Source organism: Lemur catta, chromosome 20 (genome assembly GCF_020740605.2).
Source record: "Lemur catta isolate mLemCat1 chromosome 20, mLemCat1.pri, whole genome shotgun sequence".
Lineage (NCBI taxonomy): Eukaryota > Metazoa > Chordata > Mammalia > Primates > Lemuridae > Lemur > Lemur catta.
Window position 1 is genome coordinate 24,596,364 of NC_059147.1, and position 72,089 is coordinate 24,668,452.

Below are 72,089 nucleotides of genomic sequence, written 5' to 3' on the forward strand. Positions count from 1 at the left end.
ACGACGAGGCAAGGTGGGCCGCCAATCTTCCCTGGGGCCCCCAAACCAAGAACTTCACGGTCTTGACTCTGCCCTTCTGGGTGGGTTTTTCTGGTCATGTTGAGATAACATTGATGCCAGTCTCTGTCACCTGTCATTATTTGTGCAATCTAAAGATCTTATAGAGGCTTGTCTCCCAATCCATTCAAGCCCAGTATCTTGAGTGATTGATTTATTTTCATTATAATTAAAAAAAAATTATGTGATGGCTGTCATACTCCACCCCCAAGGCCCCTCCCGCAGGTGCCGGTATCCCAGCCATGCCTACCACCGAGGGTCACCAAGATATGTTAAGCTGTGTCTCACCTCCATGCTTTTACATTCACTATTCTCTCAGCCTAGGATTTGCTTCTTCCTACTTTGTCTTTCTAGCAATTTGCTAATTCCTCTCCAGATTCCATGCCTCCATCTGCAAGTACAGCAGATTGTGCTGAGCCGGCTCCTATGCCACAGCCAACACTGGACAGGACAGCGCTGGGCATCCTTCTCCCTCACTGCTCAACAGCCACTGGACAGCAGGGGACAGGAACCCCTCACAGTTTTATCCTCAGAGCCTGGTACACAGTAGGTCATCAGCAAATGTGCATTATGGACTGAGAACACACACCTCCCACAAATGAGTCAATAATGCCGTGCTCTGCAAAGGTCCTCTGCCTCCTGGGGCTGGGGCGCCCTGCTGGGGAGGCCCTTCCGGGCTGGGGTTGGGGCGAGAGGATGTTCTGCCGTGGGGCCTCTTCCATCCACCAGACCTGCCGGTGCTGTTGAGGGCAGGACCATCTGCATCCACGGGGTCTTGCAGCACAGGACCTCCTCCCCCAACTGCAGCAGTTAAATTAGGAGGGGTAATGATTTCGCCATGTTTTAGGGGGTGGAGGAGGCAGTTTTTCATCAGTCTCCAGTTCACATCGCTAAGTTTCTTTTGTTATTTTCTTCTCTTTATTTTTATTGTTATTATTTTCGTTCTGAGCTCCCCAAAGGAATCAAAGTGAGCAGTAAGTAGGAAGAGAGGAGCTTTGTTAAACACTGAAATTCTGGGACATTAGAGCGAAGGAGGGGCTAACCCAGAGGGAAGGCAGCCCCACCTCTGGCGTCCGGAGCAACGCTGCCAAGGATCCCAGGAAGGCCTGGATGCAGGGTTGCCATGGTAACGGGGCTGTCACAGGCCCAGGGTCTTGCTGGGTAAGCACAAATGGATGGCATGCAGGATCCCTCCTTTCATTTGAAAATTGCCACTAATTTGTAATTAGTTGGAAGAAAATTGGAGATGGAGGAAAGGGAATTGCTCTTTTCAGCAAACCGCCACGACCACTGAAAATTGACTTTTCTCCTGAGTCATAGCAGAGAAGAAAGAAAACTTGCCTGGAAAGGACACAGGCTTGGAGCTAGATCCACGGACTGAATCCCGCGGTTCGATCGTGTCCTGGCTGTGTGACCTTGGAGTAGTCTCTTATCCTCCCTGGCTGGCTTTACTTTCTTTTCCTATAAAACATGTATAAAAATACCCACCTGCATGGTTGATGGGAAGGTTAAAGGAAATAACAGAAGTAAGTCTTGGGGACACATTAAGTGCCCAGCTAATGGTGACGATTTTATCACTATTTGAAGTTTTCATTCATTCACAAACTCTTCCCTCCTTCCCTTGCCATTCTCTTTATTCATCCCATTAATTCATTCCACTAATATTTATTAAGCACTTCTCTGCCCAGGTGTCTTCTAAAAACCATAGCTCATCACACCAGAGGGCCATGAACAGTCATCCATCACAGCTGCGCCTTGCTCACAGGCCCACAGGGCCCTGGCAGTCACCACCTTCCCCAGGACACCTCCAGGTCCCAGCAGCATCTCCTCCTCTGCATTCCTGCCAGCTGGCCCCAAGATTGTCTCTCGGTCCTTGCAGGAGCTGGAAAGATTTGAGCAGCTGAGGTTCACCAGGTCATTAGCATAAGGCAACACCAAGGGCAGGATCTGCGGGGCACAGTAGGGTCAGGGCTGGGCTAGCCCAAGAGCCCCTGGGCTCTGAGACCTTCTGCACAAGGACTGGGCCCTGCTTGTGTCCGAGGTCCCAGTCCCAGGACCATCATGCAGAGTGGGCATCACCAAGTGTCTGGGGAGAACACGTTGGAACAACATGCCACGAGTGCCTTTGGCTGTCCCAGTGAGCTATTCACTCTGCCAGGAGGGCTCTTGTCCCCTTGCCTTGGAGAACACACATTCTTCAGCCTCAGGTCTGAGTCCCCAAAGTACATGGGAAAGAGTCTCTCTCTTGCTTTCTCTTTCTGTGTGCCCAACCCCACCCCAAAGCAATAGTGGAGAGCCGAGAGCGAGTCCTGAGGACAAGGGTGATGGAGGTTTGTCAAAGAGCCCATTCTCCCTCTTCCCGGAGGCCATGTAGCGCTGCGGCCAGGAGCATGGGCTGCATCCAAGTCCTGCCTCCCACTCACCGTGTGACCTTGAACAAGTTGCTTTTTGAAGCTGCAGTTTATTCATTTGCAAAAATGAGTAATGATGATTTGATATTTCCAGGGTACATCCCTGCTGTCCAAGTCTGAATTACAGGGCCCGGAGTAAAATCCATTCTCTTTCAAGCACCAGGACACAAACTGCTGATTGCAGCAGGACACTGACAATGACGGGAGTGGACAACTGAAGCCCCCTGGCCTGCACGTGGTGGACAATAAACCAGAAAGAAAACAAGACCATCGTGCCATACACAAAGAAGCTGGCATCCCGAACAGTGCTGGCTTGTGGCATTTCCAGCTCACCTTCTTCCCATTAGAATGGATGATGTTGGCTAATGAAGAATTATCCACCCACATTGTAAGCTGCAGGCAATTATGAATTCCATCATCCAGCAACTTGGCCAAGATTCCTCCTGGCTCACCCACAGACAAGACAAGTTCCATCCAGAGAACAGAGGCTCCTGGGAAAGAGGCAGGTGATTGGAATGGAAGACTGTCTAATTAAGTCCTTGGCCAGGACTGGGCTGTGCTAGTACACGATGCCTCAGTCCTTCTCTGTGATGTAAGGGTGGCAGGGTGAGAAGAGTGCGGGAGGTCAGAGTGACCATGTTCAAATAACTGTTCCACTGTGAGTGTGCAGAGCACACCCCCTGCATCCCAGCATCCTCAGGGACGGACACTGACCATCCTCAGCGACAGTGACCTGGGTGAGGCTTCACCATCACGTCCATAACAACAGCTCACATTTTTCAAACACTGGTTTTCCTAAGGACCCACTATGTGTCATTTCATTTAATCCTCTAGATAACTGACGAAGATATTCTTATCATCCCTCACTTGACAGCCAGGGTAATGGAAGCTCAGGATTAAATGACTTACCAATGGTCACACCACTCGCTTCTGAAATGCTCAAGCCAAAATGTGCATCAAGCCCTTCTGATTCCAGAGCTGTTGTTCCTAATCCCCATCTCACGCTATCTCCACTAATCTAGACCACAGCCACCTCTGAGGAACTCTGAAGGCCTTTGGAGCCGCATTTTGTGGTGCAGTCATGAGCTACACAATGACATTTTGGTCAACAATGAACTGCATATAAGATAGTGGTCCCATAGCATCATAACGGAGCTGAAAATTTTCTATCACCTGGTGATGTCGTAAGGATCCTGGCCCTGCACAGGTCTAGGCTAATATGCGTCTTAGTGTTTAACAAAGACATTTAGAAGGTAAAGAAAGAAAGAAAAAAAAATTATAATTTAAAAATAGAAAAAAACTTACAAAATAAGGATACAAAGAAAATGTTTCGTACAGCTGTACAATGTGTTTGTGTTTTAAACTAATTGTCATTACAAAAGAGTCAAAAAGTTTTTAAAAAAGGAAAGTTTATAAAGTAAAGTAACGGTAAGCTAGGGTTAATTTATTATTGAAGAAAAATATATTTTTATAAATGTCATGTAGCCTAAGTGTACAGTGTTTATAAAGTATGCAGTAGAGCACACTAATGTCCTAGGCCTTCGCATTCACTCACTGACTCACCCAGAGCAACTTCCAGGTTTTCAAGTTTGATTCGTGGTGAATGCTTTATACAGGTGTACCATTTTTTATCTTTTATACTGTATTTTTACTGTGCCTTTTCTATGTTTAGATACACAAATACTTACCGCTGTATTCCAATTGCCTACAGTACCTATACATGCTATATAGGTTTGCAGCTTAGGAGCAATAGGCTATACCATATAGCCTGGGTGTGGAGTAGGCTGTACCATCCAAGTTTGTGTAAGTACACTCTGTGATCTTGGCACAATGACAAAATTGCCTAACGACTCATTTCTCCCCGCATATCCCCATCATCAAGCAATGCATGTGTGTGGCAATTTAATAGCGTCACAGGTATTAGAATAGTTTAGACTTGGTTTTCTTTTAATAAGGATCGCAGGGTACAGGGCACACGAAGGAGTATTTTGTGTCTGTCACACCAAAGTGTGACCAATCTCTGATTAATACTGATGTTCAGTTAATGTTGACTCTTGTAACTAGTTCAACTGCCACTGGAACACTTTGATCACTGCCTCTCACTGCTGAACACCAACTAATTCTGGAACTTCTGTCAAATGACCCTTGATCCAAAGGTTGGGTCTAGAAATGGTCTCCTTCCTCATGGCTCATAAACAAACACTCTCCACTGTCACACATCAGCTCAGTATGCCAATGAAGACTCAGGCTTTCTTGGCCAACATGACTCCTGATCAAGGCATGGTCTTAAAGACTCACCACGAGTCCCGGTAGAATTTCAACTGTGCACTTGTCCCCCCTTTAATTCAACACACACACGACTCTTAAATGCCTTCCACAACCCAGGTCTCCCATCCTGGCTGAGCTGCAGAATCAATCACCCAGCAAGCAGATATAAGTGGATTCCTGAATGCCAACCCTGCTTTATTGAGTCACAGCTCAGAGATGAAGCCTGCACATGATTTTACAGATTAGGTATGCAATACATCTTTGTTGAATCGAAACCAATTGACCATAAATGTGACAGTATATTTTGGACTTTCAATTCTATTCCATTGATCTATATCTCTATCAATATGCCAGTTCCATACTCTCTTTATTACCATAGCTTTGTATAATACTAAGATTTGAAAATGGAAAGTGTCAGTCCTCCAACTTTGTTGTTTTTCAAGGTTCTTCTGGTGATTCTGGATCCCTTAGAATTCCGTATGAATTTTAGGATAGTTTGTCAATTTCTGCAGAGAACGCAGCTGGGATTTTGATATAGATTTCACTGAATCTGTAGATTACTTTGGGTAGTATTGTCATATTAACAATATTAAGTCTTTTAATCCTTGCAGACAAGCTATCTCTCCATTTGTTCAACAATATTTTGTTTTTCAGAGTATACATTTTGAACTTAATTTGTTAAATGTTTTTCAGGATTTTATTCTTTTTGATGCTATTTTAAATGGAATTGGTTGCTTAAGTACAGTGTTGTATGAGAGTGGTAGGAGCAGACATTTTTGTCTTGTCCCAGCCTTTAGGAGAAAATATTCAGTCTTTCACTGTTAAGTATGATGTTAGATGTGGGTTTCATACAGATGTCCTTTATTGGGTTGAGAAAGTTATCTTCTATTCCTAGTTTGTTGAGTGTTCTTATCATTCAGTGTTGTTGAATTTTTTTTTTGTTTTTTCTGCATCTTTTGAGATGATTATGTGGTTTCTTTCCTTTATTCAATTGAATTGGCATATAATATTATTTTCTTTAATGTTAAACCAACCTTGCATTCCCATTTGGTCATGGTGTATAATCCTTTTTAAATATTGTTGGATTTGATTTGATAATATTTTGTTGAGGATTTTTGCATCTACATCATAAGAGATGTTGGTCTGTAGTGTTACTGTCTGGCAATATCTCTATCTGGTTTTGGTATCAGAATAATGCTGACCTCATAGAATGAGTTGGGAAGTGTGCCATCCTCTTCTATCTTTTGGAAAAAATTATGGATAATTGGTATTAATTCTTCATTAAATGTCTGGTAGAATTGACCAGTGAAGCCATCTGATCATGGGCATTTCTTTGTGGGAAATCTTTTCATTACTAATTTAATCTCTTTACTTGTTAAAGATCTATTCAGATCTTTCTCTTTCTTCTTGAGTCAGTTTAAGTAGTCTGTATCTTTATAGAAATTTCTCTATTTCATCTAAGCTTTCTAATTTGTTGGCACACAGCTGTTCATAGTATTCTCTTATACTTTATTTTTTTTTTATTTCTGTAAGGTTAGTGGTGATGTTTCCTCTTACATTACTAATTTTAGTAATTACAGTTATCTTTATTTTTTTCTTAGTTATCCTAGTAAAGGTTTGTCAATTTTGTTAGTATTTTGAAAAAACAACAGTTGGTTTCATTGATTTTTCTCTACTGTTTTGCTATTTTCTATTTTATTAATTTCCACTCTAGTAATTTCCTCCCTTTGCTTGCTATGCATTTAGTTTACTCTTCTATTTTTAGTGTCTTATGTATAGATTTGAAATCTTTCTTCTTTTTTAATATAGGCATTTACAGCTATAAATTTTCCTCTAAGCACTGATGTAGCTGCATCCTACAAGTTTTGGTATGTTGTATCTTCATTTTCATTTATTTCAAAGTATTTTCTAATTTTCTTTGTGAGTTTTTCTTTGACCCATGGTTATTTAGCAGTGTGTTGTTTAACTTCCATGTTTGTAAATGTCCAAAATTGCTTTCTGTTATTAATTTCCAACTTCACTCAATTGTGACCAAAGAAAATACTGTGTACAATTTCAATCTTTTTTACATTACTCAAAGCTTGATTTATGGCCTAGAATATATTATATTCTGGGGATTCATGTGTATGTCAGAAGAATGTATATTCTACTATTGTTGGGTGGAGTGATCTATAAATGTCAATGAGGTCTAATTTGTGTTTAATATTGCTCAAATATGTTATTTCTTGTTTTATTGTCATACAGTTTTTCATAGTATCCTCTTATTTTTTTTATTTCTGTAAGACCAGTAGTGATGTCCCCTCTTTCATTTCTGATTTTAGTAATTTGAGTCATTTATTTATTTGTAGTGGGATATTGACATCTACAAATTTTATTTTTCAATTGTCTATTTCTCCCCTCAATTCTGACGGCCTCTGATTCATGTATTTTGGGGCTCTGTTGTTAGGTGCATACATGCTTACATTCATACTTGTAACTTTCTGATGAATTGATATTTACATCATTACAAAAAGTTTCTCTTTAACTCTAGTAACACTTTTTGTTACTAGAATCTTTTTGTTACTAGTGTCTAATTTGTCTGGTATTAGTATAGCCATTCCATTCCAGTCACTGGAGTTTTACAAGAGGTTAAACGAACTAATCCATATGAATCACACTGAAAAGTATGTAGCAAAGGCACATGTTTGATAAATACTAGCTAATACTGTTACCTATGGGACACTGTTGGAGTGGCTTTACAAGCCTGATCTCAGTTAATCCTCACCATGTCCAGCCCTGAAGTCCATATAGATCTCCATACCTTATAGAAGAAAAATGGAGGAACAAAGAGCTCAAGTAGATTGACCAAAATCCCCAAAGCCCATTCTCTCTTCTATATGATCTGAGATACCAAATCAGTTATCTATGAGATATCAACTCTGTAGTTCAACCAAAGACAAATTGCAGTGGTCAAGAACATGGACTTGGAAGTCATGAGAGTTTAGGATAAACCCTGGAGCCACTACTCATTAGCTGAAGAAACTTCACCAAGTACCTTAACTGCAGGTTACAATTTCCTCATCTGCATCATGCTGATTCTGATAGTGGCTGTTCCAAAGTCATCCTGCATCCACCATTATGAGGATTACCTGTGAAGATACCAACAAGTTTCCTGGAACCTAAAAATCAGTCAACAAAGGTTAGCTGTTATTAATATTATAATTATTACTATAGTTAGCTGAAGGGGGAGATGTGCACTAATACATCTACTAGGGAATGTAAGCACTGCCACAAGGTAGACAAGAGGAAGATATGTGGATGTTTGGAGAAAATAGCAGTCTCCCCTCACTTGGTGACCATCGGCACCTTCCTGAAAAGTGTGATGTTTTCATAGCACCTTAGATAAGATAGAACGAGGCCAGATGTGCAGGACACGACTAGCCTGGTGAACAGCAGAGCCAAGAACCCAAAACAGGCAAGTGCTTAAAAGGCAAGGAATGGGAAATGTACTTGGCATCGTCCCTTGGTGCAGCTCTGGCCTCCTTTGAGAATGCTCTCCTAAATTCAAGGTGCCATAAAAGTGAAAGTACCTCAATAAAGGAAGAACAGATGGCCCAAGGTACACAGGAAAGGAGCTACATCCCAAGGCAAGAATCTATATTACCCTCCCCCACCTCCACCACTTCTTCTCACCTGTCCTACTTGCCTTTACCTCTGATGAGTTTATTCAGAGCCCATCTGCTTGGTGCTAAAAGCTCCATGGGGTGCAGAGGATTGGTTTAGGGAAGTAACATCCTGGGAAACTAAAAGCTTCCCACAGATTCGTGCTCAGCCGAGAACTTGAATTTCCTCAGCCCAGAAGTGTTATGGCCTCGCTCAAGTCTGCATCAGCACAAAGGAGCACATGATCCAGCCGAGACCCGGGGAACGAGTGCGAGGAGGTGCTGGGACCTCACACCCTTCAGCACTGCCCTGGCGAGAGGTGGGCTCTGGGCCCCGTCCCCCAACTCTGCCTTATCAATTCTGCCCCTGCAATCAATCAGTCGTCACAGAGCACTGTGACCCCTAGGGTGGGGAAACTGAGGGGTGTCCTCATAAGGGACATGAGCAGCTTCTGCCACTTGCTGAGACAAAACCTTTCCCTGGAGCCTGCTCTGAGCTGGGCTCTGTGCTTGGCTATTTCACAACCATGACTTTATTTTCTCCTCCTGCTGGCCTATGTGTTGAATATTTTTTCTACAGGGTCTCTACAACCCAAGTGAGACTCAAAGAAATAAGGTCGATTGCCTAAGGTGACAAGGTCATAAATGAAGGAACCAAAGGTATCCCTCAAATGCTGTCAGTGATTTTTGTTTAAGAGCATGGGGCACCAGGCAGCTCAGTGGGACTCCTGGAACATACCAGCTGTGGCAAAGCTGAGTCTGTCGGGCTCAGATCGTAGGCCCGTCTCAGGACAATGGGATAAAGGGAGGGAGGAAGGGCCAGGGGCAGGTTAGAGTCTCACCAACAGCCCCCCTGAGCTGGGTAAGGTCAGGTCACCATCAATGCCAGATCGGAATGTGGAAGGTGCCTTGTCCATGTCCCCACGAAAGGACAGAGAGACTCATACTTGGGTTCAAGGCTCCAGTCCATGGGAGGAAGCACTAGCAAAGGTAAGGGGGTAGGATTAACATTTATTTAGCACCTACTATTTGTCAGAAGTTCTCATCTATTCCATTTCTTTACAGTCCCTGCCATGGCCCAGTGAGGGGGTTGTTTGTACCCCTAATCTCACTGATGAGGATGCTGCAGCAGTGATAGGCTAGTTGCTCATGAATTCCGTGTCCTCTGTCTCTGTGGCACGCTGGTAGATGACACTTTCCAAAAGCTGGCTTTTAGTGGGGGCCACATGACTGAGTTCTGTTCGGTGGAATTGGGCAAAAGCTATCTAGGTCTCATATATACTTCCTCGCCTTCATATTTTCCCACAGATATTCCACACTCCCTGTTCCTTTGCCGGCTGGATGCAGATGAAAAGGTGGGTCTCTGAAGCCCCAGCGATGGCACAGCCATCCCACCTGAGGAGCCTGGGTCCCTGAATGACAGCATGGAGCATGTTAGGTAGACAGAGCCCCTGGCAGAAGCCCATGAGACCCAGCCCTGCAGATCACCTGCAGTGAGACCCACTGCTCAGTCGCTTCCCAGCCGTGGGCCTCCATGTCGCCTTCTGCACAAGATGGGGTGGCACCAGATGGTGACCAAGGCACCTGCAAGGCTGCCAATCAGAGAGGCGTGTGCTCCTTTAAGCAGGGGAGGACAAAGAAAGATGTGAAGACCCCTCCTCAACCTGCCAGGCTCCTGATGGCTTCCTTGAAGCTGTCTGCTGGACCACGTGTGGCACCTCCATTAGAACCCTCCAGAACACGCCAGCGAGGGTCTAGGACACACGCAGGAATAGCGGCCGGCACCCTGTCCAGGCTTTCCCAGCACTGTCGCTGATGAGTTAGTCATCTTCACCTCCAGCAGGTATGGCCCTCTGGCCTCCACCTTCCCGGGGAAGAGCTCACCCCGGGGCTCTCCTGCCTCCCGGGGCCCAGGGCTTGTCTTCCTTCCTTCTCATCCGGACACTGGCTCCAGGGCAGTGACATTTCATTTTCCACCCAGGCTCACAGCCAGCTCCACGTCACTCCGTCCCAGGAGACCTGCAGCAACGACATGAAGCACCAGCCGCCGGCTGCGCCACGAAGGCCATTTCTGCAGCGCCAGTCCTACACAAGGGACACGCCTGGCTTCCTACAGCCCTCCTTAGGTTATTTGTCGGCGGCGTGTCTCTCTCCCGCGTCTCGCTTCCCTGTCTCCCTCCCGTGAGTATCTGTCTTCACCACTCACCCTCCGGAGGCATTTGTCTGCTGGGAAAATAGCGGCTGACAGCAAAGGTCGCTGCGACCGGCTCTGAGTCGCCGCATACAAATGTGCCTTTTAGCGGTGGGCGCTGCAGAGAGAGCCCCGCTCCTATTATTGATAAATCCTTGAAAAGCCTCTAATGTATCTTCATTTCAGGGAAAACAACTGCCTCCAAGGTTGCACCGAGAAAATAAAGCAGGCGGCCTGGTGAGGGATTCGAGAAGTTGGCATTTTCCCGAAGATTAAAAGATAATAACACTTCTATTAGGATCCCTCCGCCACGCTGTATTGATCTCATCAGGGAAGCCGCTGCAGGTCTGATATGAACAGAGCGCGTTCTGGAATTAATCACGGGGGGTTTTATTACGGTTCATAGGGCGTTTCGTTCAAGCTGCATCGTTTGCAATATTTATGGCCCCACTCCCTGGCCGTTATTAAGTGCGAGTGGGCCGCGTGGAGCCGGGCCTGCTGGGTTAGAACACAAAGTCATTCTTCAAAAGTAAATCTTATCTAAACTGTGCACACAAAGCCAATTATGTTTTGATTTACATTTTAATTCTGCTGCAGACGCGCCCCGTGCTGGAGTGGCAGGAGCCAGGGTTGAAGATCCGGTCCAGAAAAACCCGGTTCATATCTGACCCCGTGTTGGGCTGGAGATGTGATCTCGGACGAGCTCCTTCTTTTTTTGCTCAGCCTCAGCTTTCAGATCTGTAAAATGGGGGTGACAGCATCTGCCATCCGCCAGGGCAGCAAGATTAAAAGAGACAGCATCCGCAGAGCATAGGACATAACACCTGGCTCAGGTGAGTGTTCAAAGCCAAGCCTTGCTCTTCTTAGTGATTTCTTCTCCTGTTGGAGAATTCAGGAGAAACCGATCTAAGCAAAATATCCACTGAAAATAGGCTGATTTATTTTTAATCCTAAACTTGATAAGCACATGAATATGTTTTATGATGCATGGAAAGTAGCTTCTAGTTCACTGGTTTCCACCCCATACACTTTTCTTTACAGATCATGGATGCCTGTATTTGCCCCACAGTGTGGGGCTGACCGTCAGCTGTTGGATAAAGAGTGTATCATAATCTCGCAGAGTTTTTGTAAAAATTAAATAAGATAGAGCTGGAAAGGGCCTCGTCCAGACCTCACACGGAGTACACATTCACTAACTCGGGGCTTTGTGTCATCGGTAGGAGGAGGAGGAAGAACAAATAGTGGTTGTAGTATTACTAATCATAGTAGTAGGACCAATAGCCACAGGAGTGAAACTAGTAATTACATTAGGGGTGACAATTGCATAAGCACGAAGCATTAGTAGCAGCAATGGTGGCAATAGCAGGAATACTGGTGCTGGCGGCAGCAGAAAGAGAAACAGTGGTAATGGTAACAGGAATATTCCCGGCTTCACTTCTCATTACCTGTGTGATGCTAACCAAGTTATTTAACCTCTCTGAGCCCAAGCTCATCACTTGTCAAATGGCTATAAAAATATCTAATTCTCATGGATCTTATCCATATAAAACAAGATGTTGTAGGTGAAGCTCTGCCTGGCCCACAGCAGGCTCGGGAAGCATTAATTTCCTTCCCTGTCACCCTGCACCTCTGTAAAATCTCTGGGTCGCTGCCTGTCCTGTGAATCTGAGGCTCCAGCGCTTTGTGACCAGGTGTCTAGAATTTGCCTTTGTGAATTGTAATATTGGGAGAGCACTACCATGGGAGTCTGGTGAGTGGGGCTTGATGCTGGGTCAAAATCCCGATACTCCTGTCTTCATCCCAGGGCAGTTGTGAAGACTCAGTGAGAAAATACAAGGAAGCCCCTCACATGGGACCTGGCACCCCACAGTCACTCTGTGCCAGACGCTACTAAACAAAGACTCTTTGCTTTTCTGACCTCAATTTCCCCATCTACACAATGGGATGCATGTGTACATGTTCTATTTTACCAACAAATTAAGGAACCTGCTGGGGCACTTCTTGAGGACAAAGGGCTTCATTGTCTTTCCTTTCCAGAGCTGACATACTCCCTTGCAGACAACAGGCACCCTGGTAAAAATTATTGCATCTTTCACGCCATGTAGGAATTCCCTTCCACAGCATCAAAATTAGGAGGCCCCCGTGTTCTCTTCCACTTGGATATTTCTAGCATTGAGCAGCTCATCAGCCAAGATTCAGCCTATTTGCTTGTTAAACAACTATATGTTCCAGATGTGAAGTTGAAATCTGTCTCCAGAACTGCCACCCTTTAATCCTAGTCCAGGCCTTGGGCATCAGAGGCCACACTTTGATGTGGCCGTGCTACAAATGTCCTATTAGATTCCCCCCAGTCTTCCTCTTTGACTGGCTAGACACCACCGGTCCTTCAACTGTGATGCTCATGACATGGTCCATTCACTCACCAATTCAGCAAGCTCTGATCATGCAGGCAACTGGAACAGGCCCGCGCTGGATGCCAGAAGCACAGTGACGGAAAATGACAGGTCCTGGGGCTACAGAGCTAATGACCCTGCTTACAAGTGTCTTCAGTGACTCTCCATCCTCTCTGCTGCTCCATTCTGGGTTCCCCTCCACCAGTGCTGGCCCTGGAGCTGAGCCCCAACTCCAGGCACAGTCTGACCAGTTCAGAGAGATACTCCAGCCTCTAGCCCAGCACCAATGTGCAGTAAATATCCAGGAAGGTATGGCTAAGTGAATGTTTCCTAAATGGATAGTACCTTCCTCCTTCTAAAGGTTATATGTTTACTAATGTCCTTGTCTTGCAGGGAAAGCCAAAGGAAAAGCCATCCTGGAATGGGTCCCATGGGACAGAAACCAACTGTTTGAGCATCTCTCACCTGGACCAGTGAATGAGTTGAAAGTAGGAGTGTGCAAAGCCAGGGTGCAAGAGCAAGGTCAGCTACGCAGAGAGGAGATGGGCAGGTGTCTGACCCCAGAAGGATGGCTTGGGGCAGAGGTCCTTAGCAGGAAGGCTGATGTCAGAACCCTTGGGTGGAGGATGGGTGGGAGGCTCAAGAGGTGAATTGTGGACAGGGTCAAAGAGCTAGGATGGAGAGAGCAGGGGTACAAGTCAAGTGTGCAAGTTGGACGGAAAAACTAAATCAATAATTCGGACAAGGACAGCACTTCTGATGGATTGTGTGTATTCCCTGAGGCCAGTTGTGGGTGCAATGGCCAGAGGCACATGAGCTTGGTCTGGAACAGCCACCCACCTATGTTTCCTGGAACAAATAAGAGGATAAGAGAGAGAGAACAAGTGAGGAAAAGGGGAGGAGGAAGAGAAAGAGAGAAAGCACGTGCACACACACGAAGGTGAGCATAGGAAAGAATAAGGCAGCAGATAGGGTGGGCTAGAGGAAGATCTATGGCCTATTCCAACATGGAACATCAACCTTGTGAGCACTTTAATAAACTGGGTTTATTGAATAAGTCATCTTTACCGTAAAATAGCTTTGCATTTCCCTCCACCCCCAGTACCCTGGCTCTGTGGCCTGATGAACGCAGCAGTGTTGCCACCACAGTGTGCACCTTGTAAACCTGCAGATTTCGGTGTCTTCCTGAGAAGCCCAGGCGGCTCTTTCAAGAGACCTGTGTCAGGAAGCCCTGGCTGCTTCCCGAGGACTCCCCTCCCTGCCCGGAACAAGCCCTCTGTGCAAACCCCAGAAATAGACGCAAACTTCTGTGGAAGAAAAGAGCATGCATCACATGCTCGTTTTTTTAGCTGAGAAAACCCCCCACTTCAGGAAGGGGCACCGATACAGCATCATGGGTTTTGAAGGAACATGCAGGAGCACATCACTTAGACACCAGAAACGACTGGCTTCCACCCTTACATCCGACAGCAGAAGTGGCTGGCCGAGGGCAAGGAGACAAGAGGCACACCAGGGCCTGCCATTAAAGGCCACTCCATTTTCTGTCATGCCGAATCCAGAGACTAATTTTCTGGGGTATGTAAAGCAACTGCAAAAATATATTTTGATTCACGGGCTTTCATTTTGGCTCAACTTGAGAAAACTCTTCCTAAAGCTATAGCTCCCAACCTTCGCCATTAAAGCCTGACACACACTATAAATTGAATATACAGTTGACCCCTGAACAACACGGGTTTGAACAGCATGAGTTCACTTACACATTGATTTCTTCCACCGCCGCCACCTCTGAGACAGCAAGATCAACTCCCCTCCTTCCTCCTCCTCCTCAGCCTGCTCAATGTGGAGACAAGAATGAAGACCTCTATGATGATCCACTTCTACTTAATGAGTAGCAAATATAGTCCTCTTCCTTATGATTTTCTTAATAATATTTTTTTCCTCTAGCTTACTTTATTGTAATAATAACGATATATTGTACATATAACACAATGTTTTGATCAACTGTTATCAGTAAGGCTTCCAGTCAACAGTAGGCTATTAGTAGTTAAGTTTTGGGGGAGTCAAAAGTTATGCATGAATTTTTGACTGCATGGGGGATTGGTGCCCCTAACTCCTCATTGTTCAAGGGCCAACTGTATACACATGTTGAATATATAGATATGTATAGTGTATGTATATATATAAAAACACATATAATTGACTATGTGTGCATAGTATGTATATATACTTGTATGTATATAAACACATGTATATATATGAATGAAATAATAGCAGGTATTCCATTTGCAAACTCCTGTTGAGTTTCAAGGCCATGTTGAATTCTGCGCAAGGTGAAAAGGTGAACAAAAAGAGAATGATTTTCGGTTGCAACGCAGCACAGATATACTAGTGCTGGTCTGATTGGTGTCCATTTTGATTTTTGGATTCACTCAGGGACAACCAAAAATTAGATTTGCATTTCTAAGGGTGAAAGGAAATGCAAAAACATTAATTCATAGAGGTTAAAGATAAATCCCAAAAGAAGAAATGCAAATGACCAATCAACATAGGAAAAATTGCTCAATCTCTTGGACAATTGAAGAAATAAAACTGAACTGGTAATGAAATTCCATCATGATTGGTCTTTTAATTCTGCAAAGACTAATAAAAAAATAATAATACTTGAAGCTGGTAAGGCCGTGGTGAGACAGCTATTCTCCTTCATGGGTGAGTCAAAAATAGATGGGTATATGCTGCAATTTGGGGTGAAATTATTTATTTGATCCACTGAGTGATGCCTTCAGTAAAGAGAGAGTTTTGTTTTTTTGTGTAATTGTAGACAGAAAGTCAGAGGATCACCCGAGACAAGAAAGTGATATTCCAACTGAGGCCCAGGGACGAAGAGACTCGGGAAATGAGAAGAGGCTTGAACAATGAAAGAAGAGGACCTGACCAATCCAGGAAGTGACATTTCTCAGAGCCACACCTGCCCGGTGAGAACTGAAGTGAAGATCAGAGGTACTGCACAGAGAAAGAAACTGAGGATCCAAGAGTCTAATAAATCTCCCCATGATCATAGGGCTCCCCTATAATTTACAGGTTAAAAGCTTTGCTCCTGTGTGACATGCACAGGATGTCAGGATGTGGCCCCCGCCTACACGTCTACCCCACACAACTAGGATTAAACTGAAGGCCGCCTCTCTCCAAATCCATGTTCCAGTTTTTTCTGAAGGATCTGATAAATAGCTTCCAAATAAACAAGTGGATAAAGATATTTTTCGCATACCACATTACCTTTGAATAGTGAGATAAATAAAGAACAAGGATTTAGGTTAGATGAAGAGAAAAAAAGCAATTGAGATAATTGTACAAAGTTGACAAACAATCAGTGTATTCATGATATCACTTGCCTGGATCCAGATCGTCCCGGGAGAATTATTCCGAGGAAAGCAACCACACAATTTGAAATGTGTCTGGGGGACTGACACCTCTTGGAAAATATGGCCCCAGGGAGACTGTACGTCTTAGCCTGACGAGGGAGTGTGCTGAAGAACACAGAAGCCACCACTCTCCCAGGTCACCGCGCAGCCCAGCTTGACAGCACGGTCACCGTGGGAGATGTTTTCCTCCCTTGACAAGGAGCTGCCACATTTCAAGGCTCATCCCTCCTGTGCCCTGCACCGCTGACGCCTGTGACTTGACTCCTGTGCCAAGGCCCAGCTCCAGTCCTCAGACGCACAGCCACTGCCTCAGGAAGCCGAGCACCCACATGAGGGTGAGGAACATGCCCAGCAGGGGACTTGCCAGCTCTTTGAAATCCAGAGTTGAACGGCCATTGTGGTTGCCTATGAGGAGTGGGACCACCGTGGGCACATGGATGCTTAGCTACATTGTAGTGCAGGCCAACATTTCGTGGAAGACTCAGTGCCTGTTTCTCCCCCTTCCTCTCCAGCCCACCTACTGCCACCATCCTGAGGGATACGCACAACGCTGACCCAGCCAACTGAAAGTAGCAATGGAGAGCGAAAGAAACAACCCAGCTTCACATCCCAGCTGTTGACAATGACTAATCATGGTGCCCCGATTAGCAAGTTGCTTCATCCCTCTATGCCTCAGGTGCTCATCTCATAAATCTCATAGCAGGGATTGTTATGCGATTTAAGGAGAGAATCCATACAATGCCTTTAGCATTATGCTTAGCATCATGTTAGTGACTATTGTCACTTCCACTCCACTATCAACTACCACCCAGAAAGTTTCTGGCTCTGAAATCCTAAAATCCTACATCTGACTCCAGCCTGTGTCTTCTCAGCTCCCTTAATCAGGCAGCGTCTTTCGCCCGACTCAAGGCATCCAGTCCCTCGAGTTGTTCCTCTACATGCGTCAGCCCCCAGCCTAATCAGCCTTCATTCTACAACTGTCATCCATCACTGTAATCATTCTCTGGGTTCTTGCTCTGTAGTCCCCCGCCATATTTCCAGGCAGAACCCAAACATCTGCCCCTGTTGCTGCCCCACTGGCCTCTTCCTCTTGTTGGAGCAAATAACCCAGCCCTGTCCCGGCTGTGACATTGGCATACCTTGGTCTCCATGCAGGTCCTACTCCATCCACTGTCCTCCAGCTCCCAGCCCCACCCTAACCCCTGGCCTCACAGTGGAGGACCTGGCTCTCTACTCCAAAGTGATAATGGAGGGCGTGGGTGTAAACGCCTCCAACATTTTGCTTCACAGACTGCACCTGTGGAAGCCTCCAAGTCTTTCCTTACCAGGTGCTACTGCTCAGAGGAAGATGCATCTGCTTCCCCCTGCTCTGTATGTATCTGCACCACCCCAGGACTCCTGCCTCCCAGCGAGCACTTCTGTATCCTGTGCTGCTGGCCCTTCCGCTCCGCATGTAAATATGCCCAGGGTTCCCACACCTCAAAAAGAAAAGAAAAATCTCCCTCGACCCCCCCTCTCCCTCCAGCCCCATCACACACACAAGCTTCTTCAAAGAGTTGTCTACAATTCCCTCTCTGCTCCTGCACCCTCTGCTGGCTCTGAAGTCTGTCTATAAAATTGCTCTAAGAAGGTCAACAACAAATGGGGAGTTGCACTTGACTCCCTTCTCTTCCTCATTTCTCCCATCCAAAAATTCAAAGTTCCATCCATTCTGACTCTACCTGCTTAATAGCGTTTAAATCCTTTTCATCTTCCCTTCCATTGGTGACATGTTTTGACCTTCCAAGCTTGTCCAAATACATCTAATGAATACCCCTAATCCTGTGCTCACTCCATGCCAAAGAAGGAAAATAGAAATGTTACTCTTCTTGCTCAGGATTCTAAAAGGATTCTCCCCATTGCAGGACAAGAATCTACGCTCCCCTGCACAGCAGACAGGGACTGCCCGTGGTGCCCTAGAGTGGAGTCAACACACCACCATAAGGGATGATCGAAGCATGGTGACAGAATCCAATTGGACTTGAGTTCCCCTCAGCCACATGCATATCCCTCTTTCATAAAATTCTTTTAGTAGGAGATAAAAGTTTTTCAGAAATTTCAGAGAAAATTGATCAAGTATCCCCCACATGGGAATATTTATATGGCATAATGGAAACGTCCTTTTTAGAAATGATTTTCATGTGGTTATTTTTGGAGATACTTCTTCCTCATGCAGAGGGCACCACCCAGAAGAGAAGATGCTGGAAGAGGTTATGTCCACGTGACCTGCGTGTTATCCCATGTGGGATTTGCAAGTCCAGGACCAGAGTATCCTTCTGCCTACCCACAGTTAGTTGTTCTAAATCTCAACCTTCAAACTGTAGCATTCAGACTCGGATATACAGGGCAGTCCTATCATCTTCCTTTCCAGATGAGAACCCTGAAATTCCCTAAAGGAAGAGGGTTCTCCTTAGATTCCGTGTCCAGTGTCTACAGCAGAGTTGGGACAAGAACCTGGTCCTTCGCCACTGTGGCTTGGGGTGTCTGCCCACATGGCGTCACGCCCCAGGGGCCACATGGTCCAATATGAGAAACCCCTTGCGATCTGGGGCCCTGAGTGTGTCAGTACAGAGGCTGTGTTAGATACAAAGTCCCTGGGGCCACAGGCAGCCACACAGGTATGTGGTGAGGAGAAGAGGAGGGAGGCGGAGGCGACAGGGCAGCCTCCAGAAAGAGGAGTAGGGACGTGATATACCCAGCCCAGGAGCCCAAGGTAAAGGAAGCCAGACATGCTCAGCTCTGGGCTTTGGCTCCCACCAGGAGACCAAGCTCTGTGCTCTGTGCTCTGCGGAGGGAAGGCACTGTGTGTGTCCTCTCTGCTCAGAAGTCATTTTCACCAGTGCCTTTGGTCCTACCCCTAGAATACCAAGCAGAGGGAAGTCCGATAACCACTTTGTTGGATTTGTATTTTCTTCCCATCAGCATTCTAGAGTTAAACCTTCTGAACTGCCCCAGACCTCTGGTGGCCAGCCCAGCTCCATGCTAAACAGCCCCGCTATCCAAGCCACACACACAGTGCCATTGCCATCAGTAGCACAACCTGCAATGCAGCGAGGATCCACCTCCCTTGCTACCACATGCACGCAAACACACGTTTTCACTACATGCTTTCTCCAGCCAAGTTCTCAGAGTCAATCAGCAACCAGATTCTCCAGCCCCTTGAGCAGCTTTAAACTCAGGGATCAGCTTCAGTCCCGCTTTGCGAGCATACCATAGAGCCAAGTCTACCTAATCCCCGTGATATGTCTCCCTTCCTCACCCCCACACTCCCCATCCTCCTCCTCATCCCTCATTGGATTATGCCTCCCTGGTCTTCTGCCCGTGCACACAGCCACTGGGGAGGCCTCTCTGAAACAAAACACACCCACGTAACTCTTCTGCTTAACTCCCTTCAATCGCATCATCCACAACAACACATCCTAAGCTCTCTGTTATCCACAACAATGAAAAATCCACTCCACGCCAGGCACTGTTCTGCGCACACTGGATAACTCAGAGACAGTGATCCCTGCCTTCAGGGAGCTTACATTCTAGCCGAGGGAGAAATCGATGACTAATAATCATAATAAGGATGCAAGTCATTAATACATAGTCTGTGAAAGGTGGTAAGCACTATGGGAAAAGGAAGGAGGAGGACAGGGAAAGGAGATGTAGAATTTTGCAGACAGAGGGGGAGGGTTGCAGGTGTAAAACAGATGGTCAGAATCGGCCAAACTGAAAAAATGACATTGCACTAAAGACTTAGAGGAGATGGGGTTGTGTCAAGGATATCTAGGGGAAGATCATTCCAGACATTGGGAAGCCAGTGCAAAGGCCCTGAGGTGAGAGCACACCTGGTGTATTGGGGGAACAGCACAGAGGCCAGCGTGGCCAAAACAAAGTGAACAAGGAAAGAAGACGGATGCCATCAGACAGGGATAGGGGGTCAGAGCATGGTCCTCTGTCATCCCCCACCTGAACCTCGTGTGTCTTTTCTCTAACACTTGTCACTGTTGCAACTCCCCAAGCAGGTTGGGGTTCCTCAGGCCTTAGAGCCCATGGCTATGCCCCAAAGTCATGCTTCTCTGCCCACCAGACCTCTACCTGTCAAAGAGATCTGACCATCCACGTTCCCTATGTCTGTCCATCGTCCCCAACTGCAACACTGTCGCAGCACTAAACGCACTGAATGCAATTACTCAACTCCCTGTCTGTGTTACCCACCAGAGCTCCTCCAGGAAAGAAATATCCTCATCTCATGCCTCTCTTTTTCCCTAGGAAGCACCACCTGGCCGGCCACAGAGTGGGTGCATGGAAAGAGAATAGGCCATAGAAGCGGAGGAAAAGGTAAGTTGAAAAATGCTGCTCTCCCTGATCATTGAGATTATCTCGGCCAAATAGACACTTGATCCCTTGCAATCTCAGCTTCCCTATATGGAAAAGGAATATGGCAGTCCTGGCTCCACCTACCTCCCAGAGTTAGTCTGTGGGTCCCAAAAGAGAAGAGCTATGGACCTACCTCACGGAGTGGGGCCATCCAAGCACAAAGTGATCGTCATTATTGTGGCTGTGGTTGTTAATTATCAAATCCTCTGTGCCTGATAAAACGATGCCTCTGCTTCCAATCATGACCCAGTTATGCGCCCTGGTTCTGGTCGAGGCAGCGCTGGGGTGAGGTTTATCTTGTGTCATGCATGATTTGTTCTCAAAATGGAGTGAGAAGAGCCTGGCTTTCCGTGGAGGGGAGCCCCCGGGTGACGAATTAGGAGGGTCCTTCAACCGACCTCTCACTTTGCCGTGCGGCAGGGCTGGCGGGCACCGGATGTCGGAGCCACGCCTGCCATGGGAACACCAGCCACCCTTCCCCCAACCTGTCCCCAACCCCAGCAATTGTCAAAAAGACATCATGATAGATGGAGCTCCCGCACGCCACAAGGTAAGTGTTTAAATCTTTTATAAGACAGTCAATGGCCTTTATAAACCCTCAGACGAGAATTACGCCGTGTCTGAGATGGAGCTGAAAGTCAATGGGAAATTGATCCTGTCTAGCTGGTGCTGTTTCAAAAAGGAGGCTTGCTGGGTGCCTTCGGGACCAAACTTGCCATCTGCAATGTGCCCCCAGGGCCTGAGCGTGTCACATACTGAGAATACCGAGATACCAAGGCCCATTTCTGGGCAGGGGAATGCCACCCGGGGCAGCCATGGGCTCCCACGACAGGAAGGCCCTGGAAGCCATCGACTCTCACCAGGGATGGTTACAAAGTGTGTTTTCCTTCCTGGGAATTGATGCCAGGACTGGTGTGATGCCATTGCTTGTACTCCAGGCAGGGAAGCCGGAGGATGATGAACAGCCATTGATCCAGTGGCCACCATCACGTGGGCACACCTGCAATTACTCTCCTTTGCTAATGGCCCCATTAGCCGGTGGATCAAACGTGGTTAGAGGGTGTGATGATGCTGTGGTTATTTCTTTGCCAATACCCATTGGTCAGGGATGCCACATCGGGTTCAGGGAGCCCAAGGGTCCCAGGCCTACTAATCACACCGAGGGTGGCTCTGGGTCAGAGGCGAGTGGATGGACTCTGGGAGGTCAAACAAACAGCCCCAGCCCTGGGAGGCGGCCAGGGGAAGGAGCCCCCACTTTGAAGTCAGGCAACCCTGGAGCCAAGCTCTGCTCACTGTCCCACGCTGAACCCGGGATATGGACAAGCAGGTAGTGCTCTCTCGGAGGCAGATGGCCGAATCAAGCAGCAAAAACGGTGACCCAGCCTTAAGTCCTGACCAAGTGCCGGATACCAGGGCCAGCCCTGGCCATGCATCAGTCATCTAGATCCTTCCCAACTGTTTGGAGATGTGCGAGTTATTATCTCCATTTTCCAGGTGAGAACATCGGAGCCTGAGGAGTTTCAAGAGGTCAATTCATCCAATAAGAAAGAGCAAACACCGAGGACATGTTTATTGCAGGCCTACTGTGCACAGGGCCCCCTGCGAGGGGACCAGCTCTGAGGGTGAGCAAGACAGACACAGCTCCAAGGCCAGGCTTGTGACAAAGCCCACGGAGGAATCAAGGTCTCTTGAAGTCTCATGCTGTGTCCTCTCTGTCCCCTGGAGTGTGTCCCGGTAGGAAGGAGTCCTCAGACAGTCACTGCATTCCTCTGCTCACCGTGCCTTTTGTCTTTCTCCCCACTCGCCACCTTAGTTTACAGATGACGGGGAGGGAGGTTCTGCAACTTTCCCAAGGGGATCTTGAAAAGAGCCTGGTGGAATTTCAGGTCAAGGCTATTTTCTTCACAGGCTGTATGTTTTCTGGAATATCGCACTTCAGTCCATTACCCCAGGCTTGTAGCGCACAATGTGCTACAGACGGTGGGAGGCAGGCAGAAGAGGAGGGTCTCCGTGCACCGTTCGGAAATATTTGCATGGCCTACAAGGAGAGCCGTCCCACCAGGCTAAGATGAAGGGCTGGAATGGAACAGAATCCGGCATCCTGGTTTTGGTTAAGTAACACCATTGGCACCAGATGGGTAGGTGCCTTTGAACTTCAGTAAAGGAGTTTTATTTGAAAACCCTTCAGGATGCCAGAGAAACAGTCCCTTCCCACAACAGCAGTCTACCCAAGGCAGGCTCGGCAAAGAAGAGCAAATATCACACGAGCTGCTATGGACTGGGGGTGGGGGGGTGCAGGAGAAGCGCGGTGGTGGGATTATTGAGGATGAGGTCAGGCGGGAGGGGACAGCAAAGGAGAGCTTCCCTGTTGTCAGACAGAGACACAAATAAACACTTGTAGCAGCTGGAAATTCAGCTCCTAAACCCTGAAAATGAGAAAAACCTGGTATGGTCAGTAAAGGCATATTGTCTGATGGGGTGTGACAACATAGAGCTGGATTGAAGCCCAGAGCCACTTGGCCGTTTGCCTGACGACACAGTGTGAGAGGCTGGGAGCTCAGCCTCAGTCTTTCCTACCTGGAAAATGGGCACAAAGTGACAACCCACATGCTCATAAGTGATGTTTCCATGCAGCCATAGGATTTAAAAGCCCAGCACACATACATCTATTCATCTTTCAGACAACATTGGATCAACTCTATACCAGCACTATGCCAGGCACTGGGGAATCATTTCTGAATGGGACGGCCTTTCTCCCAGCCCTTATGGAATTTAAAATTTAGCAGCAAAACCAAACGTGGAAGAATGCAATTCCAAGAGGGCACCCCGCTTTGATGACTCCTGGGATAAGATCATTTGGAGCAAGGCAAGTTGTAGCCGAGGAAGTCAGCCGTCATGAGTGGTCACTTCTGCCAGAACCAGCCAGCACACGGGAGCCACTGGTTAAGTAGTTTCCTTATCTTATTTGTTTTAAAACAATTGGCTCTTCTTCATTAAAATTAAATTTAAAAAATCTTTCAGAGACTACACATGAAATGAAAAAGCCATTTCCACCAATTTAGTTGCTTCATTTCTTCCAACACAAAGATCTTCTCTTTGACTTTTGCAACCACGGCAACAGTATGAACACGCAAAGTGTATGGAAAAGATCAATAGGTCTGCTGAAATGGAACAAATTCTCCTTCACAGTGTGAGTGTCTTCATTAAACCTCAGTGTTTTTACTGGATGGTCCCTTTTGTTGGAATTCAGATGAGAAGCAAACAGTAGTACCTGGAGAATTAGGATTATATAACATCAGTGCTACCAGGAACATGCAAGGTGACAACCCAACAAGGCCATTTGAAACAGGGGCGACCAAGTCCTTGAGAGCTGATGCATCTGGTTCAATGTCACACAGCCACCTTGGGGTCCAGCTAGGACTCTAAGTCATAAACCCCAAACCACAGGACTCAGAATTCCTGACCAAAACCAATTCCCTAAAAGGGTTTGTGGCCGGTAGACAATAAGCTTCCTTGTACATACCCAACAGACACTTCTTAAGCAAAGAAATGAATGATTGCCAATGTCATTTTAGTGGAATTCTAAAAAAATTTATAAAAGTATTTATTTTAAAACATTTTTATTTGCATTTTAAGTAAATTTCTATATGGCCAAGCCCCAGACGTGTCCCATGCATGTGTTTTCTAAACAAAAGATGACTAGCGCCGTGATAATTAATCAGTTGGCATTGACTGAAGCTCTTAATGAAATGAAGCATGAACTGTTTGAGAAAGCAATTGAAAGTCATCATACATGCCATGAATCATCTCTTGAATGCACATTTATTAAATCAGAATTCATAACTCGGATATTTTATCTAACAGGTTTGTTACCCTTTCGAGACTCTATTGGTGGATAAAAAAGACAGATGTTTCCAGAGCTAAATTGAAGAGGGGTGGGAGAGAAACCAGCCAGACATCAGTTAAATAGAGCAGGCAGCAAAATGCCGTTACCCAACGTTTGGGTTTTGTGCTATGGTCTTGAGATAAAATTCAAAGATACGTTTGCAGGTGAATAGACACCGGAGCACGATAAAATGTGGAAGGTTTCTGGGGTCTGCCTGACAGCAGGCAGATGTCGTGATGGTTCAAGAGGCAGTGATGAATTTGGGGTTTGCAGACATGATTGTCATTAGGGGAAACTTCAGTCAAACAAGAGTCAGATTGATGCAAAACCCTATTTTTACTTCCTCAGGGTGCCAGGAAGCTGGAGGGGAATCAGAATCCTCTCTTAGTTTCGAGCTCTTCAAAGGCACCTGCTCCTTTTAGTGGAAGCAAATATATATCACATCACTGTCACATCCCACGACTATTGTCCCAGGCACCTCTTTGGGTGATCAAATGAAAGCAGATTGAGAAGCGTGTGAAGATGTTTAGCTCTTTTGACTGCTGGCGGCAGTAAATTGGTGGATCAAGGTGACATTGTCCCCCACAATTGCAACACTTCTTAGAGTCTCATATTCATAAAAGCAGACCTGGAATCCTTACAGGTAGGCCCTCTTTTGCTGAAAGTAAAGGAGACCTTCCCTTTTAACTGCTTTGACACAATGCAGCCATTCTCCTCCAAAGCCTTTCAAGCTCACCTTTTTGCCAGCCAGAATCGTGGTCCAGCTGGTGATTTACATTCCTGCTGAATGTTCTGGCACTTTCTTTGCACCGAACAACACACATCCAAATAATGGCTTTTCTCTATCATAATCTAAGGAGATCGCTGGAACGGCATGCAGCAATAAGAATACCTCGACAGTGAACCTGGACATGGACACATTTAGAGAAAATTATATAACTGCCTTAGTCATCACATATGGTAACGGTGCCTTCTCCCTTTCATCTATGTTAAGCGAAGGATATTCAATTTCAAAACCAAAAGCAAGTAGAAGAAAATGTGCGTGACTTGAGCAAGGCAAAAATTGCCAATGAATGCAACAAACACATGCTGCCAAACTCTCTTCTCTCTCTCTTTTTTTTTTTAAAAAAAAAACAGAACTGGAAAACTAGATGTTCTACAGAGACACACAGAGTTTGCAATTAATATCAACTCCTTGTGCTCAATTGGGATGGTGCTGGGGAGGGTCTACAAATCACAGTGGCATTTCTCCAGGTTGGTGGCTCCCACACTTCAGGTGCCCCACAACCACCCAATGGCTGGATCCCACCCCCGCAGTTTCTGATGCAGCAGGTCTGGGTGGAGGCCTGAGAATTTGCATTTCTTACAGGTAAGACAGGAATTTGCATTTCTAACAGGTGAGACAGGAATTTATCCACAGGTCATTAGAATCATCAACATAGAAGGGGGGGCCCTGGGCCCCATAGGAAACTGAGATCAGAGAGGCTGAGACACTTGCATGAAACCACAAAGCAGAGATGGAACTAAAACCCAGGGCTGCTGACACCCAGTTCCATCCCCTCCCTCTAACTCAGCCCAGCCACTTCCCTGAGGAAGGTGCTTGAAATAACCTGCTGATGCTAAAAGAGTGATTTCTCGTTTACAAGACTTTTCCTCTCTGGACCAGTGGCTTTCAACTCTGGTTGGCTACACATTAGCATCCCCTGGGGAGCTAACAATTGAGAATAATACCAAGCCCCACTTCAGAGGTTTTGATCAAGTGCTCTTGGGTGGGACCAGGTATATAATTTTTTTAAGGCTCCCCCGGTGATTCTAACCTGCAGTGGAGCTTGAGAACTGCTAACTAGACTGTGAGATTCTCAAAGGCAGACTGTGCATTCCCTACTCTTTTAATAGCAAGGCCCTGGGAGATCCTTAGTAAACATGTGTTGAGGGAAAGACTAGAACAGGGCTTTTTTAAAAAACACCCCAGACCAGCATCACCAGCATCACCTGGGAACCTGTCAGTGTGATAAGGAGACGAAAATTCTGGTCTCTCCAGTTAGGCTGAAGGCCAGAGTCCACCCCAGCTGCAGAGAAAGGAAAGAAGGTCTCCGGATTATTGGCTGTGTTGGTGATTATCTGCTAGCAGAGTACAACGGGTGAATAATCAAAGTGACCTAAGGCAGGTCCTAGGTCCGAGGGAAGGGGGAGTCGATTTAACAAATACTGCCCAGCTATAGGGAGTTAAATTTTACAATGCTTATTTAGGTTGTAGGAAATTGTCCTTTGTTCTAACGGATGCTATCTGCTTCTGTGAACCTGCTTGCTTTTTACTGGATTGTTTAAAATAGTTAATCAGATAGGACCGGAGGGTCTTTAGATGATCTCATAACCTTAAAGCTGGAAATTGTCGCCTGAGATGTCCCAAGGTGTATATGTTTGATGTTCCACGTGGTGCAATGGTGAAGGGTGTATAAGTTGTCACAAAACCCGTGCTCAGGGCCGCACTGGGAGCTCGGTGGGATTCCCTGCCGGAGAGCGGGCCGCTGGCCAGCTAACAAAGCCTCACTAAATTTCAATCATTCTTTCATGGTTGACTTTCTCGCTCTGGTCCATAACAGAGGCATCCTCCTGAGGTTCCAGCCGTGGAATGTAAATGTCACCAGAGTCTGGAGCGTCTGTCCATACAGCTTTCTGATGGTCCCTGTGTCCTTGGTTGCTCATTGTCATGATGGCGGTAGTTTCAGGAGGCTCCCCACGGGCCAGTCACACTCATTTGCCTTCCTCTCTGCTCAGCTCCTTGGCTTCCACATGCACAGTGCTCATGGGCGTGGGATTCAACAAGATGAAGGCACACTCCGGGGGACTCCGTCATCCGTGGGCCACGGGTCACAAGGAGGTCTTGGCTTCTTTCTCCTACTTTCCCCTGGAGCCCAGGACAGCTCCTCCAACTCCCATCGCCGGCTCCTGGTCCCCACAGCGGGGAGTTCTCCTCACACCCGCACCGTGGCTGTGACACTTGACATGATTTGCAGCATATGGAAATCAGCCTCTGTCTGCCTGTGGAATGGTTGTCGGTTTTAAGGCCCCAGAAGGTGCTGGAACACAGACAGGTCTCTCTACTGCTCCAGAGTGTAGGCTGTGTTCACCACGCAGGTCTCCAATCACTTGTCAAAATTGGGAAAGGGTGGACAGCCAGGAGCCACCTGGGACTTGTGGCTTTAGGAAGGGGAGGATCTGAAAGGTGCCTCCAGGGTGAGACAGAGGCAGCTAACTTTCCAACCCTCCGATTACTGCCTGCAGGACACCGCGCTAATTAAGCTGCCTTCCCTGTGGCCTGTCATAGTCCTCTGATCTATTCAGTCCACCTGGGCCAACTTTCAGCCACATGACTTTGGCCAAGTGACCTCACCACCCTGAACCACAATATCATCATCTGTGAAAAAGAAAAAAACGTTGCCCTGCTGTGTTATTTCAAAGAGGAGAGTTAACGTATGTTACAGGGGAGGAAAAAGAATTTTCTCCTCCGCCCTTCATGAGTTCTTAGTTGGGACTTCCTGTAACAAAAGACAGATTAACAAGAGAGCAACAAATAGAAGTTTAATAATAACATGCATACAACCTGTATACATGGGAGGTGACCAAGTGAAAGGAGCAAATCTCTGCAGTAGATCTCAAAGACTTGTCTTAGGCTTGAGGCTTAAAATACGGGTCTCTGAAACAAAGAAAGCCAGTGGGAAGAGTGTGGGGAAGGCCCTATTAAGGGGAGCTGGACTCAGAAATCATCAAAGCACCTTAAAAACAAAGGTGAGGTTTGTTATGCAGATTTAAGTCAGTGCCTTTTCCATTGATTAGTAGTCTTTAGTGATTTAGTCTTCCTTCTCTTCCTGGTGCAGAGGGGGTGGCCCCCTTACACACAGAGATTTCCTTTATGAATCTAAATTCCTCTGACAAAAGAGTAATTCCTCAGGGCTTCCCCTTTGTCTACAATTTCTCAAAATAACAGCTCAAAATAACCCTTATGCCAAAGAGGCGTATTTTGGGGTGGCATATTCTGATCTCCTACAGTCATATTTTGGGGTGATGTGTCCTGAGCCCCATCAGTGTGGAATTCCAGCAGCCTGCTGAAGATCCTAAATACTTGACTTATTCCTGAGATTGTTGCTTTGTAGCATGGTTGTACCCCCAACACATAGAGCTTGCCTTTGGGAGCACAATGTGGATATTTGGTGACTGATTTTTGTCTGTATAAATTCTGTTATAAAATCTTAAAATGGGAAGCTGGAAGGAGCAGAAATTTTGAGCTGAAATCTCTTTGCTCTTTTTCAATTTGAGACACATTTTCTGATTTTTAAGATTCATGGCATCAAATAAATTAGTTTCCTACCCTTTTTATCATTGAAGTAATACTACATCTGTTTGCTGAGCGGGCTCTTGAAGCCTGAGTCTCCTTTCTTCATTCATCTTCTCATTGGTGATTCATTGCAAACCCATCCACCTGCTCCTTGGACCCTGGTTCTTTGGACAAGTGTGATGCAGAAAGCCTAACAACCAACACATCATCAAGGCTGTGATCTTACCTCTGATAGATGAGGTCAGGCCACGCTTTGCATATTTAAAATGTGTTTTTCCTAACTTGCTACCTCATAACAAAGGAAGAGCCAAATCACACCCTCATTAGCTTCAAAGAGAAATACTGATTTTTTTTCTTTCTTTTTCTTGCATTAGCAAGAGATTTCGTTTTGCTTAAAGGAAACACAGATGACGCTAATGAGACCGCAGTGTCTTAATTTGCATATTAGATGAGATAAATATTGAGCTAATTAACACCTAGGATGAATTCTCTTTGCTTGGTACAATTGTTCTATCCTGATGGTGGCTCTCTGCTACTTACCCAGGAGCAGAACGATTTGAAGGGAGAATCACTTCCCCACAAATACTGCAAGCCAACCAAAAATCCTCCCAGGAAATGCACTCCAGGATTCTTATTTTAATTTATAATCAATCGTGAATCTTCTTTCAAGTTAACCCTGATCCTGTGGGCAAGAGACATCAATAGATCTGCTGGACAGACCAGACCAGAGAAGAGCAGAAGACTGGAAAGCATGGAGCTGGGTGGGGCTGGGGGCAGGGGACGTTGTCCCATGGGGTTGTGGAATAGGATTTAGAAAGGATGGCCTGGGTTGAACAGTCATTTATTCTGGTAGCAGGACTGGATACTTAATGTTAAAGAAAAAAATATTCAGTGACGCTTGCTGAAGCCCAGTGAGGCAGACTTTATTCAGGACCATGGAAATAGGCATAGGGACCGCTGCAGTGGGGTTTCACAGTAGGGGAAAGAGATTGGGCTCAACTCCCAATACAAGGAGCAAGGTGGGGTCAGTGGGTGGAAAATCACTAAGAGGAAAACAACAGGGGTAAGTGGGATTCTGGCTAAACTGACCTCTGGCTAAACTGATTCTTGCTGAAGGTAGGCAGGTGATCAGACATCACCTGGCGGATGGTGGAGGAGGAGGAGCCCGAACAAATATCGAGGGTGGTCAGATATCCAGGGTGGGGCTTCTGGCTGAGCTTGCTTAGCAGGGTTCTTGACTAAAACTGATTCTACAAGGAAGGGCACGGATGGGCCTAGGAGAAGGTTCAGGAGTGAGAAAAGAACTTTTTCTGAGGAATGTGAGTCCTTTTAAATTATCAGGCCAAGAGAAACATTAAAATGAGACAGCCATCACATCCTCCTTCCCCCCTTTTGAGCTCATCTATTGAGACTGCTTAGCTATACATTAACCTAATAATACTGCACCGCACACTCTGATGCACACCCTATAGCTTAACAATGTATAGCCATCACTAGCAAACGTTATTTCTGTGAACCAATGAGAATTCCTGACAAGCAACTTCGTATCAGCCCATTCCCTGTCCCCCTTTCTTTGACTTTAGAAACCTGCTTATAACAAAGGCCAAAGGGAGCTCATAGCCAAGGCCACGTGGGTCTGAGTCCTCCAGGCAGCTGTCCTCCCTTTTACTCCGAGACGAAGCAGGGACCCCTCTTAGGGGCCTCTTGGGCACCCCCCAAGCATGGAAATAAAGGGAAATCTTGAGTCCCCTTCAGGGGAAGTGCCAGACACCTAGTTAGAATTGAAAAGTGAATGGCCAGTCTGATGAGGACCATGACCCTTTCTGCAAGCCAGAGTCAGCAGGTGTTTTGGTCCCTTATGGAAACTACAAGACGGCATCTTCACATATGCTCTTGAGTTGTATTTCAGAAACCCCCCACTGGATGGAGAATGTAGATAAGGGGGAGCTGAGGAATTGAACTCTGACCCCTTTATTTGTTCTAAATTTATCCCTCGGGGGTCTGGAGAGAGTCACAGCTATCTTAACATTCCTTGCCGATAACCCAAGAATCTCTAAATCCATCTATGACCTGTAGGCTCATTGTTTCAGGATCTCCCACCCTTGGGGTCCAGGTCCGTATGTAACCCCCATGTATTGATTTCAACTTCTGCCTTCTGGAAACATACCCCTGCCTTTAAAAAGCCTCACTTGTAAGCCATCTGGGAGTTTGGGTCTTAGTGTTAGCTACCCGCTCCCCTCGCACGGCACCGTGCAACAGAAATGCTTCTTCCCACTGCACCTCTCGACGTCAGCGTCTGGCTTTGCTGTGCCAGGCGAGGGGACCCCAGTTTGGCTCAGTGGCGACAGCTCAAGTAAACGCTTTCTTTAAATTATGTTTTGAGCCTCAGCTTTTAGGTTGACAAGAGCCTGACTAAAGTTTGGCCAAGCAAAGAACCTTTGGCAATGACTTGCACGGCCCAGTGCAAAATGCAAATGCAGAGTCCCTTGTTCAGAAATTAATTTCAAGACGGCAGTAGTAGAACACCGAACCCAGCATGGGGCCCTTCTAAGTGGGGGTGCTGTTTTCCCACTCAGGGAACGTGCTCACCAAAGCTGGCCCTGTCTAGCAGTAGAACGTGAACTTTACAGAAGAAAAAGAAAGGAGACAATGTTTTAGAAGGAATTAATATTTCCCGTCTAGCTCATTTCAATGAGCTAAATGAATTTCATCGAATTTAAATGAAAAAAGAAAAAAATCGAATGCTCAGCACCAGGCCTGCTGGGACTGCGCTGCCCGCATTCCCCACCCCCCTTCCTGACCCTGACCCCAGAGCCTGGAAGGCTGCATCTGCTGCACTCAGGATTTCTCTGACTGGGGCCCTCAGTGCTCTCTCCTCCGCCCACCTGCTCCAGAATGACTACTCCACCTCCAACAATGCTCCCTCCACTTTCAACTTCCCGGTGTTAAGCTTTGCTCTGCCTTTTGTATTTTAATTGCTTTCTCTCTGGCTTTTAATGAGCAATCAGGGCTATTTCTTTATTGAGGACCCGCTGGTGAATTTCAAGCAGAGTGTGTGTCTATGAAAGGAACAGGGGAAATCGCATCTCTGGCGTGATTGGCTACAGGGAGGCCTGGAACGGACATCTAGCTAAGGCAACGTGTCCACTTAACTTGCAGCCTTCATTCAAAGGAAATGTCAAGTACTCAACTACATGCTTTGCGGCAATTGAAGAGAAGATTGGAAGGAGGGGTGGTGGAGATGTCTGAGACTATGGCCACCGTGCGGAGATTAGCTTAGGCAGGTGTGTGCACCTGTGCATGCTTGTGCGTGCATGTGTGCATTTCACACCCAGCCCAGCGTTGGCCATCAGAATGAACTCCCTAGCAACAAGGAGGCAGGGCATACAGGCCAAAGTACTGTGGGCTAAATTAGAGGAAGCCATAAACTCATCATGATGGAGTAAGACGCCGTATCAGTGCTGGGCATACCACATTTTAGGATTGCCTAGAAGAAATGGTAGTTTCTGCCCCAGATCACGTATTTTTTTGGTGGGGGTTGGGAAATGATTTGCAATAATATTGCCAGTTGGGTATTTTGTTTGTTTCTTCAAATTTCTGTATCTTTTACAACCACCCTGGTGCCCCACACTCTGTTGGCTGCCAATATGTGCAAGTTGATGGAGTGACAGAGACTAAGGGAGCTATTAAATGAGTTTCCTCCCGGAAGGAATGGAAACCCATATGCATGTGCCTTCAATTAGCACCTTTCCTCCCGGCTGGAACTCTTCAGTATGACAAAGGCATCAGGTTACAAAGGGATGTGGGGAATTGTCCTAGCAAGACCACAGATGTCACACTTGTCCCCAGCTCTCAGAGACAGCTGAGCTCAATGATAGCAAACGTGGCTATGTGTCTGTGACATTTTTATGGGGCTGCCCCGTGCCCTGAAGGACAAACTTTCTGGTTTACAGTCATGGCCTCCAATGGGGCAATTGGACTACTTAGGTCAAATTGAGCAAGTATTTTGTATGATTAAAAAAAAATTTTTTTTTTAAACAAACGCATCAAGATGGCAAATTAGAACACTTTATAAAGGAACATTCCCCACTCCCGGCAACCCAAAGCTACTTGATTTGCTCCTTTCAAATGGGGAGGACCAGGCATTGAGAAGGTCTCAGTATTCCATTATGGCAACCACAAGTGCGGAGAGTGAATATGTCGTACGTGTCTGTGTGTGTGCCTGTTTGGGCTTGGTGGTTTTCAGCCTGGCGCATTCCTTGTCAGTGTGTCATGTTTTGGATGTATCTCTGTCAGATGTCACTGTGGACTATGATTGTCCGTAGTCAGCCGGGGCTGCCATCACAAAACACCACAGACTGGGTGGCTTAAACAACAGATGTTTATTTTCTCACAGTCCTGGAGGCTGGAAGTCCAAGATCGAGGTGTCAGCAGGTTTGGTTTCTTCTGGGGTCTCCCTCCTTGGCTTGCTGGTTGCTGCCTTCTCTCTGTGTCCTCACGTGGTCACCGCTCCATCTGTGTCCTCATCTCTTCTTCTTACAGGGGCACCAGTCAGGTTAGATTAGGGTTCACCTAAATGACCTTATTTTGACTTGATCACCTATTCAAAGGCCCTGTCTCCAAACACAGCCACATTCTGAGGTCCTGGGATTAGGGCTTCAACCTGTGATTTTTGGTGAGGACATAATTCAGCCCATAGCAACGATCAAATCATTTTTCCCTCATGTTACCAAGTCCAAGTTGTCCAAGGTGGGAGAGCAATGAGAGGAATTGGAAGAAACTGGGACAAAGACACTCTGGAGCAAAGGGACGGAAACCTGTTTTTGCCTTTGTTGCAAGCCTCAGGCCCCTGAAAGCCACTCCAGCCCCCCAATTCTGTGGGTGCTGTCCCCGCAGGGCCAGGCGTTAGAGGACATCGCTCCAGCCAGCCCAGGCCTCCTGTGTTCCTCCTGCCAGCACAGCTTCTGTGAGCAGAAAGGACTCAGACAAGTAGAGAAAGGCAGGGAGGCAGCTGAACTTGAGCCGGGCCAAGGTCACTTGTTTTGCTTAGCTCCACACCAACTGTTGGTGGTTGTCAGGCAGCTTGTGATTGATGGGCCCAGTCAGGAAGGGGGAGCCAGGAACCACCACCTGCGTCTCCCGCCAGCTCTGGGGCCATGCCAGGGCCTTTCTTGTTCCTCTCTGCTGGGGAAATTCGAGGTCCAGCACCCTCCCATGTAGGCCACTCCCCCAGCAACCATGCACCAGGTCTGGCATCTGTGTTCTCTCCGGTGTGAAGCGATGCCCAGCTTCTGAAGGCCACTCAGCATGTGGCTTCTTGCCCTTTGAGGCCAAATAGAACCCTTCTCAGTGGCAATTCCCCTCTTTGGTTCTATTCTTCCATAGCAGGTGACAGTTCATGCCTAAAGAAGTCATGCCTAAGAGAAAAGAGCCACACAACAAAATGCAGGCAATGCAACCCTCCTGAGAGTGTGTCCCCTTCCACTTTGCTTCAACGTTCCTCTACCTGCAGGGTCCATGTACCCCTCTTCCAAGAGGCACCCCCCCGACTGCTCCAGGGCACGCCAATCTCTGAGCACCACAGAGCCCCTCAGTAGCTCGTCTTGGGGAAGATCTGCTTCCCATGCAGAGCTATTACCTGGCACAGCCATGATTCCAATCTGGTCTGTTTGACTCCAGTGGACATTGTATCCCCATGTCCCCACCATCCTCCTCCGACCTTGGGAAATGGCAATATCTCCATCATCATCAATGGAGGGCACAAATGCTGTCAAATAGAATGGGCCATGAGTGTGATCCAGAAAATGTTCGAGGTAGGACTGGAGAAAATATGGTTTGTTATTATTATAATTGTCATTACCATGTGCTTTTGCAAAATATCAGGGGAGGTCTTAAAGAGAAGGTGGTAATTAACTGGGCCTGGTAGAATTAGAGATGCATAACCTTCACACCATAGTCAGTAAAGAAAACTTAATGGTGGGCACCAGGCCTGCAGGAGAGGTAGACTTTGATTGGACCACCACTTGTTTGTCCTGGGAAATTCTTTGAGCAAATTTCTACCTAATGTCTAGGCTGGGCCTGGATCCTGGAACAGATAAGGCCCATACCCTCACATAACTCATTGTCAATCAGAGAAACAGAATTAGTCACACAACTGAGTAATGTGGTGTGATGGTCACTATACAGCCCTGTCAGGCGGTGGCAGTGGTGGGGGGGGGTTGTCATTTAGCAGTGCTGTGGTAGTGTTCATTATCTGCATATTTCTCCAGGAGAGTCCTAAGTTTGGGGGTCTTTGTCAGCCAAGATCTGATAGATGGAGTCTTTGTTTTTCACTAAAGTAATCATCTCTCAAAGAGTGGGAACTCAGCTCCTGCTGTCAACCCAAAACTGCAGAGAAATTAAAGCTGTTTATCTGCAATTGATCAACTATTAAAGTCACAGCGTGAGGTGTTTCTATGCTTTGTCTGTTTCTTGTTTTGTTTGATATCTGCCTTATTGGTTGGAATAGCATTCCTTCATTTAAGATGCGTGGGAAGTGCGTCTTGATGATTTATGCCATGGAGGGTCCAACTTGTAGGATAGATAACAGGTGCTCTTTGGGAGCATTCAAATGACATTGTTGTGGAATATTTATGCTAATGAATAGCTCAAGTGATCACTCCTGTGCTGGTGGCTCAGGAGTAGCTGTCCCTGCTTAAGGAGCAGGTTGGGATGTCGGCCGCCTCGATGTTGATGTTCCTTGACCCTTTTTGAAAGGGCAAGAGAGACGGTAGACACTCATTTATCCCCACTTACAGACCTGCTGTTTTAAATGTTTTAACACATTGATTTAATCACACAACAACCTCCTTATGGAGCCATGATTACCCCTGTTCTACAGATGAGAACACAGAAGCTCAGAAAGCTCAAGTGAGTTGGTTTAGGTCACACAGCTTGTCCAAGGCCTAGCTTCATTTGTCTGGTGTCTTGAAAATCCGTGTCTTTTTCTCTATGATGCTTTTGCCCTCTCAGGCTTCAGCAGTCTACTCCCTGGTTTTCACAATGGCTTGTGTTGTGCATTTTCTGTGGCAGTTGGAGATATAAAGGATTGGGTGTAATCTTGCATATGAGGTGAGGGGGCTCCCATAATCCTCTCATCCTCCCTCTAGGCAGCCTGATTTATAAAGATTCCTTGGGAACCTGAGTAGCAGGGCTTGGTGGATAGAGTGGGAGCAGTTTTCATGCACTAACCATTGTCCTATGTACGTTCCATGGGCTAACTTTTTAAACTCAAATAACAACTCTGTGTAGTACAGACTATTATTTCCATCCTATAGAGGATGAAACAGAGATATAAAGGTGTTAAATGAGATACCCAAAGTCATCAGACACCCAAGAAGACCAGGTTAGGACTTTAAATCACTGGCATCTCACTTCAAAATCCACACTTTCTCTATTGGGTCACCATGCCTCCTACTTGGGGACAAATGGATGCAATGTGAATAAATGAGGGTGATGATAAATGACAGCTATATTTGGGAGGGGACAGCATGTGGAGGAAGCCATCCTGTGTGAGGATGTCAGGTGCACAGGAAGTGGGTTTTCAGGAGGGCACAGCTGGGCAGTTCAGGGACAGGGATGAAGTCCAGATTTGGAGAAGAGGGTCAAGAGTCCTCTCTCCCTGTAGGCAGTAGAAAAGATTGAGCTAAGGTAATGGGTGTCCTCTTGTTAAGAGTCCTATGTACCCGTACATGACATAAAGAAGGTAAGACAACCATTTACGTGGCCCTGAATATTCCCTACTCTTCATATTCCCAGCCTCCCTTCCAATATGTTAAGACAGGTAGGTGTTTTGTTTTGTTTTGTTTTATGATGGCCTGCAATAAAGCCAAGTCTGGCTAGAAAGTGACACATCCATTCTACTTTGAAAAGTGTGACTAAGGAAGCAAGAGAGTCAATTTATGTTCTATTATCGCTGATATTTGAGACAAAATGGTCACTGTCAAGATTGTAGTTAATGTGGGCAGGGGGAAGTTCAATAGTGTTACACAGACTGTCATGGCTCTGTCAGGGGGAATATCAATAGTGTTACACAGGCTGGGTCATGGCTCTGTCAGGGGGAAGTTCAATAGTGTTACACAGGCTGGGTCATGGCTCTGTCAGGGGGAATATCAATAGTGTTACACAGGCTGGGTCATGGCTCTGTCAGGGGGAAGTTCAATAATGTTACACAGGCTGGGTCATGGCTCTGTCAGGGGGAAGTTCAATAGTGTTACACGAGCTAGGTCATGGCTCTGTCAGGGGGAAGTTCAATAATGTTACACAGGCTGGGTCATGGCTCTGTCAGGGGAAGTTCAATAGTGTTACACAGGCTGGGTCATGGCTCTGTCAGGGGGAAGTTCAATAGTGTTAAACAGGGTGTATCCTGGCTCTGCATTATGGGTTTCTGATAGCAAGTAGGAAGTGATTCCTGCTAGTATAAGGGGTTTAGAAATGCACGGGGCAGAGGCAAAAGCAGAGGTTTTTCCCAGGGCTCATGTCAGAGCTGCAGAATGCTGCTAATCTTGAGGTTAGCCTAAAAACACTAGGACCTCACAGGCTACGCATAGAAGGTGTAGAAGAAGCTGGCAACTTGTAAGCAAATTTTAAGAGTTAGGAACATGGTCCCTGAAGCCAGAAGTGGACAGGCCAGTACATATAGATCGTGGGGGACAAGAGTCTCAGGAGCACCCATGCACTTATTCAATACATGCTTATCGAGGGCCACCTAGAGTGGGGATAAAGGTAAAGTCATTGTCCTATACAGCCCACATCCTAGGGAGTGAAATATGAACCAGAAACGACCTGCAGCTTCCCCTAACTGGGTCATAGATTACCCACAGTGCCCTTTGAATGGGGGTCTTGTTAAAAACGCAGACTCTCATTCAGTAAGTCTGGGGTGGGGCCCGAGATTCTGCATTCCTGTTAAGTCCCAGGTGCTGCGGGTGCTGCTGGTTCCCGACCTCACTGCTAGTAGCAAGGCTAAAAAGCCCACCGTCTTTTCTACTTGGTTTATTTATTTCAGTTTGTGGAGTAACATGAATCAAGTTCTACTTGCACAGCATGAACTTCAGCATACTCAATGAATCCATTCATCATCTTGAGGAAGAGGCTAGAGATAAAGATCCCCTCTTAGTGTAGATAGAGACCTCGATGGGGCACAGTCATCTGATTATTAGAGTCAAGGCTCTTGCCTAGAGAGATAGCAGAGATAGGCCTCTCACAGTTTCATCTTCTGCTTTGGCTACATTCGGGGGACTGCCGCTACTTGCATGGAATTTTGAACTTGGTTAAAAGTTATGACATTTTACCACCTCGTATTTTTGGGAGCAGCCCCCAATCTATGATTTGTTCTTTTTATCTCAAAAAACACACATTGTTTTCAGGCCTTAAGTGTCTGTGTTTTCATATCCATGTAAATATCTATCTATCGATCTATTTATATCTCCATCATAGCTTCTGGATCATCTCAGTAATGTGTGGGCCGCATTTAGTCTCTAAACTCCCAACCTCCCATTTACACACTGAAATTTAAGCAATTTCCAAACCTCTGGCTCAGAGAAGCAGAGGGCCTGGACTTGGCTTCACACACATACGTGCTCTGTGATTTCACTATAACCGACATGCAAAAGTTTTGATATGTAAGTATGGAACTGAATGATGGGCTCTGAAAATTGGAAATCCACTTACATTGAAAGGCTATCTTGCCTGCGCCCGTGTTGACCATTATAAAGCGAAGGAGTTATAACCTCTGAATTAGTGTGGGAGAGGCACAATGGAGTTCAGCAGGCTATCGGATAAAGGATATCATGTTTGGAAATTAGGACTGGAGGCAGGACGAGGAGCAGAAAGTGCAAGGCTTTTTCATTTGGCCAGAGACCAGGAGCTTCTGCTCACAAAAGAATTCCAGGACAGATGAAATTTCATCGTGGACAAAGAGGACTGACAAAGAGCCGGCAGAGGCAGATGAGTTTTCGAGACAAAAAACTGCAGTCTAGGGTAAATGCTACTTACTCTACAATATGAACTACAAAGAGAGTAATTGTTTAGTCATCTGAGGCCTTTAAACAATTCATTTTTTGCTATCTCTTCATTCTAGCACCATTATCTCTGCACTGCCCACCTGCTCCCCTGCCAAATGGGTGTGTAACCAAGTTAATGATGCTATTAGCCAAAGCTCATTGTAAAAAGAGGGGGATTTTAACCGGGGCCAAGAAGCAAAACTATTTTTAAAAACCCAAAATTTTAAAAAAGTACCATTTCATGAGCTTTTTATTCTCAAAAAGTTTAGAAAAAATGGAGTCAGTTGTAACATCAATGGCAGCAGAGTGCAAAGTACCATTTACTAATTTTCCCCAAAACTATAATAACTGTAGTGCACACACTTGCCGGAAACCAATGGACTCTTGATTAAAGGGCCACAACTCTTTAGGTTTCCACATAATTAAGATTTAATAATTGCCACGCATTGTGCCATCAGCACAAAGTGGTATTTAACTCCCTGTACTCACATTTCCTCTAAAACTCACCCAACAGTTCCAGTTTCAGGCGTTGCTTACATAAACGTGGTTGCTGAAAATCATACAGGCAAAACCAGTTTTATTCACTCTCTCTTTAAGAGCAGACCGAGTAAAACCCGCTAAAATATTTCGGGATGCCTGAGCAATATTTTTAAGTCATTTTCAGATAAGAAGAGATGCCATAGCCCCAAGAAACGGAATAAATACTGGCCACCTTCATTAACCTGCTAAATTTCAAAAGTAGATAACATTCTCTAAGAGAGGCATGAGGTTGGTTATCAAGCCTGAGGACACTTTCATATGACATATCAGTAGCGACTGGCGGGGGACATTCGCTGCAGTTTATTCCGCACACCACGGAGCTTGTGCTCATTCATTGGTTCAGTCATTTGACAGATACGAAGACCTGAGCTGGGAGACCTTTATAGGAACGAACAACAACGACATCAATAACCAAGTGGACACAGCGCCTGCCTATGTGGCGTTTACAGTCTAATGTCTGAGACAAACACTAGAGGACCACGTAAGTATGTATGTGTATGATGACAACCGTGCTAAGTGTTTTGAAGGAGAGTGGCATGGCACCACGACAGTGTGTAACAGTGGGAATTACCCAGGTCAGGAAGGACTGGGGAAGCTTCTGGAAGAGAAAACTTTCATCTGCTAAGGATAATCCCGTGGTCCCTTCAATGCTTAAGGGTTTAGCTCTCTGTTTTGGAATTCTTCTGGCCTCTGATGCTCATGGCAGATAATCAGGGAAGAGATGACTGTCCCCACGTCACAGATGGGGACGAGAATGCCCAGAGAGGACAAGAGCAGACAGCCAGGGGAGCTTGGTCTTGGGTGCTCACTGGCCTCGTGCTCTGTCCCTGGTATTAATCAGCCGTAGGAAGAGGTGTCTGTTTTTATTTGCTTTTTTCTGGGTTATGTTTTACCTATTAAGTCTGTTCAGACGTCTCTGTGACTGGCCTCTCAGAAGCAGTAAAACTCTGAGTCACTGAAATAAAATATTTTTCAGCTGCTCCTGTCAGCTGGCGCCTCCAGTCATCATCCCTATGTCTGCGGATAAATCCTGGCTCAGCCGCCTGCTCTGTCTGCTAAATCGCCAGCTCACCTCTCCCTGAACGCCGCCTGAGATGGGAACCTGCCTGCCTGCCCAGGCTGCCCTCTGTCTTCGGGCAGCCACACGCATTAGCAAGACTTTCTTTGCTGTCAGCTGATAAAGTCCCGCAAGGGTCTTCTGCTTGGTCACATGGGTTCCGGGGCAAGGCTTATGGAGAGGAGGAGGAGGGGCATGCCAGTTCTGAGGGTCTCCTCTGCTAGGGTCTTTGGGGGAGGGGGAGGGTTTGGGACCTTCTGCAACTCGATGATGTCACAGAATAGGACACACGAAAACTGCTCTAAAACGTCTGCTGGCAGTTGGTGTGTTCAGTGATGGAACATCATACTCCCTGTCTTAATCAGTTTCGGCTGCTGTAACAAAAGCACCATAGAACGGGTGGCTTAAATGACAAACACTTACCTCTCACAGTTCTGAAGGCTGGGAAGTCCAAGATCAAGGTGCTCTCTGGCTCATTTCCTGGTGGAATCCTGCTCCCTGGTTTGCAGACGGATGCCTTCTTGCTGCGTCCTCACCTGGCAGAGAAAGGAATCCAGTCTCTTCTCATAACGGCTCCATCATGAGGGCTCCGCCCACATGACCTGATCACCCCCGAAAGGCCCCCACCTCCTAATACCATCGCATTGGGGATCACAGCTTCAACATGAATTTTGGAGGGGAGCACACCCCACCCATCCATCAAGACTAACGCTATACACAAGGGAATCCACGAGTACCATTCTGGGTGGCCCATGGGTGACCTAGATCTATGCCCCAGCCACAGTGGCCTGGAGGTGAATCGTTTCTTGCCCCCTTCTCGAAGCCACCAGCCCTCTTTGGCATTCTACTTCTAGAATCACTGGGTACTCATGGAATGACAACCGGGAGAGCTGGCTTACTTTTTTTTTTTTTTGCATAGGGAGAGCAATGAAACAGAAAAATAGCTCAGAAAAATAATAGTCCCTTCTAAATATACACCTTGAAGCCTGATGCCTTTCTATCCCACCTGGCAGTGTACTTGGCTCCCAAAGAATTAAAAAACAGAGGCCCTCCTCTGCTCAAGAGAGAGAGTTTGTTTTTTCATTCAACTTATCAGACCTTTGCTGAACTCAGTGTGTGGCCACAACATTTTACTGCCTGCTGTATGTCGGATACAGTGTCTCAAAATGCTCAGGCAGATCCTGACACATGGATTCAATTGTGCCCATTTTGCAGATGAGAAAGTCAGACAGTTGGAAGAAAACACACAAATAGGACTCTGGATTTGCCTGCCAATGGAGCTCTCTGCTCTTTCATCAATCACGTTGTGTCCGTAGGAGGCAATGCTTTGTGGTAAGGCGTCAGGATGGCCGAAGGGGCCATGGAAAAGAAAACCTGCACTGTAGGCAGGCTGGTGTTCGCGCTGCTGTTGACATGTGGTGCAGACGACCAACAGTCAAGAGAACAGGTGGAGGCTTCTTGGTGGTAAGATTTAAATGCCAATGTAAAAGAGAAAAAAAGGACCTTAACAATTGGAAGACAGGTATTCCTGGTGGGGCACAGGGGTGGGCACAGCCCTGGCAGAGGAGAGATCAGGAAGTATTTAACAGAGACTGATGGACCCGTTTGCAGTTGGAGAAAGATGCTTCCTGTACCACTGCGATTCTCTAACCTGGTGTTTCTGGACCTCAACTCTGTTGACAATTTGGGCTGAGCAATTCTCCATTGTGAGAGCTGCCTTGGGAACTGCAGAATGCTTAGCCTCTGCCCCGATTGTAACCACCAAAAACGTCTTCAGACATCGCCAAGTGTCCTCTGCAGAGCGAAACCACTCCTGGTGGAAACTCTGCTCTAACTCAATATTCACGGCAGTGCTGTCGCCGGGTGGCTTCCCTCTCCTTTATGCTGATATTGAAACCGAGGATAATGGTGACAGAATGTGTACCTGGGGAGTGTGGAGTTCTGAAACCACATTTGTTCTAATCCTATACAAGACTGTGCCTTATAGCCAAGGGGTAGAAAGGACAGGGACCTCCTGGCCCCGGTTGCTGGGAGCTTTGATCTGCTTCCCGTGCCTTGTCACTTGCCCCTGGCCTGGTTGGCTTATCCAGCGAGGCAGGAGCGCCCTGTGCCGAGTGAGAGCAAATTGTTGGATTTTAATCCCTTTAGCTATGCCTTATTAACGCGCTTGCGTATCACACCGTGAACGGATTTCTTCATTCTCTGACATTTGCTGAGCCCTGTTTGAGTCCTAGGCACTATGCTTGGGGCTGGGGATGGAAGGGTGGGTGGGTCACACCCTGCCTTCCTGCTACCATGACTTTACATGACATCCAGAGACAGACAACAGCAGCAGCAAGACGATAAGGACCACGACAGCAACAGCAAACTCAAACAGTGCGCGCTGATGGGAAACAGGGGCCTGGGAGAACCAACCAAACAACCAGAGCTCTAAAGGTTGAGAAGGTACCAGCTCTATGACTCCGGAGGGGGTTGGGGAGAAAGGAGCAGAGGGAACAGCCAATGCAAAGACCCTCAGGCGAGGAAGAGCTGGGTCTGCTTTAGAAACCAGCAGAGAGGCTTATCAATCTGGATTTGCAGTGAGAGCCACACCCTAACCACAGGTGCTCGATCACTAGAAGTCCCAGCTAATCACCTGTGCGTAGATTTTTGGAACAATGAAATCTTCAGCATGGAAAAGAAAGTGGAGTGACTTGAATATGGCTGGAAAATCGTGAACTTCCGGCCGGACAAGCTGTCTGAAGACAAATCATGGCTTCCATGTCTGTTGCTTCTTTTTAGGATTTTCAGACCCATTTGGGTTGTATCTGTCTTAAGCAGCAGTGGGTCGTCAACAGCTTCCTCCGCATTCATCCTCCTGGCTTCCCCGAAGGCGAATCCCTGACTCTTCTCCCTGCTGCTTGGGCTCCCAGGCTCTGCCCCTGGCCTCACCTGTGTTAAGGGGAGCCTGTGTATATCCGTGTGTGCACCTCTCCTTGCTTCCCTGTTCTGCTCTCTGCCCTCTCTCTAGCATTTGCCTACTCCAGGCTCTGAACATGGGTTCGCCTTCGGGGACCCCCCTGTCTTATGCCAACGCACACCTTTTCCCAGGGCGAGGCCGTGGGCACCATCTGCCTTTCTTTGCTTGGCCTCTCTAAATTTCCCAGAATGGATTCTTCTCCCACCCTGCTGTCTCGGAGTTTGTGTGGAGCCCGGCCCTGCTTGGCACGAGGGATGTGTTTAATGTTTGTGTGGAGCCTGCACTCTGAGCTTGCCTGGAGCTATGTAAGCCCTGGGGAACCAGGGAAAATTAAGCCACAATTCCTGCTTTCAGGAATGCGTAGCCTCCTGACTGAGGACCTAGAAGGGGCCAGAACCTCTGGGACAAGGAGGCAGCCCAGTGGCACCATGAGACAAGGCTGGGACAGAACGGCAGGAGCTGTGGGACCTTGGGAGGCAGTCCTTTCATGTCCCTGAGATGCAGTGGCTTGTCTGTGTGCGGCAGCTGTGAAGCGTGACAGCCGGGGCAGAGGAGAGGAGGGACAGTGCCTGGCACAGGGGCCCTGAGCAGCGACACTAGCTCCCAGCTCATCTCTCGGTGTGGGTTCCTCAGCATCCCCCCACCTTCCGAGTCTCAGTGGCAGCTTTTATTCTCCTCCCTTATATCCCGTGGCTATTTCTCAAACAGATTGCAGAGAGAGACTGTTTCTCCTTGGCGTCAGTGCTCCCGCAAGCCTGGTGCTGTAGAACGACTCACTGGCTGTGTGATTTCAGACAAATGGTCCAACCTTGCTGGGCCTCCGCTGCCTCATATAGAAAGTGGAGATGCTGGCTCCTTCCCGGCAGTGCCTGAGAAACAGGGCTGGAGGTCCCAGCCCAGACGGTGCACTCTGGAGGTCTTAGTCTGTTTTGTGTTGCTAGGAAGGAACACTTGAGGCTGGATAGTTTATAAAGAGAAGGGTTTTGGTTGGTTCACAATTCTGCAGACTGTATAAAAAGCACAGCGCCAGCATCTGCTTCTGGTGAGGGCTTCAGGGAACTTCCAGTCAAGGCAGGAGGCGAAGGGGGAGCTGTTCTGTCGCTCACATGGCAGAGAAGCAGCAAGAGAGCAGGGAGGAGGCTCTTGTAAACAACCAGCTCTTGCATGAACCAATAGAGCAAAAACTCACTCATTACCTGCAGGAGGGCACCGAGCCACCCATGAGACACCAGCACCCATGACCCAAACACCTCCCACCAGGTCCCACCTCCAACACTGGGGATCAAATTTCAACATGAGATTTGGAGGGGACAAACATCCAAGCTATATCAGGAAGTGTCACCAAACATTAGTTCCTCCCTCCTTCTGTCCCCCCTCTCTCCCTTCCCTCCTCTGTCATCCCACCCTCCTGAACTAATCAGGATAAGATCAGTTGAGGACATATATCCTTTGTCTCCCTGTGAGAGCCCCCTTTCCCCCCTCCCCTTCATGTAATTGTCAGCAACAAAGTTAGAAAATACGGACGTCTGAAGCAGCTCTTAGCACCGCAACATCTGCACCAGACAAAACTCAGAAAGCCCTCAATCCCCAGTCATGAATGCACTATAAAAACAATGTGGCAGAAATGAAAATTGTTCCATCATAATATTTCACAGTTCTTTTTGACAAAAGCCAAGCCGCCCTCATGAATACACATTTCCCAGCTTCTTATGCATTATGCATCAGCCCCATAGCAGGGGACCAGGGAATTGCCAGTCCCTGGTAAAGGGCCTTTGAAAGTGCCTATTTTGTAAACAAATGGAGCCCAGGCCCAGCACTCAGGCTCTTTAGGTAATTTAAGGCTGACTCTGGCTGCCCAAGTGGGGACTGGCTCTTCTCTGGGCCATAAACGGCAGAAGAGTCTCCAACATTCACAGGACGGAGAGGGGGTGCACTGATGTTTGGTATTCTAATCTCTGATTTCATAGTATCCAAGACAGCCATTCAGAGGGGCCAGGACAGTTCCTGCTGGAGCCAGAGCCAAATGTCACTGGAATGCCAGATGAGCCTGCTAAGGCTGGCTTGTTGGAGGGGTGGTCCGGCAGGTGCATCGGGACTTCTGACTCCCAAGAACCTCAGACTGGATAGAACCTTGTGATGCAGATGCTGATGGCTGGAGGTGACCAAGGCGGGGCTGGGCAGGCACTTTGGTCTGTCTCAGAGGGCTGTGAGTGACATGTTTGTTTGCCCAAGGCCGGCAGATTGGAAGTTTGGATTAAGTGTGCATGGTTGTCCTTGGGCAGGGGGAGGCTTGAAATTCTTTAGTTATCCCCTGCACTTCAAGGGTGGGGAGACTGAGGCCAGACCTTTCAAGCGACACATTCAAGGTCACATTGCAAGTGAGCAGCGGGTTGGAGACTGCTGGAAGTCGGTCATCTCATCCCAGTGCCTCCCATGGCCTCTATCATGGATTGGCAGTGCCTGAAAAGACCAGGGGCAAAACGGTTGCTGATTGCTACAATTTGAGTAAAGGGCAGACTGGGATCCTTCAAGCAGTCCTGCAAAGGAGCGTCACGCAGGGCCATTCTGTGTGATTTGCAATCTGCTCTCCATGGTAGCCTTATTTAAATGGTGACCAATACATGATAGATGTCTACTCACGTACACCCTATCTGTTGCAGTAACAAGATGGCGATTGATTCCTTGCTACGTGTAAAATAAAAATACCTAGCTCTCATTAGGGTGTGCTGCAGAGGGATTTGAATGGAGGAGCAGAAATGTGGAATTCCAGCATTGGGTATGCCCTATGCTCCCCTTCTCTGGACCTCGAGTTCTTAGCTATCAAATTAGGGGCTCGGGAGGGATGATCTCTGGGTTGAAACACCCAGCCTGCCTGTGGTGGGCACAGGCATTGTGCAGAGGGCACGATGGGACTCACCTCCTGGTGCACAGCGCACCTGCACGGCTGGGCTCCCTGAGGACGGCGGGGCGGAGGTGGGAGAGACCCCCGTTAGGGGAAGTCGGGGAAGTTCCTCATTCCTGCTCCCGGCGCCTGGCGCTTTCCAGCTGTAGGACCCGCGTCCTGATTGATGCAGTTTGACTAATGAAAACAGCAACAGCTGAAAGCTGATTAAGATGAGCAACTTGTTACTCCTCACAGACACCTGGAGGAATTTACACAGGCGAAGGCTGCTTCCCATCCTCCGCTGACCCAGAGAACAAGCTGAAGGGAGAAAACGCAAGATCATCGGGGTCACCTTTAACAAGGAGAGCCTGCCCTGGGCTCTCTAAGCCTAGAATGCGTGGTTCTCAATGGGCTGTTTGGTTTTTGTTAAAACTCCGAACCCCTGGAGTTTCTGACTCAGTAGAGTGGTATGTGTGCCTGTGCATGCGTGTGTGGGCAGGTGTTTCTATTTCTAACTTCCCAGGTGATGCTGCTGGTCCAGGGAACACACTTTGGGAACCACTGGTATAGAAAAAAAAGACTAGCTACAGATTCTTCACTTCTGTATGTCAACATCTTTAAACTATCCAAAATTACTCCCAAATATTTGTAAAAAAATTAAGTAATTTCAATGTCTACAACTGGTATAGCAGTAAGTAAAAAGCATCTCTGAGTACCATAAATAGTTATTTATTTGGTTTCAAATCAAGAAATAATTTCTGCTGAATTATGAAAGTCAAATATTCAATTTGGAAGCTTTAGAAATTCAGAAAAGTATAAAAATGAAAATAAAATGGAAATGCATCCCATAAGGATAACAGCTGTTTACAGCCTGGCCTCCCCAAATTTTTACCCGATGAATATGTGAATATGTATATGTGGGTCTTGGCACTGGTCTTACAAGCTTTTCCTAAATTGGGATCCTTGAGATGTTAAAGAGTGTTATGATAAAATTAGCAACGACAGCAACAAAACAAAGCCAGATACAACAAGGCAAATGGTATGTCGCAGAGGCTCAACTGAGGTTAAACATCTTTGCAAAACGCTGAGGTAGCCAAAATTTAAAAAGTTGAATATTCTTCAGCTGGAGCAATTAAACTCTCATGAGCACTCAGTATTGAAAAAGCACTCGGAGGGGGGGTGTTCTCCCAAGTGGGCATCCTTATGGAATTCCTTCTCTTCTCCCAATCACCTCCACTCCCACCCCGAGCTTTTGCAGGGCTGAAGATTAATATTTTGTAGGAGAAATGCCAGGAGAGTTGTAGGAAATTCACCCTGGGTATAAAATATCATGTAGTTCAAAGTTCATATCACATCATTCTCTATTGTTGGTCGTACTGAGTTTTCTAAAAGAAGCTGACCTGCTTTGTTGAAAATCAAGAGCCAGCATTTAAACCTTCCCATGGCCTTGACCTGTGCTGGAACTTGGGTCAAGTTTTCTAGGCGTGTGTCCAGCTCAGCCTCTGATGGCAGCCCCCTCGAGGGTAGGGCTGGTTTCTCATAGACCTGTGTGGCCCCAAAGCCTTGAACCCCATCCTGCGGTGAGCATGTGCCAACAAATCGTCACTGGATATGACAATAGGGTTTCTTATACATTCTCTTTTTGCAGAGGGAAAGAGTAAAATGTTAATTCCATCTGAATTTGAAAAACCACAATAAACCAATCCTATGTAGGCACTGGAAGCTAGGAAGATAATTGATGCTCTAGGGAATGTCTTAGATGTCAGAGATCTCTGAAGATGTTCTTTCCCACGCGATGACAATTTTGCTCAGGATAGAAAAACTACTCCTTGGATATTTGCGAAATATCCCATATTGATTGCATTGAGTCCACTTGGCTTATGGATGAAGGTTATAACCTGTACTTCTTCCAAAAGTCCACATTATTAACATCCTTAAAACGTTGTTTTAATTCATCCCAGAGATGATCTCTGGGGCATAGGTGCTCAGCACAGTGTTTTGGTTTTCTGCAGTGGGCAGTGGCTGTGTCTATGTTAAGTCACCACCTGAACTGGTCTCCTGCATTTGCTGAGGGTGCAGTTATATGCAGACTTCTCTCAGCTCCTCAATTTCAAGGATCCAGGTTCAGGAGCCAATTTCATTGATCGACCTTGGGCTGTGCACTCTTTCTTTGAGCATATGCTCTCTTTACATTCCAGACAGTATGTGTCTGCCATTGCTTCCACTTCCCAGGCAGTAAGAACTGGAACTAGCTAAATGATGGGGCACCCCAGCTCATGAGAACATAAGAACTCATCTACTGCACCCTACTCATTCAGCAAATGGGATAACTGAAGCCCCCAAAGGAAATGGGCTTCCCTAATGCTACTCTCATCCTATCAGTGCTGCCTTGCTCTTGGCTTACATTGAGCTTGTGGTCCCCTAAGACCTTCAGGCATTTCTAAATCCCCATTACATGAGCTGCTGCTCATATTGCATATCTCACTTTTGTATATTTTATTTAAAAAAATAACTGAATGTAGAATCTTAGAAACATCCATCTAGTTATTCTCAGCCCATCGTTCTGGCTTGCCCAAGCTTGTTTGAATATTGGATCTTAGATCCACTGCTTAAACTCTTCCACCATATTTTTGTCATTTGAGGAAAACAAGTTCTTGTCCCCATGAACTTTCCCTTCAAGGTTTCAAACCTGGCTTTAGCACTGTGTGACTCTGCAGGTTCAGTGTCCTCCCTGAACTATTGTGTCTGAATATAAAATGAGAGCAACGACAGGTAGCTGGCTGAGTTATTGCCATAATTAGACATATTGTGTATGAAGTGCCCAGCATAGCACTTGACACATAAAAGACACTTGGTGGATAGTGTTATTTGTCAGGTAATATATTTACACCTAACAATGCTTTTCATAAAGCAAATAAACCAAACTAATGGTGCTATTTCTGGAATCTCAAGAAGTCACAGGGGTGGCATGTTGATTTGGCCAGCAAAGAGTTATCGCCCATAAGATCATCAAAGAATGGGGATTTCAGAGGCCACCAATAAATTGCTGTGCAATCTTGGGCACGATTCTTAATCTCTTGAGCCTCGGTAGCCTCATCTCTAAGATAAGAAAACATAAGGAGAGTGCCTGGCATGTAGGCCCCTTCCCTCTCTGTCTGCCTTGGACACCTGCCAAATGGCTCAGCTCCGGGCATCACAGGTCACTGAGGTCTCTGTGCTCTGGGATGGCAGGCATCGCACTTGGGGTTTCCTGAGATAGCAGCTGTCTTAGTCAGCTTGGGCTGCTATCATAAAATGCCAGAGTCTGGGTAGCTCAAACAATAAGCATTTATTTTTCACAGTTCCAGAGGCTGAAAAGTCCAAGATCAAGGTGCCAGCAGATTCCGTTCCTGGTGAGAGCCTGCTTCTTGGCTTGGAGACAGTGCCTTCTTACCCTGTGTGCTCACAGGGCCTCTCCTCAGTGCGTGCTTACGGTCTTGTCTTTCTCTTCTTCTTTTTTTTTCTTTTTTGCATGCATTTTCTTTTTCTTCCTTTTTTTTTATTTCAGAATATTACGGGGCTACAAATGTTTGGGTTATATATATATAAATTGCCTTTGCACCGCCTGAGTCAGAGCTACATGCATGCCCATTCCCCAGACAGTGTGCACCTCACCCATTAGGTATGAATATATCCATCTCTTCGTCCACTTCCCATCTGCCTGACACCTGATGAAGGTTACTTCCATATGTGCACAGAAGTGTTGATCAATTAGTACCCATTTGATGGTGAGTACATGTGGTGCTTGTTTATCCAGTCTTGTGATACTCCACTATTCATAGAATGGGCTCCAGCTCTTAGGAAGGCACTAATCCCATCATGAGTGTCCCATCCTCATGACCTTACCTAAACCTAATTACCTCCCAAATGCTCCACCTCCAAATACCATCACATTGTGGGGCAGGGCTTCAATATATGAATGTAGGGGACAAAACATTCAGTCTATAACAGCAGCTTAACTTCTGGGCAAACCAACTAACCTCAGTGGGACTGTTGACATTTCTAAAAGAGAAATGCTGATGATGTCTGCATGATCTATGAACAACCTCCATTCCAGCTATGGTGAAATGGGTATGGCCCATGACACACCCCATTGTTGCTTGCTTCCTGCCCTTTCACATACCATCCCCTCTGCCTGGAATATCCTCTCTGTCAACACCCCGTTCACCCATTCATCACTCCAAGATGCAGTATTGTCCCCTGCAGGCAACCTACCTCCATCTAACCTCCCACCACACTGTGTTGATCCATGTCTCTCTTCCACTGGGCTGTGAGGAGCTCCATGAGGACACAGACCATATGTCCTATTTCATTTTTATTCTTCAGTGCTTAGTCGTCTGCCCAGCACATAGTAGGTGCTCCATAGGGGTTTGGACTGATGGACATTACGATGCCCACTGCACATGGCAGAGATACAGAGGCTGTATGGTTACAACCACCAGTGGGAAAAGCAGAAACATACCAGCAAAGAATATAAGGAAGGAAATTGAAACAGGGATAGGATGACTCACAAATGTTTAAACAAAAATTCCTACCACACTGGTGTAATGGGGCCAGACCAAGAGAAAAGCACCTTGTCGGGCTGGTGAGCACTCAGACTGGGGCTCAGAAACCAGCCAGGTTTCCTGCGAGGGTCTCGAGTCTGCTTGAACATTCCACGCACACAGGTAGGTCCCAGTGGAGCAACTGTGTCTGATAGAAGCAAACTCCCTACCTACAAATCATGAAGCTAAGAGTGTGCGTGAACAGCTAATGATCATCCTAATTAACCCACAAAACTTTATGCACAGCCAGTGCATAAAGCCAACCTTTTGATCCTAGACAGAAATCTATTAGCACCAGTTAAGAGAATGAAAAGACCAAATCTGACGAACGCATTTACCTTGGTGGATATAAAAGTTGGCGGGTTCGATAACTCTGAGAGTGATCTATTTGCCAATAGCAATATTACATTAAGTTGGGGAAACATCTTTCCCTTAAATGCAAGCTGAGTGAACGGACTGAATAATGGCTTCCAATTACATGTGTCCAGAGCCTACTGGGGCTAGAAAGGATAGAATTAACATTCCTGCTTTGGGAGGAATCCATTTTCTCCAAAGGAGTAGTTTCTAAGTTTGCATTTGAGTCAGGAACTAGTTTGATAAGCTAGTGAACGTTACAGACTCTCTCCTAGAATGAGGCACATGGCACGTGCCCAGAATCCTGGATGTTTCTCAGGGGGTTCATATTCTCTGAGATGTTCATCCAGTCATGAATTCCTGCTCCTACGAGGTTCTATGGTCGACTGCACAGATTTCCAACTGCAAATGTGAGGAGTCTTGTCAGAATTATCTTCTAAACGTTTCAAAATATACATTTTCCCCATGTGATATGAAAGGGGGCCACTGCAGCCTTCTAGGAAGGGAGAACTACGCTGGGGCTGAGACCATTGTTCCTCAGGGTCAGAGGTGTTAGGAACGTGCTGTATTTCTAGAAATCTGCAGTCAGGGATTATATTGCTTATAAAGGCCTCAAGGATGTTTTGCATAGTGAAGGTTATAAACAAGTGAATGTTGCCAGTATAGATAAGAATATTTCACCATGTGGTGGCTTTGCCTGGTTTGGCTTCCAAGGGCATTCTGAGTCATCAGAAAAGTGTACGAATGGGAGTGTTGCTGTGAAAATCCCTTTTTGGGGGGTTGGAGTTAGAGGATTATCTTGGTGACAGGTGCTACAGGGCTTCAAAGTCTGATGCTAGCAAGGGTTATCCTACATGCACATAGGTCTAGAAGTGGTAGACTAGGCTGTGTGAAGCCCCTTCCCATCATGTAGTAGATGCTCAATGAATGGTAGTTGTTCTGGTGTCAGTGGAAGTGGTGGTACTAGTAGACTGGTGGTAGTGGTCACATAAGACTCAGGAGTTTTAACTGAGCAAACCAAGTTCATGGCACATGGTGAAGCCTCAAGACCTAAAGTGGGGAAACAGAGCCATAGGAGAGGATGCGGGTGAAACTAGGAGCGAGGAGATTGGTGTTGGAATGAAACAGAAAGTCCAGGGTGGACTCAGGCTCTCAACTTCTGTCTACATCAGCCCTGCCTGGCTGCAAAAGATGGTGTCTCCTACCTACAGCAACCAGGTCTTCCCCAGATTATCTAGGACTTTCCTGAACAAACAGGAAGAAGTCCCTGTGCTCAGAGACTCCTCAGTTCCTGGCAAACCAGGATGGTTGGTCACCCTACTCCGACCTGCATTCTCCAGCCCACGAGCACTAGGCCAATCCAGCTGGCCGTGGAGTGATTCTCACTTTTCCCTCACTCAGCATCCTCAATATCAGCCTTTCTTTGCCCCACCACGATCTTTGGAAGCATCCAAAAGGCTCTCTGATTTAGCTTCACAGTCATCTTAATACTCAGTTCCTGCTAAGAATGTCAACGACATTGTCTAGTCCACTATAATCAACAGCATGTAAAAAAAACTCTGGCATCCTGGTTCATAGTAGATGCTCAGCTGTAGATGTTGCATGAATGAATCTTGCCCAGAGTTCCAATTTTCTTGGTTAGGGCTTCAAGGAACTGCTTAAGTGTAACTTGTTTTCTCTCCACAAAATCAAGCCACACTGCCGGGGTCCTACTCCAACCTGAATGGGTCATTCAGGACTGCATAACCCTCGTGCTGATCTTCGTTCCTTCCTAGAAACTCTCCCAGGATGTTTAGCCCACTGCACTGGTGCACAGCACACAACATTAAACATTTCCTCTTCCCGTGCCCTTTGGCACATTCAGCAAACCTTGAGTCAGAACCCATTTCCAGTTGTGAGAAGAACGATAATCAATATACCAATGTCATGTTTTCAATATTTTCTATAGTCGATGGAGGACTCATACTTGTAAGTGGTACATTTATCCTTTGCTGGGCCGTGGCAGGAAAACCATGATCCATTCTTTGGAATACCGGCTCACCATGGCTCTGTGAGTTTTGGAACTACTGGGAGAGGATGTGAGGAGCCCCTTTGCTTCTGTTTTCCATTGTTAGGTTGACGGTTCATCCATTAAGGTATTTGCTGTCACACTGAAAGTTGCAGGAAAAGGAGGAAATGAGTTGGGCATGTTGTCCCCTCTAGGCATCAATGACAGGCAGCCGTGTGCTCCGTGAACATCTACAGGGGCTGTCACCCTGGCGTGACAAAAGAGGTTTTGACTGAGACACATCAGAGGTTAACTCTTAGTCATACAACTGACTAGATCTGTGAGTCTATTATTGTTCTATAATTGTCATCATTGTCATCATCATCAGAGCAGATGCAAGTCAAAGGGGGATCTATTGCCCGTTTAGTCAGGACAACTGTTCACAGAACAATGGAGGGCATTTTCTATCCTCACCCTCCACCCAGAAAGGTATATATGCCCCTCAATCACAGTTAGGACTCCAAATACCCCAGACACGTTTCCAAATGCTCTGTCGATGGGTACCATCTCCAGGTGAAAACTTTTCGAGACAATTTGGAGAGGAAAAATAATGGTAGGAAGAAATGTGATAGACACTTGAGAAATTCTGAACTCTGGGGATAAGAGTAGAAAAAAAAGTCCAATTGAGAGGTGATCTTTCTCATCCTCTTCCATGTATAATAAAAATACATTTACACTGACATTCGGAACAACCTCACAGCTCGTTGGTCAGTGTCTAAGCTCTCAAGGACTCAATCTGTTTTACCTTATTTCCCACTGGGCCAAACCTGCATTTCCCTTATTGTAAATTTCCTGCATTGGTTCAAAATATTCTCCTCTGCCTCGAATGTGCCATATTCCTCCCGGCTCCTCCAAATTCAACTCCTTGTTTAAAGCTTAGCACGTAAGTTGTCTCTCCAGGGCTCCTCTAACTGTGTTCACTCTGTCCCCATCAGGTAGTTTTATTTTCTGTATATATGCCATCCTCTCTGTCCTGACTGTAAGAGATTTGAGGATAGAGACTATATGACCCCCTTCTGATCCCTCTTTAGCACCAGGCTGAAAGTGATGTTTGCTTCTGACTTGCGCTGGTTTGGTGGGCAGAAAGATCCTCTCCCTGGTGTGGGCGTACCTTGCCTTTCTACATAGTTTTGTTGAAATTTCCAACACATTTCAGATCCTAAGAAAAGGTACTTGTTTTATCACAGCGGCTGAGCAGAGGTCATTGCTTTAGATGAGGTTTCTTTCCTTTCTTTTTTAATGAACTTAATCATTTTTAATATCTTTTCCAAAGCAGAATACATTATATGACCCTGACTTGGCAGAAAGCCTTCTCTTGAGTGCTTTGGGAGGATTAGTGGGAGTTCTTTTGCAGCCTCTTAGCCTGACTGGCTGCTTTTTTCCTTTCTTTGGGTTATCGGGGATTAAGATTCGATCCTAATTAACAAAAGAGGAGCCCCTGAGCTGTGCAATTTCTGCTCGTGGAGAGAGAGGCAGGGGCTGGATTCTTTGGAGAAGTGAAGCTGGTGTTTTCAACTATCTCAGCTCTTGCGCCTGAACGTGGGGCCCCACAGAGACATTGATAGCACAGCAGTCCCCAAAGAAAGGGAGAAAGCAAGCCTGAGGGACGGGATAGAGCAGTGTCCTCGTAAGAGAGCCAGCTCTGGCAGGGGGACCATCTTCAGCGCTGACGAATCCAGGACGCATGCTGTAGGGTACAAATTAAAAGTCAGTGACGACATTTTTTTTTATCGCACAAAGATCATAAAAAGAGAACAAAAAAAAAATGGGACAAATTAATCAGCAGCTTAATGAGAATGGAAAATAGTGCAAAATAAAGTTGTTCTCTACATAGTGTTCTTGGCTTGTTACCCTCCAGGAACTGATGTGTTTTAAGCAGGAGGGGTTGGTTCATTCTGGAGATCATCATGCACAAGACGGGGCCATTTTGGTGGCCTCTGCTGGCTTCTGCAGAGATCCTCTTGGGTGTATGTTTGCTCCCTTCTTTCTGTTCTATAATTTCCTCCCGTAAGAACAAGGGATGAGAGGGGGGCATACTCCTGCTTTTCTTCTTTCTCTTCATGGCACCTCGTGAAGCTCTGGCTGCGTAGTGCTGTTTTAGAATTTTAAGGGTAGAAGCCTTAGTGTCAGGATTAATTGACTGAGTGGCTGAGGGTGATTGAAATTGGTCTGGAGTCGGGCAACTGGTCAACCCTTTTAACCATGACATGCACCCTCAGAAGCGAGAAGCAGAACCCCTGTTATCATATCTTGGTCTCAGAAGGGGAGGATATGCCACCGAGAAACCTCAAAGCAGGAAGCAGCAATGGGAATCGGTCCAAATATCACAGGGAAGTCTATTCTTAAGGTTCGCCGATTGCATCACTGGGTAAAGCCTGCCTCTTTCCCAGAACATAGCATTAAAATATTCTGCTCAGCTGCTCCGTGCTCCAGAAACACAATAAATAGCAGCACTATTTTTAAAGGATCACTGGGCTTCATTAAGTAAAGAGAGGCTTCTCTTTAACACGGTTTTGAGGATTCACTGTCTAAACAGCAGGCTCAGGGTGTTAACATCCTGGCAGAAGTTTCTCTAGTGTGTATTAATAGGCCTGGCTGTTTCCGATGTTGCCACTCCCTTCTGGGCATTCTTGACCCTGTCATTTCAACCTCTCTGAGCCTCGATTTTTCATCTCCATAATGGGGATGAAAAACCATTCCCCCATTTATCGTGATGATGAGATGCAATGAGACTGCTACGCAGCCATACCAAAGTGCTCTTCGGTTCTTTCATTCATTAATTCACTGAGTACCGACCAAGGGCCAGGCCTTTGGAAACACTGCCGTCAGAGGATGCTTTGGAGGGGTGTTATCATTTGAATCTCTCTCTTCGTTTCTTTACATCATTAGGATCTAACAAGAGGTTGAATAATTAAAAATCAATCAGGCTGAGGTTAAAGCACTTTGGTTCACTTTCACCCACACGCTATCACCATTGACCTACTCTTTCCCAGGATTAGAAAGTAGATAAAATTATCTTTGCATGGAGAGGAGGCATAAAGCCTTTGTCAATGGATAATTCTTGCAATTGGACAGGCTGATTCAAATTCCCAATCTGTTGCTTACTGGCTATATTTAGGCAAGGATCTTATTCACTCAAAGCCTGTTGCCGCCATTTGTAAGGAGGTATAATAAAACCTCTTAGAAGGCTGTTGTGGGGACCAAATAAAATGATGACACATTCACACAATGGGCACTCCCTCATCAGAAACAGATACTATTGGGGTGGTGGCTTTAGGTCTCCAATTTTTCCTTTGGTTCTTTTCTTCTCCCAGGATTCTCTCCACCTGCCCTCCCATCTCCCCAAGACCCAGGTCCCTGCCTGTTTGCATGTCCAGCAGCAAAACTCTGTCTCAGGAGGGGAGTGGACAAGTCTCTTGTCCTTCCTAGTGAGTTGGACCAGGTGGGCTCCATTTTCCCACGTGGGGTACACCTAACACCTTGTTCAGCTTTGTGGGATCAAAGACTTTGCTTTATGTGAGAAGAGTTTTAAACCCTTGGAATCCTTAAATGTTTTTTTGTTGGAATATACAGGAAAATGCATACGCTGTCAGTCTATAGTTCATTGTAGTTTTGCAAAATTAACAAATCTATGCCATTTGCACCCAGATTAACGGCGTCTCAGAAGGCCCCTCCCCACAGTCTCTTCTTGTCAACGTTCCTGGGAAAACTCTATAGACCAGTGTTGCTTGTTTTTGTACTTTATGTAAATGAATCATACAACACGTATTCTTTTCTGTCTGGTCTCTTTCACTTGCCATTTCGTTTGTGAGAACCGTCAGTGTCATTGTGTGTGGTTGTAGATTGTTTATTCTCGTTGCTATATACTATTTCATCAGGTGACTGTACCTCAACTCGCATGTCCATTTAATGTGGATGGGTGTTTGGGTGGTTTCCTTGACAATCCAGTAGCGTCAACTTTTTGAGATGGTCATTGTAGAACTTTTGCCCTAAAAGCTCACTTCTCTAGAATCTCAGTGTGGCCGTGGGGTGGCACTTCAGGGCAATTACAGAAGAAGATTTTAGGACCTCAGGTCCTCAGAGTGACAACCCTGAAGGGTAGCTAAGAGTCTCCCTAGCATACAGGTGATCAAAGTTTAGACATTTGCCTGAGGCAACAGATGACAAAAAACAAATGCCAAAACCAAGATTCGAATCCAGCTTTTAGCTTCCCTAAAGACTCTACCCCTATGATAAAATCACACTATCTTTTTGCAAGATTTGACAAAAAGCTCACTTTAACTGGAGATTGAGGGAAAACTGTTTTATTCCAAAGTGTCTATAGGAGACTTGGACAGGTGACTGTTCCCTGAGCTGGCCCTTATCTCTTCATCTTTAAGACCAGAGCAGTAGAGTTCATTGCTCACTGGGAGTAGAGCTCAGTGGGTGAGAGTCAAGCCATACTGTTTGGTTGAAATCTTGACACCCCCTCCCACTTACTAGCTGTGTGACCTTTGGCAAGTTACTTGCCCTCTCTGTGCCTCAGTTCACCCATCCATAAAAGGAAAGTAGTAGAAGTTGCTACCTCACAAAGCTGCTGTGAGGATTAAATAGAGGATGTGTGGAAAGCGCTTTGTATAGTACCAGGCATGAAATTGATATTTCCTGGGCACTTACTGTTATAATAAAATTCAAACCCTTTGGCAGGTCTGACATCCCAAGAGCCAGGTTCTGTCATTTCAGCCAGCACTTTGAATCAAAGATCTTCACCAGCTCCTAAATAAACGTTACATGGCTGCTACCACTGCTTCTCTTTTTGGAGATGTCTATTAAAATTATGATTCAATTGTCAGAAACAAAATATTCTTAAGATGTCTTCAACCATACCCTCAAATTATATGACAGTGTCTGGCTTTAATACCCATCTAAATACTTATACTGTTGACAGGTTTCAGGAACGGTGTTTGCTCTTCCATTCCTCTCATTAACTTATGTAGCAACATCATAACTCTCTGGAAGGATTTTTTTTTAAAAAGGATGCTGGCATATTCCATCTGAATTCATTTCATATAGCGTCTGTGTCAGAGCGTTTGCATATGAATGAGATGTCTTGACGTTCGCTCATTAACATGGGAGCAGTGCGGTGACACGATTTTTAGAGTTCAGGTTCAAGAGTTTGAGGCAAGAGAGGAAAGAAAGATCGGATGCTCAGTCCATTTGCAATTTTGCTGCGGTAGCCTGGCATATAATCTCAATCCCAGTCGGGCTGTGGTCTGAAACAACAGTTCCATCTCTTGCCTTTAGGACTGTGAGCCCAACCTTCCTCCCACTCTCCTCTCCATATACCCAACATTCTAGACACACTGATGTTTTTTCATTAACACATTCAAGTCTGTGTATATATAAGCTGCTCCCTCGCCGTGATAGGACTGTCTTCCCGCTCTGTTTGGCAAGTCTTAGTGATTCCACTAGACATCAGTGTCTTTCTGAATCCTACCTCAATTCTGCCTCTGGGCACATTTAGCCACCACCTTTCTGGGTTCCAAGACTAGAGCCTCCTGTCCAGAATGGCCTGTGATCCCCAGGGCCTGTTTCTTTCATGCTGGACCCTGAGCTGTGGGAATGCATATGGTAGAGCTACCTTTTTCATTAGCCCAGCCCCAGTGTCCAGGAGAGAGCGGTAGGTGTTTAATAACTGCTTACTAAACAGGTTAGTGTAGAAGACTAGAGTTAGACATGGAGGAGGCGTGTTTTCAGCTTCTCTCTCTGAGGGACCTACGGTGTTTAAACTGTTCCTACATGTCAGGAACAGCCTGTCTCAGCCTTCACTGGAAAATGTCAGCTCCAGTTGACAAGGCTCAGGCTCAAAGTGGGAGTCGGGGTTGCATCTGAACTGCGCCTCCCTCACATCACAAGCTTTGGAAGTGGGCGGAGCACATGCTCACAGCCAACTGGCAGCCTGCAGCTATGGAGCTGATGAGCATCAGCTCCGAGCTATGGCTCCTGTTAACGTCCCCTGCGTTGGGAAGATGTGGGTCTCTGCCCCTGACGCCTGGGGGACACCATAGGACCAGGTAAAAGCACATCAGACAGGGGCCACGGTCAGCACTATTTTAGGATCCAAGGACCCCTCATGACTGTTGTAGTCATTGTGCAGATTCATTCAATGCCGTGGTACAAGGTAGATAAGGGGACAGACCCTGAAGTCAGACTGCTTAGGTCCAGCTCCAGCTCAACCACCTGTGTGATCTTCATCAGCCATATGACCTTGCACATGTTCTCCAACCTGTGTAGAACTCAGTTTTCTCATCTGTACAATGGGCATAACAGAGTAGCCTCTGGCATAGGGCTATTATGTCCTCTGTCATAGAGCGCCCCTTATAGAAAACTTGACTTCACAGAGGTTAACAAGCTAGCTGTTAATACAGACAATTCACATATAAAATTCCATCTGATGTTCACTAAAAACCAGTAAAGTTACTGTCATCCTTATTTAGAAAATGTGAAAAACCTTGCAGTTTAAAATGTAAAGTAAAAGCTCACTGAGATCTTATAGTCTGTGCCCTGAATGATTGAAAGTCACAGCCGAGGCTACAGAGCTCCTGTCTGGCGTGCCTTGGACACGTTCAGTGAGTCCAGCACACCTCCACCTGGTCTCAGCCTCCATCGGAGTGACTTGGGAGTTATCAGCTATGGGCAGGATTAATGGGTGTGGAAAACCAGTGAGTCGTGGGTGACTTGCTGGAAAGATGATGTCAACAGCAGGATGTGGGGTGAATCCGTGGGGAACAGGGAAAAGGGCAGTTCAGTGAAGCAGAGTTTTGATCGTGTCCAGTTGTATTAGATTCCTGTGGCTGCTGTAACAAAATACTCCAAGTGTGGTGGCTTAAAACAACACATACTTGTTTTCTTACAGTTCTGGGAGTCAGCAGTCCAGTATCAATTTCACTGAGCCAAAATTAAGGTCCAGGGCTGCACTTCCTCTGGAAGCTCCAGGGGAGAATCTGGTCTCCCGCCTTTCCCAGCTTTCAGGGCTACATTCCTTTCCTTCTTTGGATCCTAGCCCCTTCCCCCCTCTTCAAAGCCAGCAGCATAGCATCTTGCTGTAGTCATCACATGCCGATGATTCTGTCTCCACAGGCAAATCTCTTTCTGCCTTCCTTTGATAAGGCGTAAAAGCGTGATTACATTTAAAGCCCAACTTGATAATTCAAAATAATCCATCCATCTCAAGATCCTTAATTTAATCATGCCTTCAAAAGCCCCTTTTCCATTTAAGGTAATATTTGCAGGTTCTAAGGGTAAGAATGTGGATATCTTTGGGGGCTGTTATTCAGCCTCTGGCACGAACCAAGCGGCTATAGCTGGAGGTTCAGGAGCTCCGACCCACGAGTGTGCTCGGGCTCTGGGTTGACCTTCACCTGCTCTGGGTCCTCAGTGTGGACCCTGCTCTGATCTGAGAACCCCAGGAGACCTTTACCTAGCACTGGTGGGACAGGAACAGAACAGACAGGCCATGCAAAGGAGAGCACTGGCGTATGTGACAATTGGCGTCCCTGGAGAGAAATGAATAGATTGGCACTTTGATTGTCTATCAGCCTCGGTGAGTCTGAAATGAGGGCGTCTAGCCCAGAGAGATGAGCTTCCCCTTCCCAGTGCTGACAACACTGCCTTGTCCCAAACCCCAGAGTGAAGTGACTGTAATGGCACTTGGATGGATTCACCAAGGAAAAGCCACCTAGGTTGGCTGTAGGTCCTGGACCAGACCACACACTTTCTTGGAAATATCATTTATTATATTGGCATTTGAAAAAGTGACTTGAGAGACTACTGGGTACATTCTACCATTCTTTACATTATTGTGTGTTTTTTTTTTTTTTGGTACAGTTTTCCCACCCAGGGTCTAGTGTATCCATTAACCTCCCCAGTTTCTGTCTTGACGTGGCAGCTTCCCCTTTGATTCTTGGAGCAGTCGGGGACCACAGTCTGCCTTTTGCGCCTCGCTCAGAATCATGGCGTGGCTGTGAGCCCAGCTGGCTGCCTGTGGGAGCTGTCTTGCCCCTCACAGAGTCTTCAGCTATGTGACATCGGAGGTATCATTGATTTGATGATTTTGAGACCACACAGAAGGTCTTAACTTGCTCACAGAGAACTTCAGATAATTATCCCATGCAGCTAAACTCCAGCTGATGTTCTTCCCTCTCAACATGTCCCTGAGCAGAGTCCTGGGGGAGTCAGTCCTGATGCATCTACTATCAGTGTTCACAAGATGAAGAAAAAAAAAATCACCATAGTTTTTTTATTTTTTTTGTTTCAAATAGACAATCTGCTATGGTTTGAAGGTGACCCCCAGTGTTCATGTGTTGGAAACTTAATCCCCAAAGCAACGGTGCTGAGAGGTGGGACATTTAGGAGGTGATTGGGTCATGAGGGCTCTCTCACGGGAGTGGGTTCCTGGTAAGAGGGTGAGTCGGCCCCCTTCCTCCCCTCCTCCTTGTGTGCATGCATGTTCTCTCGCCTTCCCACCATGGGACGATGCAGCAAGAATACAAGATGCCAAGCAGATGCCGGTGCTATGGCTTTGGACTTCCCACCCTCCAGAACTTTGAGCCAAATACATTTCTTTATAAATTACCCAGTCTCAGATATTCTGTTCTAGCAACACAAAATGGACTAAGATAAAATATTTAGGGATTTGTTTGTTCTGCCAACCTGAGCTGGCATGCTCTTTCTGAAGGCTGTCTTTCAAAAATCCCTCAGAAATCCCACCAGGCCCAGTTCTTCCGTGCAAAAGGAACAAGACCCTTTCCGCAGCAAGAACCTCTTCTGTGAAACAAGGGTTTCCCTGGCATTGCAGGTTGGAATGTACACGTTCATGTCAGAAACCTGGGCACAGCCAAGTTAAACAGGAATGCCACGTGCCCTTGCTGCTGGAGGTGGGGATGCACAGGTGACATCTTGGTGCCCACGTTCCTGCTCAATGAGGCATCTGTCAACTGTTGAGACTTTAGGCAAGAAGGTGTTTATTTTGCTTACCGAAGTTGAAATCATCCTATCTCCTGTCACAGGTTGCAGGCAAAAGCTGAGCCCACAGAAAGGCAGAGAGTTTAGGTTAGAGAGTCAGGCAAGATAGGTTAGGTTGACTCTTTAACATTGGCCACAGAGCCTAATATGAGGTTATATACGGGTTTCATTATTTAATCTTTCTAACAACCTTGTGAGGGGCAGTCTATTTTGCTCCTCATTGTTCACGGAAGGAGACAGAGGCTAACAGTTTAAGGATCGTGTCCACGGTTACCCAGCTGGTACGTGGGTGTGCAGAACCCAGGGAGTCTGCCTTAGCAATCTCCTTTCTCACCTGCTTGGCTATGATGAGTGTTACTCAGCTTTTCACAGCGTTATTTAGTGTATCTCTGTAGTTCATATTAAGAGTTTTAGAGCAGGACTTGCATGTTTCCACCCCAACCAAACCATGCTGGGATGCACGTGCTAAAAGGACTGAAACCTAACTTGGGCAATGACTACTTACTCTGCTCCTTGCTTATGGGGTCTCCAGAATCTTGGGGGCAAGCAACCAGAAGCTGAGATTAGAGACCTAACAGGCTCTGTATGGTTCATTGTGTATCAATCTGGAAAGTTAATTGTACAGAAGGAAGGTTCTCGAAGGATGGTTCCTGAACCTGTAGCATCTGGGAATTTGTTAGAAATGCAAATTCTGGAGATCTACCCAGACCTACTGAATCAGAAACTTACAGCCTGGGGCTTAGCAATCTATATTTTAACACACCCTTGAGGTGATGCTGATTCCCACTAAATAGGTCTTCTTCTAGTTTGTGTTCTGCCATTCTCAGCAAAACCTTTCGGCATCCTCAGCACAGGCTGAGACTAAATAGCTCCTTGCAGGTGCTGGGCAAGAGAGAAGCAGGGCCCAGTGCAGCCTGCCTGATCCTCAGAGAGCTGGGAGCCTAGGGCTGTCGGGGGAGGGCATCCTTCCGGGATGAGATGCATTTACGCCTGGAGTGCTCCGCCTTCTGCTAGGCAATTCCTGAGTGCTCCTGATTCCAGGGTCTGTTCCCGTCCAGGTAGTTCCGGGCTCTTGGTTCTGGGTTCCCAGCTGCCTTTCTCGTCCGTGTGGAGCCTCCCTCTCCCGGAAGCCCCGTGACTTAGGAACACTTGTCCAGACCTCAGATGCATGTGATTCTGATCATTAGCACCTTGTAGTTGGGATCCTTGCCTTGTAAATCTCTTTGTTCTCTCAAAGTTCAGGGGAAGGGAGGGGCAGGAAGCCTGGAGGAGTTCTCCTTTCAGCCTGTTCATCTGTTCCAAGCAGAACAAAGCTACAGTGTGGGGAAGGTGCTTTGATCCCAGACAATGAGGGCGGCTGGATTAAGCATTTTTGGAGGGACCAGACAGCTCTGGCACAAAACAGATCAGTTACTTTTCTTTTTCTTTTTTCTTCTGTATTTTTTTAAGACCTCATTCACATCCTGGAATAAAAAAAAAAGGCCTAATGTTTTGAAGGTTGGTATTTCCATGGCTATAAGTCTCAGGCATAACCAGAAACATCTGTGTACTGGGTGCCCCGCACAGGCTTGGAGGCTCCGCCCCCACGGGGGAGGCCGCCTGAATGCATGGGGATCACACGGCATTCCCAAGGGACTCCCGAGGCCACTGAGTGGCAGCTGGGACTGGGAAATACTGGAGCTGGAAGGGACCTTGGGAAATTTGCTCACGTGTTTAACACGGTTGCTAAGCATAGAGAACTCCGAGTTTAAAAACAAACATCCTAAATTAAACATTTCTGTATAGAGAGCCTACTAAGTGCATTACATATCGACGCCTGGAACCTCCACTTCAACCTCAGGGACCTCTATTTTTTCATGCAATTCATGGTGAGTTCCATAATGTCCATGAGGTGGGTGTCATTGTTATCCCCATATCTCAGATGAGAAATACCAAGGCACAGAGAGGGTGGTAAGTTACCCAAGTTCACACAGCTAAAGAAGTGGCAGAACCGAGATGCAAAGCCAAGCAGCCTGGCTCCGGGTCCATGCTCTTCACTGTGGGATACGGTCATCTGCGGTGAGTGCCAGCTCACCTGAGGAAGTGATGGGATCGTGCAGGAAAAGCCCGGCACGTTCCGAGGGCTCAGGACACCGTGTCTGTCCTTGCGATTGCTGTTGTGACTCACACAGATGACCCGGCACAGCTGAAAGAACGGGCAGAGTGCGGTGAGAAAGCAGAAGGAAGCCGGAGCTCACAACTGCCAGGTGGCCACGGGGAGAGGACAGCCTTCAGTCACAGAAGACATGAGATTTGAATTGAGTTTCTAGAACCACACGGGTGGAGAAAGGAGAAAGGTGTGTCAGGCAGGAAAAACACAGTGTCTAATACAAAGGCATCAGGATTAGACTAGAGTGACAAAACCTGGAGGGCTTTAAGGATATCTTTTGCTTTCTAGGGTGTCAGCCCCTGCCTCTCAGTACCTGTCGCCTCTACAGAACCCCCGAGGTTTCTGCTGTATCAAAAGGATGCAGTTAGAATTAAACTAACAGTGCTGAAAAGGACCTCAGCACATGCATTGGGTTAGTGAGTAAACTGACATACAGAAACTAAATAGCTTGACCGTTTTTGCCTCTAATGCCCACGACACACCCTTTTTAACTCGGGGCAGTCTGAATTTCTAAGCATTCTCTCTATGCCCCCTGTCTGCACACAGCCTGGGCTTGCACCCTCTGTGCTATTTCCCACTCCAGGCATGCCCCCTCCCCTCCCTGCTGCCCAGGTCTCAGCCCCAATCAAAGCTGGGTTCTGATGCTTCCTCCGGGAAGTACTGCATGTTCCTGCTACCTGGGAACAGTTCCTCCCTCCTAACTCCCTTGTGCCAAGAACGGCTTCCCATCCTGCCTCGTGTGCATGTCTTACCTTTCCTGTAAGATGGTAAGCTCCTTGTAGGTGAGGTCCTGGTTCCATTTGGGGTCCCCAGCGGCTCACCTCCCCTAGCAGCTGGGTCCTAGCCCACGGCGGTATGCAATAAGGTTGAAAATGTATTAATGAGCATATTAGCAACTACTCGCTTGGGCCTCCATTCTGGCTTTTTTGTTGATTGGGCAATTGTAATCGGAAAAAAATGAAGTCCTGGGAAGTTTGGGCCAGAGGGGGCCTGGGTACTAGAGCACCAGTAATGGTCCGTGGCAGGTCTCTCTGCCTCCAGCACGACAGACAGAGAAAATTTCTCCGATATTTCTCTCAATTTGACCGTTCAGTATGGTTTGCGAGAGTGCTGATGGGGGTCGGGGCACGCTACCCCAAACTTAGCATAAAAATAGACAGGTTTCACGGTTTCTTTGGGTCTTCATTTCCAAAGTCTCCTGTGTCACATAAAAGTTATATTTTTTTAAAAAAATCGTTTGCTTTTCTTTTGTTAATCTACCTTTTGTTATAGGGGCTTCGGCCATGAACCTGAGATAGGCAGAAAAGCTAGTTCTTCTCCCCCACAGTATATGCCTCAGTATCTGTTAAGGAAAAACTTAGAAAATGGTCCTAAGATAACTAAAAAAGGCCTTGATTCAGCTGTACTCTTGAATTCCAAAGGCATGATACGCCTGTGATTTTTTTTTTTTTCCTCGGTGCCAAATCAGCTCTGCTTATCGACTGCTATTTTAATGAAACCTCCTGGTACCAGCTCAGGAAGGATATTTTTATTAGCTACGACTGGGCGGATTCTCATGTTGAAAGCATTTGGTATAAAACATGAATGCATTCAGTCCTCAGATATCCTTCCAAATATTTCCTTTGAAACTGGAATATTACCAAGGAACTTGTGATAAGAAGATGAAAAAAGGAATTAAAAAGCTAGGATGACATGATTCTCTTCCCCCCTCTCCACCATCCTGTATGGGTGGGGCTTGTGGGATTTGGAAATCAACAAAATTGGAAGATTAGATGGGGAGGGACCAGGGATCTGGAGCTGGGCACCCCAGGCCCTGGCTGTGCCCCAGAGGGGCTGGCGAGATGGTCAGTGTTCTTGACTTCCGCTTTCTCATCTTCTCCAACTTCCTCCTGGGGACTGGAGTCATGCAGAGAAGATACGTGCAGATCTGATTCACATAAAGTCAACTCCATTAATTCATGGTGCTCCTGGCTTTCTGATGTCTAAATCTCAGCATCAAGGAGAACACTGCCACCAACATTTGTAGAAATCAACCATTTTCTCTCCCATTGAAAAATTTCCTCCAAGATCATCCACCTCCCCTAACTCAGAATTTGGTGGAGACAGAGGCTTATAGCTTGGTTTCTGGATCCGTCAGCCTGAGTTCAAATACTATTAAATAGCGTCACCACTTTACGATTGGGTGATCTGGGGCCTGTTACTTTATCCCTCTGTGCCTCAGTTGCCTGATGGTTAAAATGAAGATAAATAATAGTACTCATCTCATAGGGTTGTTATAACAACCCATCTCATAGGAGACGATTTATGTAATATACTTAACCATGCATTATATATAGTAAATATTCAGTAAATGCTAGCTATTATTGTCGTTACCATAAAGACCCATCTGTCTTGATAAGTGGAGAGTGGAGAGGATGGGGAATTGAATATTTCCTTAGCGTTTTCCCCAGGGACCATACCTTCTAGGGACATACAGCAGTCCCTGTGAACCTAGAACAATTTCCACATGCATCTGGGCTTTTCGGAAACTCCTAACACTGCATGTCACTGGGGTCTTTCCCCAAGTGAGACAATATGTGGCTGATACACAATGAGATTGCATGAGCCGGACTCCTCCACTAGCTAAAGGTGGAGGCAAAGGCGTTCAAATCAAGAGGGGATTCAGATCATCCATGGGGGGCTTTGTTTTCTGGATGTGGCTGTTTCACAGTTGAACTTCAGAAGACACTAAACAAGGGCAATCATACTGAGACACTTAACTCCGGAATTCCTGCTGCTTCACCAGAGAGCCTCAGCTTCCCCAATTCCCACGGAAACTCTCCTGAGCTTTGCTGCCACCTCAGTGTAATTCTCCTGGTCTGATGGATGAGAAGGCTGATGCTCAGAGAAGTCAGTAGTCAGTGAGAGAACCCAGGACCATTTAAGAGAAGAGATGTTGGTGGTATATCTTGGAAGAAAAGGCAGAATTGACACTCAGTTGGATTCACTCAGCAGGGCTTCAGGGATTTGTGGTTCATTCACATCAACAGGAAGATCAAAGTGGCCTCTATCACCACTGGGAAGTAAGATTTTTTTTTTCCTGTTCTTAAGATTTTCCTGGATATTAGTGTAGGATCCAGGGCACGCCCTGCAGATAAGGATTATTTTGAGGGGACTGCTGTTCCATGAGTCCCATGAACACTCACCTCTGGGCCAAGCTCCCAGTCTGGGCTGGTCATGCCTGTGGCCACTTCCCAGTTGTCAAGATTCACACCGTCCCCTGCGTCCCCTGCTCTGGCTGTCTTCTCAGCCACCCTCCCTAGTCCAAGTCCTTTAAGACTTGGGAAATGTTGGAGATTCCAAAGTTCCCACCTGGCCTAGTGCCCCTGCCAGGCACTTTGTGGGCACGGTGCACTATTTCTGCTCTCTGTGCAAACTCCATTGGTTCTGCCTTGACCCAACCCATTGCTTGGTTCTGTTGTCTCTTTGCCTTGCTGTCAGCTCTTTTCTGGGACATTGGCTCAGGTGGTCCCTATGTCCCCTGACTCTAGGCTAAAACTCTGATTTCTGTGGTCTGGACAAGTCTATCTAGTGCAACATGAGAGGGTCCTCCCGGTTTGGGGACCCTCAGTACTTTCCTTTCCTCATTGGTAGAGACCTTCAGAGTGGTAACCTTGGGCCAACATACCAGAAAGTCTCTCTTTTAATGGAATATGTGAAGAAGAGGAAGTTATTTGGTCTCTCACACAGTTCTGTGACATGCCAGCGAAGTCTTTCCTGGCCACAGGGTAGGGTGTGCTGCACTTCCTGTCCACACTTTAGGTCTCTTCTCTTCCTTCAAGGCTTCCAGTTGCTTGTCCAGAGATCACCCTCAGGGGCAGAGTAAAAATTCCTTCTTTTTGCTACTGAGCTGGAGGGATTTGTGCTTCTCAAAGAAGACAGGGAACTTGATAATACTTCTTAGAAAAGGAGATATGAAAGCACAGAAACAGTGCCCCCAGAAAGGACAAAAATAAATATTTTTTGAGCATCTACTACACACAAAGCTCTGAGATAGTTTCTTTGTCGTGTAATCTAGAGTCATTTTAGGTTCTGGAATTCTGGATGAGACCAGCTTAATTGACTCTTGTATCCCCGTGCCTTGTGCAAGTCCAAAGACTTCCCCAAGATTTTTGTGCTTTTCCAGCAATCTTAGTCTCATGACGGAGCAAAACGATTCTTCTTTTATTCGGTACAAACATACATAAAAGGCAACTGGGGTTGCAAAAGTATATATTTTTTCCTAAAACACAAATACATTTTTGGTTCTAATTCCCATAACAGACAACAACAAAGCTCTTAAGGTGGATATTTTTAATTCCACTTTACAGATGGAAAATTTGAGTATATATTAGGGGATTTTAACTATGCTTTGTTCTCTCACATAGCAAATAACTGGCAGATTCATTATTCAAATCCAGATATGTATGACTTCAAAACCGATGTTCTTTTCACTAATTTAAAATGAAGTTAGACCTTCAGATTCGAAGACCATTTTAATTGTATAACTGACGTAGGTTTTACAATGTCATCCTTATATCACTATTAGAGATGAATTTTGGTCTCCAGGGTAGTATTTTAATTTGTACAAGGGTAACTAGAATTTCCATCTATTGACTCTAAATTTTGACCCTGAAATTTTTACATTGCAGGAGTTATGAGACAAGTAGCTAATCAGTATATTAAGGCTCTTTGCAAACCTGGAATGACCAATATAAGGGTCTATAGGAAGCTTCATCTCCTGGAAAGAGATGTTTTGGCATCTTAGCTGAAATTGCTAGATTCCAGATCTTATTAGGAATCTGCTTGAAATTCTGTACTGTCCCAATTTTATCTGCAGAATTGAATTAATTAGCCAAAAAACATTTGCATGTGTAATTTGTTTTTTTTCTTCAGATGCACCGTGATAACAAGCTATTCTTTTACATCATTAAGATGGAAACATATTATATTTTCATGCAAAGCAGAATCTGTTATTTTTGAAGTGTCTCATCCCCTTGTCTTTAAAATATTCAAAAAGTAAGTGCTTGTCAGCCAGTGGATGCCCTGGGCTTTTGGAAGTCAAACTTTCAGCTCAGCGTAGCTGTGGACGATTTCATCTGTAACACATGGAAGTTCTTCCAGACCGAGGAATTCCCAGGAGTTACAACTTCATTAAGGTGCTCATAGAAGGCCAGTCTCCTAATTTGAAATGGCACCGGGCATAAGAATTGAAGGAAAAAGGGCTGGAAATTATAATTGGCATCGGCCTTTATGGTGCCATTTAAAACCAAAATTTTATAGTTGATTTCTGTCTTTCAACCTTGAAGGCTTGAGAACTCATAACCATTTTTTTGAACACATATCCACCTTGATTAACCTCATTGTCTGTAAAGTTATAGTCCATGAAATTGCCTCTTCTGACACTTTTTATTAGAATAGATTATTATAAAAACACATTTTAAGGATGTTATTGATTTTAAAATGACAAAGAGAGGAAGTTTATCTAATTACCAAAATGTCTATTCCCACTATTTGATAAATGTAAGGAAATATGATTTTATTGACAATTCCTGGGTAACTGGGTGAATGTCTCCCCTGAACCTACGAGGCACATACCACTGGGTTTTTATATTAAACATCAGAAACACCCTAAGAAGGTGTTTTATAGGAAGTCATTCTTCAACGCGTCAATTGTCTTTCTTATGTAGCTTTGATTCAGCTCTGCTTATAATTTACTCTTTCTCCTTCATGTCAATATAATGAAAAACAAACAAACAAAAAAACAAATAAAAATATGTTCGTTTAGCCTTTTGTGCCTTTTTTATAAGTCCAGAGTAAAGTTACCATTATGATGAGGTAGCTCAAAATCCCGCTGTTGGAAACCACAAGGGATTCCAAGAACGATCTGTGTTGAAAATCTCTTGTATTCCCTAGCGCAGTTACCAGAGGAACTTACTTATGTTCTCTGAGCCTCAGTTTGCTCTTCTATAAAGTGGACACAGTGATGAGAACCTCTGAGGGACATGAGATAACATCTAAAGCTCCTAATGGGCTAATCATGCTGAGAAGGCGTCTGAAAACGGTGATTTTTGTGTTTATTGGGAAGGATGATCACAGGGTGGATGTTAAGCTATCTGTATATTTTCAGACATTTTATGTGGAAGAGTGACTGGGTTTGTCCTATCTGCTGTCCTGGGGGCAGAATTGGGATCCAGAAGTCACAGGGAAATCACCTGTCTTCATTGGAGCTGCTGGTGCTGCAGGAACTAGATTCCCTGTCTCTGGGGTGATCAGGCAGGATCTGGGTGTCCACAGTGGGGGGCTATTGTGGGTGTCAGGATTAGATGGGAGATCAGAACAAATGGCCCATCCATCCCTTCTGTGCCTGGTGCTCTACAAGTCTCTGATTAATGAGACCCTCTAATTATGCAGAGATCTCATCACAGATCAGATTGCGAGGGTCAGATATGGCTCTTCTGATGCCTTATAGACTTGGCCTTCATAGATGGGTCTCTCTTCCACCTTCTTATTTGCTTCTAACAATTTCCTTTGCTTGTGGTCTCTCTTGGGTCTCTTCCTACCTCTGACTGACACCCACAGGTCTCCTGGCCCAGGGAGCCTCCGCTGAAAATCTTTTCTCTCCATTCTTGTTTCCCTCCAGCCCTCCCTTGTGACACCCTCCATATACCATGCTCCCCCTTTTTCCCATTTTCAGATCTCCAACTCCCATCAGAACCACCAATATCTGCCTTTGGCTTCTGTTCACTCAAGTGTATTTCACTTCTAAGAAAAGCTAACCCTGAGCAAACTTGAACATGATCTTTGGGGCCAATTCTCAACGTGATTTCTTTACCTGCTGGCTGAATGTAAGAAGGGGCACAAAGGGAAGAGAGCAGGCTTAGTGTGCGGCCCCAGAGGCAAGTCCTTCCTGTATCATTTGCTAACTGTGGCATCTTGGGTAAGTCCTTGGACATTTCCGGGTCTTTCTTTCCTCATTTCACCAAATTACCTACCTTTTCAAGGGTTGTGCAGAATGGAATAACTTTCTGTAAACTTTATGTAAATCCCATGGTGTATAATAGATGTTCAGCAAATGGCTGCTTCTAACACTGTCACCTTTGCTTGCCTTCCTTAGCATCACCATTTCGAGTGGTGTACAGTCTTCAAAACCATTTTTCACCTCTTCTGATTTCCTTCAGAAGCTTTTTGAGAAATTTATATGACCGGTGACGTGAACAACTTACATCAAATTCTACCTCCTCCTCTTCCAGGAAACCTTCCCCAATAAAGGAAATAGGGTTCTGTTTAAACTAATCTCCAATATGGTTTCTGTTCTGCAAAACAGAATAGGAAACCCACTGTGGCATGATGGATAAGCGAGGGCCTGGTCCTTAGATGCCTTACAAGCACAGGTACCCTTGCTGCTGCCTGTACTGGTTTTGAAGAAGGTGAGTGGGTGCCTTCTTA